Below are 71,727 nucleotides of genomic sequence, written 5' to 3'. Positions count from 1 at the left end.
AAGATTTTCAAGTTATTCACAAAATGAAAACCCATAATGTGTTTCAGGCGAGAACTCCATTCAAATGCATGTAATAGCGAGAAACGCACTGTCTCGCCGAAATAAGGCGATTTTCACCAAGTCCATAAAGACAGCTGTAACTTTTGATAGGAGACTCGGACACACATATTTCAGGCTTGGCCTTATAGAATTCAACATTTCCATGCTGGGCAAATAGGTTTTGCAGCTGTTTGAGCTAAGATTTTCAAGTTATTCACAAAATGAAAACCCATAATGTGTTTCAGGCGAGAAACGCACTGTCTCGCCGAAATAAGGCGATTTTCACCAAGTCCATAAAGACAGCTGTAACTTTTGATAGGAGACTCGGACACACATATTTCAGGCTTGGCCTTATAGAATTCAGCATTTCCATGCTGGGGAAATAGGTTTTGCAGCTGTTTGAGCTAAGATTTTCAAGTTATTCACAAAATGAAAACCCATAATGTGTTTCAGGCGAGAAACGCACTGTCTCGCCGAAATAAGGCGATTTTCACCAAGTCCATAAAGACAGCTGTAACTTTTGATAGGAGACTCGGACACACATATTTCAGGCTTGGCCTTATAGAATTCAGCATTTCCATGCTGGGGAAATAGGTTTTGCAGCTGTTTGAGCTAAGATTTTCAAGTTATTCACAAAATGAAAACCCATAATGTGTTTCAAGCGAGAACTCCATTCAAATGCATGTAATAGCGAGAAACGCACTGTCTCGCCGAAATAAGGCGATTTTCACCAAGTCCATAAAGACAGCTGTAACTTTTGATAGGAGACTCGGACACACATATTTCAGGCTTGGCCTTATAGAATTCAGCATTTCCATGCTGGGGAAATAGGTTTTGCAGCTGTTTGAGCTAAGATTTTCAAGTTATTCACAAAATGAAAACCCATAATGTGTTTCAGGCGAGAAACGCACTGTCTCGCCGAAATAAGGCGATTTTCACCAAGTCCATAAAGACAGCTGTAACTTTTGATAGGAGACTCGGACACACATATTTCAGGCTTGGCCTTATAGAATTCAGCATTTCCATGCTGGGGAAATAGGTTTTGCAGCTGTTTGAGCTAAGATTTTCAAGTTATTCACAAAATGAAAACCCATAATGTGTTTCAGGCGAGAAACGCACTGTCTCGCCGAAATAAGGCGATTTTCACCAAGTCCATAAAGACAGCTGTAACTTTTGATAGGAGACTCGGACACACATATTTCAGGCTTGGCCTTATAGAATTCAGCATTTCCATGCTGGGGAAATAGGTTTTGCAGCTGTTTGAGCTAAGATTTTCAAGTTATTCACAAAATGAAAACCCATAATGTGTTTCAGGCGAGAACTCCATTCAAATGCATGTAATAGTGAGAAACGCACTGTCTCGCCGAAATAAGGCGATTTTCACCAAGTCCATAAAGACAGCTGTAACTTTTGATAGGAGACTCGGACACACATATTTCAGGCTTGGCCTTATAGAATTCAGCATTTCCATGCTGGGGAAATAGGTTTTGCAGCTGTTTGAGCTAAGATTTTCAAGTTATTCACAAAATGAAAACCCATAATGTGTTTCAGGCGAGAACTCCATTCAAATGCATGTAATAGTGAGAAACGCACTGTCTCGCCGAAATAAGGCGATTTTCACCAAGTCCATAAAGACAGCTGTAACTTTTGATAGGAGACTCGGACACACATATTTCAGGCTTGGCCTTATAGAATTCAGCATTTCCATGCTGGGGAAATAGGTTTTGCAGCTGTTTGAGCTAAGATTTTCAAGTTATTCACAAAATGAAAACCCATAATGTGTTTCAGGCGAGAACTCCATTCAAATGCATGTAATAGTGAGAAACGCACTGTCTCGCCGAAATAAGGCGATTTTCACCAAGTCCATAAAGACAGCTGTAACTTTTGATAGGAGACTCGGACACACATATTTCAGGCTTGGCCTTATAGAATTCAGCATTTCCATGCTGAGGAAATAGGTTTTGCAGCTGTTTGAGCTAAGATTTTCAAGTTATTCACAAAATGAAAACCCATACTTTGTTTTGGGCCAGAACTCCATTCAAATGCAGCTGTAGCTGTGAAAGGTCTTTTAGTGTCTTGAGTCAGCTCCATACCTGGCTGAGATGGACCATGGGTCAAAGCAGACTCCAGCACCTGGCTGTGATGTCAGTTGAGAAAGAGATGCTTGATAGACTTGACCATCAAAATGTGATAGACAGATTTACCAACCTGAAGGTAAGGCGACATAGGTTAAAATAAAATAAAAAATGTGCAGAGCCATAGTAGTATCTGCAGTAAAGATCTTTTCATACATTGTATACATTGTACCATAGGCCAAGGTGTCTTAATTTTTTTAAAATTTTTTAATAATATTTTGTACATTTCAAGGACTCTTATTTTTGGAGTGTATTTTTATGTATCTGTATTGTATTATACATACACTTTAAAAGTGAATCTCTGTCCAAAAAATGCACTCAGTTTACTTTTTACTGACTATGAGCATCATTCATTATTCTCCCGCAGTAATTAAGGTTAGGATATGTATTTTTTTTTTTTTTAAATTCCAATCCATTCTTCTTTAGCAGCATTTAAATAACCTCTATCAGATTTGATGGTTTTGTTACAGACTTTTCAAAAAAGTCTTTTGCTTTTCTTTCACAAATGTGGGGATTAAATTGTGTTAAAATGTACAAAACAGTGATGTCATGTTTTGTGACGAGGACCCAGGCACAGAGAGACTTGATGAATTTAAGAATCTTATGATTTAATAAAGAAATTTGCAGACTTGCACAAAGAGGGTAAAATTATGATGACTGATAATGGAGATGAAGACAACAGACGATGAGGACAGGGAGGAACAGGGGTTTAAATGCACCAAAGAGACAGTCAGAGGGAACACGGGACAACGGGAGACATTTAAGGATGCAGGGACTGACAGAGACAGGGAAGAAGTCTCATCGTGACGAGTAAAGTTTACCTTGCCTGGATGGGCAGCTCTCTGGGCGCTCAGCACCCCCAAAGCTCTGATCCTAGAATCGCCCCTGGTCTTAAAGACATAAAGAGCTGGATGGCAGCTAACTTTCTGCTTCTTAATTCAAATAAAAATGAGGTTATTGTACTCTGCCCTGAAAATCTTAGAAATATGGTATCTAACCAGATTGTTACTCTGGATGGCATTACCTTGGCCTCCAGTAACGCTGTGATGAACCTTGGAGTCATTTTTGACCAGGATATGTCCTTCAACGCACATATTAAACAAATATGTAAGACTGCTTTCTTCCATTTGCGTGACATCTCTAAAATTAGAAATATCCTGTCTCAGAGTGATGCTGAAAAACTAGTTCATGCATTTATGACTTCCAGGCTGGACTACTGCAATTCATTATTATCAGGATGTCCTAAAAACTCCCTGAAAAGCTTTCAGCTAATCCAAAATGCTGCAGCAAGATTACTGACAGGGACTAGAAAGAGAGAGCATATCTCTCCTGTATTGGCTTCCCTTCATTGGCTTCCTGTTAAATCCAGAATTGAATTCAAAATCCTGATCCTCACATACAAGGTCTTAAATAATCAGGCCCCATCTTATCTTAATGACTTTGTAGTACCATATCACCCTATTAGAGCACTTCGCTCTCGCACTGCAGGCTTACTTGTTGTTCCTAGAGTATTTAAAAGTAGAATGGGAGGCAGAGCCTTCAGTTTTCAGGCCCCTCTTCTGTGGAACCAACTTCCAGTTTGGATTTGGGAGACAGACACTATCTCTACTTTTAAGATTAGGTTTAAAGCTTTCCTTTTTGCTAAAGCATATAGTTAGGGCTGGACCAGGTGACCCTGAATCCTCCCTTAGTTGTGCTGCAATAGACGTAGGCTGCCGGGGGATTCCCATGATACACTGGGAATTGGGTTGGGATGCGCACCTGTAACCGGAAGGTCGCCAGTTCGATCCCCGGCCTCTTTGTCCTGGTCGTTGTGTCCTTGGGCAAGACACTTTACCCTACCGCCTACTGGCGTTGGCCAGAGGGGCCGATGGCACGATATGGCAGCCTCGCTTCTGTCAGTCTGCCCCAGGGCAGCTGTGGCTACAACCTTAGCTTGCCTCCACCAGTGTATGAATGTGAGCGTGAATGAATAATGGCATCGTAAAGCGCTTTGGGTGCCTTGAAAAGCGCTATATAAATCCAATCCATTATTATTATTATCCATCCATCCATCCATCCATCCATCCATCTTCATCCGCTTTATCCGAGGCCAGGTCGCGGGGGCAGTAGCCTAAGCAGGGAAGCCCAGACCTCCCTCTCCCCAGCCACCTCCTCCAGCTTATCCGGGGGAACACCAAGGCGCTCCCAGGCCAGCCGAGAGATGTAATCTCTCCAGCGTGTCCTGGGTCTGCCCCGGGGCCTCCTCCCGGTGGGACATGCCCGGAACACCGGGCCCAGACCTCCCTCTCCCCAGCCACCTCCTCCAGTTTATCCGGGGGAACACCAAGGCGCTCCCAGGCCAGCCGAGAGATGTAATCTCTCCAGCGTGTCTTGGGTCTGCCCCGGTGCCTCCTCCCGGTGGGACATGTCCGGAACACCTCACCCAGGAGGCGCCCAGGAGGCATCCTTGTCAGATGCCCGAACCACCTCAACTGGCTCCTTTCGATGTGGAGGAGCAGCGGCTCTACTCTGAGCCCTCCCGGATGGCTGAACTTCTCACCCTATCTCTAAGGGAGAGGCCAGCCACCCTTTGGAGGAAGCTCATTTCTGCCGCTTGTATCCGCGATCTCGTTCTTTCGGTCACTACCCACAGCTCGTGGCCATAGGTGAGGGTAGGGACGTAGATCGACCGGTAAATTGAGAGCTTCGCTTTTACACTTAGCTCCCTCTTCACCACGACGGACCGGTGCAGCGTCCGCATCACTGCAGCCGCAGCACCAATCCGTCTGTCGATCTCCGGCTCCCTTCTCCCATCACTCGCGAACAAGACCCCGAGATACTTGAACTCCTCCACTTGGGGCAGGAACTCATCCCCGACCCGGAGTGGGCACTCCACCCTTTTCCGGCTGAGAACCATGGCCTCAGATTTGGAGGTGCTGATCCTCATTCCCGCTGCTTCACACTCGGCTGTTAACCGTTCCAGTGCGAGCTGGAGGCCTTCACCCGATGAAGCCAACAGAACCACATCATCCGCAAAAAGCAGAGATGAGATTCTGAGGCCACCGAAGTGAAAGCCCTCCACCACTTGGCTGCGCCTAGAAATCCTGTCCATAAAAATTATGAACAGAACCGGTGACAAAGGGCAGCCCTGGCGGAGCCCATCACCCACCGGAAACGAGTCCGACTTATTGCCGGCAATACGAACCAAGCTCTTGCAACGGTTGTATAGGGATCGAATGGCCCGTAGCAATGGGCCAGACACCCCATACTCCCGCAACACCTCCCACAGGACACCCCGAGGGACACGGTCGAATGCCTTCTCCAAGTCCACAAAACACATGTAGACTGGTTGGGCAAACTCCCATGCACCCTCAAGTATCCTTGAGAGGCTAAAGAGCTGGTCCAGTGTTCCGCGACCAGGACGAAAACCGCATTGTTCCTCCTGTATCCGAGGTTCGACTAGCGGACGAACTCTCCTTTCCAGCACCCTGGCATAGACTTTCCCAGGGAGGCTGAGGAGTGTGATCCCCCTGTAGTTGGAACACACCCTCCGGTCTCCCTTCTTAAAGATGGGGACCACCACCCCGGTCTGCCAGTCCAGGGGTACTGCCCCTGATCTCCACGCAACATTGCAGAGGCGTGTCAACCAAGACAGCCCCACAACGTCCAGAGCCTTCAGGAACTCGGGGCGGACCTCATCAACACCAGGGGCTCTGCCACCAAGCAGTTGTTTAACTGCCTCAGTGACCTTGCCCCCGGAAATTGGCGAGTCATTCCCCTCATCCCCAGACTCTGCTTCCTCCTCGGAAGACGTGTCAGTGGGATTAAGGAGGTCCTCGAAGTATTCCTTCCACCGCCTGACAATTTTCTCAGTCGACATCAGCAGCGCTCCGCCAGCACTATACACAGTGCAGGTAGAGCACCGCTTTCCCCTCCTGAGACGCCTGACGGTTTGCCAGAATCTCTTCGAGGCAGTCCGAAAGTCTTTTTCCATGGCTTCTCCGAACTCCTCCCACACCCGAGTTTTTGCTTCAGCCACTGCCCGAGCCGCATTCCGCTTGGCCTGTCGATACCTGTCGGCTGCCTCCGGAGTCCCACAGGCTAACCAAGCCCGATAGGACTCCTTCTTCAGCCTGGTGGCTCCTTTCACCTCTGGTGTCCACCATTTGGTTCGGGGATTACCACCACGGCAGGCACCAACCACCTTGCGACCGCAGCTCAATGCAGCAGCTTCGGCGATGGAGACGCTGAACATGGTCCATTCGGACTCAATGTCCCCAGTCTCCCTCGGAATGCTGTTGAAGCTCTCGCGGACTGGGGCCTCTGCTAGACGTTCCCAGCACACCCTCACTACACGTTTAGGTGCACCGGGTCTGTCCAGCGTCCTCCCCCGCCACCTGATCCAACTCACCACCAGGTGGTGATCAGTTGACAGCTCAGCCCCTCTCTTTACCCGAGTGTCCAGAACATATGGTCGCAGGTCTGGTGATACGATTACAAAATCGATCATCGGCCTGCGGCCTAGAGCATCCTGGTGCCACGTGCACTTATGGACACTCTTATGTTCGAACAAGGTGTTCGTTATGGCCAAACTGTGATTTGCACAGAAGTCCAATAACAAAACACCACTCGGGTTCAGATCAGGGAGGCCGTTCCTCCCGATCACGCCCCTCCAGGTCTCGCTGTCGTTACCCATGTGAGCATTGAAGTCTCCCAGCAGGACAACAGAGTCTCCAGGTGGGGCACCTTCCAGCACCCCCCCCCCCAGGGACTCTAAGAAGGCTGGGTACTCTGAACTGCCACTCGGCGCATAAGCACAGATAACAGTCAGGACCCGTTCCCCGACCCTGAGGCGCAGGGAACAAACCCTCTCATCCACCGGGAAAAACCCCAACGTACCGGCAGCAAGCCGAGGGGATATTAGAATACCCACCCCAGCCCGCCGCCTCTCACCAGGGGCAACTCCAGACTGAGACAGAGTCCAGCCCCTCTCCAGGAGACTGGTTCCAGAGCCCGAGCCATGCGTAGAGGTGAGCCCGACTATATCTAGCCGGTACTTCTCAACCTCACGCACTAACTCAGGCTCCTTCCCCACCAGAGAGGTGACATTCCATGTCCCTATTGCCAGTCTTGGCAGCCGGGGATCAGTCCGCCAGGGCCTCCGCTCCTGGCCGCCGCCCGGCACACAATGCACCCGACCCCTATGGCGCCTCCTGCTGGTGGTGGACCTGCGGGAGGATGGGCCCATGTCTCCTCTTCGGGCTGTGCCCGGCCGGGCCCCATGGACTAAGGCCCGGCCACCAGATGCTCGCCTTCGGGCACCCTCCCTGGGCCTGGCTCCAGGGCAAGGCCCCGGTAACCCTATCCCGGGGAGGGTAAACTGTTCCCTCGATGTTCTCTTCATAAGGGTCTTCTGAAGGGTCTTTGTCTGGTCCCTCACCCAGGACCAATTTGCCATGGGAAACCCTACCAGGGGGCAAAAGCTCCCAGACAACATAGCCCCTGGGATCCCTGGGACACACAAACCCCTCCACCACGATAAGGTAGCGATTCACGGAGAGGAATCACATTATTATTATTATTGAGTTTTTTGACACTCACGGCCCTGACACTCACGGCCCCCCTCCTGGACCCCCTGCAGTTTGCATACAGAGCCAACAGGTCTGTAGACGACGCTATCAACATGGCTCTACACTTCATCCTGCAGCATCTGGACTCCCCAGGAACCTACGCCAGGATCCTGTTTGTGGACTTCAGCTCTGCCTTTAACACCATCCTTCCAGACCATCTCCAAGGCAAGCTTTCCCAGATGAATGTGCCTGATCTCATCTGCCGGTGGATCACTGACTTCCTGACGGACAGGAAGCAGCATGTGAGGCTGGGAAAGAATGTCTTGGACTCCCGGACCATCAGCACCCGCTCCCCTCAGGGCTGTGTTCTTTCTCCTCTGCTCTTCTCCCTGTACACCAACTGCTGCACCTCCACCCACCAGTCTGTCAAGCTAATCAAGTTTGCAGATGACACCACCGTTATTGGACTCATCTCGGATGGGGATGAGTCTGCCTACAGGAAGGAGGTTGAACGTCTGGTGTCCTGGTGCAGCCACAACAACCTGGTGCTGAATGCCCAGAAGACAGTGGAGATTATTGTGGACTTCAGGAAGCACACAGCCCCACTCCCCCCCATCATCCTGACTGACACCCTCATCACCTCTGTGGACTCATTCCGCTTCCTGGGTACCACCATCACCCAGGATCTGAAGTGGGAGCCCACCATCACCTCCGTCATAAAGAAAGCCCAGCAGAGGATGTACTTCCTGAGGCAGCTGAAGAAATTCAACCTGCCAACATGGACGATGATGCAATTCTACACTGCAATCATCGAGTCCATCCTCACCTCCTCCATCACCGTGTGGTACGCTGGAGCCACTATCAAGGACAAGCAGAGACTGCAGCGTGTTGTGCGCTCTGCTGAGAAGGTGATTGGCTGAAGACTCCCATCTCTGCAGGACCTGTACACCTCAAGGACACTGGGGCGTGCAGCTCGGATCAAAGCTGACCCTTCTCACCCTGGACACAGTCTGTTTGACCTGCTCCCCTCAGGCAGGAGGCTCCGGTCCATTCGCACCAGAACCTCTCGCCATAAGAACAGTTTCTTCCCCTCTGCTGTTGGACTCATGAACAATATCCATATGGCTGTTCCCACCACTAACACATGACCCTACACTGTGTTCACTGCATCATTCCATGTTTGGACCTGATGATCACCTGCACCCATGTATATATCTATCTACTTAGCACTTTTAATTCTTTAATTCTTATTTTTATGTCTATTTAAGCGTTATATGACAGTATGTTTGTACCGCAGCAATTTCCTAATGTTGTAAACCTGCTCAACATTTGGCAATAAAACCCCTTCTGATTCTGATTCCTTTCCAGTCACCTTTCTCCCTCACTATGTGTTAATAGACCTCTCTGCACTGAATCATACTTGTTATTAATCTCTCTCTTCCACAGCATGTCTTTATCCTGTTTTCCTTCTCTCACCCCAACCGGTTGCAGCAGATGGCCCCGCCCCTCCCTGAGCCTGGTTCTGCCAGAGGTTTCTTCCTGTTAAAAGGGAGTTTTTCCTTCCCACTGTCGCCAAAGTGCTTGCTCATAGGGGGTCATATGATTGTTGGGTTTTTCTCTGTATCTATTATTGTGCAATATAAAGCAGCTTGAGGCGACTGTTGTTGTGATTTGGCGCTATATAAATAAAATTGAATTGAATTGAATTCAACTCATATGTCCATCTGTGCACACACTTACTTCTCCACAGTGCCATCACAAGTTCGCAGCCTGTTACAACTCAAAACAAAGAGGCAGCCTCTTTGTTTTGAGGCCGTTAGACCCACTTTAATGCTTTTACACAAGTGCAATAATCTTATATATAGGGATACACTTATCCTGTGGTCTAGTACTTAACTATATATACATTTTAGACTGTTGATGAAATATCTAGAACATTTATAAAAACTTGATAATTTCTGATAAAAACTATCAGAAATTGAAGTAGAGTCTAGTCTGTTTACATTTGCTACTGTCTTAATGTGGGCGACTTCTTCACCGTTTATTTTTCTTTCAATAGAAAATGCAGGTAGTGTTGGCCAGATGAAGCCTCACCACCCCCTGGTGGTCAAAACCTTTATGGAATGATAAATAGATGCAATGACAAATTGCATCTATTTATCATTCCTCTTGGCTGCCTTACAACAGTGTCAGCGTGGGAGTAATAACTAGCAAGAAATAAAAACACCTTAATCTGAATTTTTGTGGTTTATTCTTTTGTTCATTTAATTTGTTGTTTAATAATGTGGAGGCAATAGTAATAGAAGATATCAATGTAAAATACTTGCCAGTATGCTTTCAGTCAGTGTTTAAACAGATGAGATGTTTATTTTAAAACCTTTACAGTGTGAATAGGAATACTGCAGTGAGGGTGACTTTATTTATTTTTATTTAAAAAATCATAGTTTTTCCACTGTGCTTGACTCAGCCAGTTTCTCTTTTTGGTAATAACCTCTCCAACTTTAGAAAAAACAAAAACAAAACCCTTTTACGTGGTGCAGGAGGAAGCAGGGGTGTACAAGCATCCCACAGCAAGCCCGGTTTGGATATTTGCATCTCAGCCTAGATGATACCATAGAACAGGTGTTGTTGTTGTACCCTAGTTGCTTGGCATACAACAAATGCTTCACCTTGGAATGGAAAAGAACAAAAAAGAACGACTTGCGACTTCTGTGTATTAATTTAGTGGGAGAAAGTGTTGCCATATAGGGGGAAACCCTTCTCCTTTCAGCATACTCCATGGTAACAACACTATGTCAGATGTGAAACTCCAACAGGAACACTGACAAGCAAATTTTGCGCTTTATAAATGTCTATAAATCATAAATCACACCAAGGTGTTTTTTTTCTGTTCTCAAACTGATCTCCCTATTGGAGCTCAGTCTGGGGGGAGTTATTTTTTTCTCCTTATCTTTCCTCATGTGGTGCATTTTCCATTGTTATACCTCTCTGACCTGTCTTCCCCATGTGATGTTTTTGTGTAATGTATGTATGGTCGGAGGGTAAGATGGCGCCGCCATTGCGTGCAATAGGTCGGCAGCCTTAACATGAAATTTCCCCTTGTGGGACTAATAAAGGTATCTTATCTGATCTTATCTTATCTTATCAACACTCGAACCACCTGCTAAAACAGCGAGGCTTCAGACGTCATTAGTGACGTCACTCGCCCTTAAAGAAGCAAGCCTCGGCACGCGCTTGATAAAAGCCTTCCTGGATTTCTCGACACTCCGAAGCCTCGGCGCAGCGCGTCCCATCACTAATTCCAGGCTTCACTTTCGAAACGAATTTTTCCATTTTATCGGCTATCATTCGGCTGAACCCGGCACTGCTCGGGCATCCTCGTAATGGGCGTGCTCGAATGCGGTGCGTCTCAACCGGTGGTACAATCGGATGATCCCGGGCGGGCGGAGCCAATTAGGAGGAAACCGTACAGTTGGCTGACTCCTCCTAAGAAAACCGGCGACGAGCATCAGTACCCGGCAGTTTGATCGTTCATCTGTACCGCTTTCAACTCAACGTTACTGCAGCCTGATAAATCTCTTGAGCCAGTCTTAGGTCACTCACAAAAACCACACCAACACTTACTTCTAAACCAAGCGACACTTGTATGGTGCAATTTTAGAAATATCCGCCAAGGGCTTGGAGATTAACGTTTCAGAGAAATTGCTGCAGGATGGAGACGCAAATACATGTACCCGTGGGCTCGCCGGTAATTAGAAAAATCCCGGTGTTCGTGGACGAGCGCAACGTAACGGAAGGAGCGATGAAGCTCATTAAAGAGCTGAGACCGACGTGGGACTCGAGCGACGTCAAGACCAAGGTAACGTTAGCCGCAAAGCTAGCTGTACTGATTATGCTAGGCTAGGAAAGGATTGACAGCTTTGCAGCATCACCGGCAAGCTAGTAGGAGGCCCGTGGCAACCTGACATGTCGCCTAGCTGGATTTAGTTTATTGCACCGCATATAGTTGACTATTTCTATTTCTATTTTCTTTACCAACGAAGACGTTTAAATTTGTTTTGCTTTAGAGAAAATTTACACTTATAGGTTACCGTAGTTATCAAGGCGTTCTAATTCATTAGCAAACTTGCACCAGAACGTAGGATGTCCCAAAACTTGGCACGGTTCTTATCTGTAGTGTATGTCCAAGGTGCACACCACGTAGGGCACTTAAAGACGGTGTGAAAGCTGGTATAAGTCGCTCTGTCATCTTGGTGTCAGAGGGCAGCTGATGGTGGCGCGATGGTCAGTTTGATAAAGTAACACGGTGATGGCTAATTACTAGTTCAAAGGGACAGACTGTGTTACAGCAGGTCCCTGCACTTTGTGTTCATTTACAGCCTGCAGCGGATTGTTGTCTCGTTTCTTCCCAAATACATGTGTGTGAATCTTCATGATATTAGACACACTTGCTTTTGGACTTCAATGGAGTGTACATGTTGGAGGCCAAGATATACAGTCTCTTCTTTGAAATCGTTTAAATGTTTTCTTAAAAAATAGTACTAAAGAAATGTGATTTTTTTTTTTTTTTTTTTTTTTTTTTTTTTTTGTAGTAAACAAATAACCGTTGGAAAAAACATCTTCCAGTTTTACTATGTCCACTACAGAGGACATAGTAAATAGGCTGAGCCTCAGGATAATATTGTTGTTGTTCCCATTTTATACAAGTAAAGTAAAAAACATTATTTTCTTTAAGTGTTTTAAAGTCTTTCATCTCTTCTTTGAACATTTCCTCAGCTACAAAAGCAGAGATTAAACATCAGCCCCAGTCATATGTATCTTATCACTGATGGGCATTAGCAAGCCAACATGTCTCTCTAGCTTTCAGGTGATGTCAGATTACTGGGACACGCCCACCTGAATGGCAAAACAGTACTCCAGCAATCATTTGAACTTCTTTGAGTTTAATTTGGCATAATAGTTACTGTGCTACTGGATGCACTAATCAACATTTATTTATAGCTGCTGTAGATCGGGCACCAACACGTGAGCACACCTCTGCCAACCCTGCCTTACTGGTCAACTCCCACCAATCTTTGCTTCTCACCAGCAGTCCAGGCTGTTAGTGGCAGCTCATTTAAAATGTAAGAATGATTTACCTGACAATGGAAAAATACTTTACTGTTATGTCATAACATTAATGTCACAAATTATTATTACTGGAACTTTAGTGACCCTTCACTGTAAAAGTCTAAGTCAGCAAACCGTAAGATTTACATGTGGTCGTTTTTTTAAGCATGTTTTCCATCTCTCACAAGGCGGCGTTATTTACTCATCCAGATCGAAAATACGTGTAGCTGTCGACCTTTGAAAACTTTTATCCTTTTATCCATACAAAAGTCATCTACTGTTATGGTATGTGGGCTGATGGTGATGCCAGCCATCTGAGAATACAAATTCAGATGCAGGCAGATAGGACATTGTTGGTTCTTTTATAGGGGAAAGAATGAGATTGCAGATGCATGCTTTGCAAATGAGCTTTCTCCGAACTGTAGATAAGCTCTCCATTAGCATAGGAAGAGGAATTGAGTCATTTGGGAGGGGTTCAGAATAGAGCCCCTGTTCCTCCACATCAAAAGGAGTCAGTTGAGGCATTGCCTCCTGGGAAAGGTGTTTCAGCTGGGCATGTCCTACCTGGAGGAGGCACGGGGCAGACCAAGGACACGTTGGAGAGATTCTGTCTGTCGACTGGCCTGGAAACACCTCAATAAGTCCCCAGATAAACTGGAGGGCTCGCTGGTTGGTGAGAGGAAGATCTGGGCTCCCTGCTTAGCCTGGTGCCCCTGCATCCCATTATCAGATACTGGATGATTTATTCTTTCGTTATGTTAGATCTGAACTTTTATTGAATGGTTGTCATGAATTTTCAAAAAGTGGAAATCATTTTGTGTTGATAGAGCGATCAGGCCTGAGAGTCAACAGGAGAAAAATTGTATTGATCTTAATTTTTAGCAGGCTCATCTTTTTTTAGCACCTTATTTGTTTATTTTTATTGTTTTTGAATACATCTCTAATTCCATTTTTTTCTGACCCTCATCCTGCTGCAACAAGTGAATTTCCCTACTGTGGGATTAAAATCTATATCTAATATTTGCAAATTAACTTTGCATTAAACAGGGGATTAAAAGGTTGGAAATAAAGCCTTGATGTTGATTTACAAAGTTAAAGGAAACTCTTATATGGAATTCATCGTTATTGGCCTACCTCAGTTTTGTGCTTTTGCTTATTTTTTGATGTGGGATGATAATAACAATGTGCTTTAATAATACAGGCCAAGAGCTAAACATCCACCCCTATAACAACGTCATGAAATACTGTACCATTGGGTATGTAGACAATGGTGCTTATCAGCACGTTTATTCATTGTAATATAATAACAGTTGGTGGCAGATGTGGTTCCAAGAAGTCTTTTTAAAAGCTTTCCCTAGAAGTGTGGTGGTGTTAGGTAGTCCACAGAGACTTGACTCGTCAGGGAAAGGAAAATGCATAATTGATTCCAGGTAAAAGGATCTAGTAACTGATGTGTCGTAGCTGGGTCAAAGTTTTTGGAGCAGTGAGCACTACAGAACTGTTAAAGGTCTCCAGTGGCACAGTCTAAGCCCAGCTGCTTCAGCCCTGTATTTATATCCTGGTTACTCCTCTCCCTGGGCCTCGCACAACAGCCACCTGCGGCTGAGGATGTGACCGTGTTTACCTAGACTTTTCCAGGCCAGACTGGCAAAACTTCTCTCAATGACTACCACTCTGACCGTGGATTTATACACCTGCACAGCTGACGGGAAGACCTGACCGGCCCTGCCACCTGGACAGGGAGATTTTTATTGTCCATTGCCAAACATCCACACAATTCCTGAAAATGGCAGAGCACCTGCAGCGACAGAGAAATGGTCTCCTCTTACAAGTTTCACATAATAAAGACTCAAAAGATTCATGTCAATCAAAGGAAACCTGTTCCAGCCTGTATAGTGAGGTCACCCTACAGGGACCCGGTTATTGGTAGTGGGGTGGTTGTGGGGTGGGGGGATGCCACCATCAATGTCCCATGCAAGCAGTATATGGCAAAATGTTTACCTCTGTCTGGGTCCAAGCTTATCGCTGTCTGTCGATGTATTGATCGTAGGTCTTAGCAGCGTATTGTGTGGCGGGCAGAAGGGATCAGTCACGTTTTGGCAAAGGCGTGTATGCTTGTGTATGAATGGTCATAACAGGGATGCCTGTCGCCCATCTTTGTGGTGAGCCACGTGCGGAATGCCAGATATGCGTGAGTGAGCGTCTGGTCCTTGGGGGGAGATGCAGGCAGCGTGTATGTTGTTATTGTGTCCGCTGCAGTGGGACGGACCGGCCCACCGCTGTCCACTGGAGCCACGCTGTCACTCCGATTTTTTTTTAAGGCTAAGTTTCAGACACACAAGGCTTTTTGCTGACTTTTCACTTTAGAAAACTCTTCATTTCAGAAAAAGCATTTGACTCAGCTTGTTGACAGCATCACTCTTTAAGACTCGTCAGGTGACGTGCAGGAAGTCTTCATGTAAACCAGTGATATGAAGGAACACTCAGGGTGTTTTTACACCTACGCTGTTCAGTACGTTTAAATTGAGTTAGTTTTCCCAACTGGTGCAGTTTGTTTGTGTAGATGTGAACATAGTAACTGCACTCATATGTGGACCAAAACAACCAAAGTTTGTTTACAGTTTGTTTACAGTTCATTTACAGTGTGAACGTGAGCTGATATGAAACAAATACCGGGTGTACATTACAAGTTTGAGCTTAAAAAAACATCCTGTAGCCAGATGGATAAAATCACCAGTTAACCTTTGGACTGTGGGAGGAAGTCAGAATACATGGAGAGCACCCACGCAGGCACTAGCAGAACATGCAAGATCCACACAGTTAATGGATTTGAACCCTGGACCTTCTTGCTGTGACGTGACCGTTATAACTACTGCTACACCGTACCGTCCAGGATGTTATGACCAAGATAGAAATGTTTCCTCTTAGACTAAAAGGAGTAACTCAGTAAAATGTTGAGTATGTCATCAGCGTCATCAGCGTAAGGGCACAAGTGGGCTTAGTAGATGCCACACAAACACTCAACCACTTGACGAGAACATGGTGGCGGATGACTCTATCTGAGGACTATATCTGTGCAGACCGCTGCAGAGGGCTGTTGAACCACTACACTCTGTAGTGTGCATTCATTTTTGATGAGGGTTTTATGCCCTACTGTAATATCCCTCTCCATGTCCCTGTCCATACACTGCTCTTGCTAACACAGACTGACCAACCCTGTTCTTATGTTCTTGTACAACTATTATTCAAACAAAATCTTAGTAAGATGACTTAAAAACCGCTTCAGCCTTTAGCTCAAGTCTTCTGTGAACCCTGCTGCGGCGTTCTGACACATTCATCTCATGTAGGTCAAAGCTGTATGGTGTCTTCAGTGTTGATGTTGACTTAGAGGTAACTAATAGCTTTAAGGAAAACACACCTGAAGCACCATGGCGCTGTATAATCAGAGGCTCTGTGTGAGATGAGATGTGGTTTCATCTTTTTCCAGCTCTTCACCGATGGAACCACCAACAAGCTAGTGGGCTGCTACGTGGACGACAGTCCAGATGACGTAGTCCTGGTCCGAGTATATGGAAACAAAACAGAGCTGATTGTGGACCGAGACAATGAGCTTAAGAGCTTTCAGGTAGTGTTGCCGCGTTGCCGAGTCCTAAATTAATTAATTTAAGCAGTTGTTTGCTCCTACCTCATTCTCATCTTTTTGTGTGTCTCCTAGGTGCTGCATGCTAACGGTTGTGCTCCTCGCCTTTACTGCACCTTTCTAAATGGCATCTGCTATGAGTTCATGCAGGGAGATGCACTTGGAACGCAGGATGTCAGAGATCCTACTCTGCTCAGGTGTGATGTTGTCACGGCAATGTTTAAATGGGTTTTTTGAGTTTACTCAAAGATGGTGAAAATTTTAACATCAGTGGTTTTCTGCCTAAAACAACAAAGATTAAACACATGGAGAAATGCACAGGACACACAAATAAAGAACTGTATAATGAAGAAAACGGACAATTCCACAAGGTTCTGAGCTGAATTGCAACATTTAGAGGGAATGCTTTATCTGGTAACACAATGTTTTGACTGTGAAAAGGTCTTCCCATTGTGGAAGTCAGCTCTGTGTAGTGAACATTATGTATTTTCTTGTTTTAATTCAACTATCTCCAGGAACTCTATAACCAAAATTTGTCCTTGTAGATAAATGAAGTAGGACACTCTGCCATTGTACTGTGGGAATTTTTTATAACTAGATACTAATGGTCTGTAGTTGAACTCTTGCCACGACTGTAACCTTGTTCTGTCTGTCTCCTCTCAGGCTGATAGCCAGGGAAATGGCTCGTATCCACGCCATCCATGCACACAATGGCTGCATCCCCAAACCCAACCTCTGGATCAAGATGCGGAAATATTTCTCGCTTGTAGCCACAGAATTCACAGAGCAAGCCTCCAACATCAGGTGAGCTCCTGCTTCTCAGCTTTCATAGCTCAAAGTTAAGGTTATCATTATCGCCGTGATAATCATGCAAATAGTCCATAAAGCCCAGCATGAGTTTCCTGTTAAATGAGGACACAAGCTGTTTGCATAGAGCCTGAAATATTCTGCAAGTTCTCTCTGATGAAGCAGTGGGGTAGTTGGGCTTTGTTTGCATAAAAAATGACAGAGATAACTGCAAAACACGTACGACTGTATCCTGTGCGGTTCATGTATTGATGTCCAAATATAAACTTTAACATTATTTCCAGGGTTTGAAGGCTAACAAATGTTCCTGTTGGCACAGCACTGTCCATTAGAGAATGCGTTAGCAATTAAGACTGTCATGCAGCTGAAATACTCGGCACCGACTCAAGTTCTCTTTTTTTTTTTCCAGTTTTGTTTAAAAAGCATGTAGGACTAAATAAGCAATACACCTTAGCTAGTCTCAGTAGAAGAGAGTTAGTTCCATTGCAAGCACACATACTGCAAAGTCACATGATTTGACTGCATATGGAATATAACCCAAATAACAAGTCTGCAGAGAGAAGTAAACATGTGCTAAGGTCAGACACTGGGCAGAATTAACCTATGACACAATAATGTTATTGATATGCTAATTAGCTCATTACAACAATGGAGCAAGCTTTATATTTCTACTGAAATATGTCAAAACAGCATGGAGACAGTAAACTTTTAAATCTTATCTTTGTGTTTTATATTAATGAAATATCGTTGACTTGTAGCTTTAGCATAAAACTGAACACATAACTTGCAGCATAGAAAACACCAAGATATTTGTCAGCCAAAAGATGAGATGTAATAGAGATGTAATTTCCCACCGTTACCTAGAAGTGTGTTTAATGAAAATGTAAATTCATCTCTATATAATCAGGAGGATAGCATGGCAGAGACATGTGGAGCAGATAAAGTATACCATTTTATAACCTGGCCAGCTGCCCAGTCCCAGCTAATATCTTTGTTCTCTTCCCTGTTAGATTACGTCCAGCATGTGGCTTATATAACTGTAACAATAATAGCAGACTGGATTAGGGAGTGTTTGGCATTCAGTGGGCCAGCAGATGTTTGCTTAGCTCGGCCTATCAGATCACTTTATCCCGTCCCTGGTAACACAGACAGCTAGAGTGCCCTGGTCCTGGACAGCAGACACTTGTTGCACACTGCTGTCTGAGAAGTCCTCACATTGCGCTTCATTTTAATAGGCCAGTGTTATTTGTAGCATTTAGTCTAAATCAGAATCATTTCAGTAACATTTCCTCTGTGGATGACATGTTGGATGAGTTAAGTTTGCGTGAGTCTCAGAGAGAGAGCTAGCTAGATGGAAATCTGAGAGGAGAGGGTGTGTCCTGTGTGCACACTGGTTTTCTCTGAGCTCAGACTGTCTTCAGGCTGATACTGGAGTAATCCACATAAGCCCATTACATTTAACAAAGGGGTTTCTACTCAGCACTCTTAGCTTTTGCTTGAGTGAGACTACCTTAGCTCTTTCTCTGCTATCCAGTAAGACCACCTTTGGACTACCATCAAGCCAAATCTGCTGCTCGTCCGATTAGATCAGACTACACAATCTTAGCTGGGCTGAACCCTTTATGATGCGTGAATCCTCAGTAGGTTTGTGTCATGTGCACACAGATGAAAAGAGCAAAGATTTATATAAATATTGGTGCAGGATATGCATGAATGTTGATTTCAAGTACAGTGTGGAATAAATCGCAGATCAGATCTTGGTAGTCGGGTCTGAAAACTCAATAAATGAGGTGTAATGTAGCCGTAATAACAGTGACTCCAGCACCAGGAGGGTCCACTGAGAACTTGTTTCTCTGCAACTGTGTTCCCAGGAGTCAGCAGGCCAGAGCCCCACTGAGCTCGTGTGCTGCCTGTGCATGTCGCCCTCAGTTGTTTTCATTTCACATATGTTCCCACTTGGCAATGATACCAAAACAATGAAAGGCATTTTATTTTGGTGAAAAACAGCCGGTGAAAGTACTCCTGTCATACTTACTTAACAGGTGGACACAGTGTTGTGTGTGCAGCTTTTCTGAATGGTTGTCACAACATAACAATATGCACGACTACACTGACCTTCTCTCCATTTCCTTCCCTGTCCAGAATACAGCAGGAAGTTCCCAGCAAGGTGGTGCTGGAGCAGGAGATGGTTTGGATGAAGGAGCATCTTTCTACACTGGGCTCACCTGTGGTGCTCTGTCACAACGACCTGCTCTGCAAGAACATCATCCACAACAGCAAAGAGGGTAAGTGTCTGAGCCTTAATCTGAGCTTCTCGTCTCACGGCTGTGATTCTATTTTACATCCAGAATGATCAGCAGCACTGCTAACTTCACTCCCCACACTGCCCCCACTCCAGTGGATCATTGACAGCTGGATCACTAAAAGTGAGGCATGTTTTACTAACTGCCTGCACCAGCACAAAACCATCTTTTGGTGTTAACATGCAAAGGTTGGGAGTTACTAAGGTAATGCTTTATTTGCATAATATTTGCCTTTTAGTATAACTTTTACAGTTGTTCCCTTTTATTCTTTAGGCAGTCTGCGCTAACATTTATAGAAATAGCCTTGGGCTTTGAGGAGCTTCAAAACAGACAGATAGTTGTCACATGCGTTCGCCAAGCTGTGGTACAAAATACTAAGAATTCTAGTATTTTGTACCACAGCTTGGCTAACGCAAACAGCTGGACAAATTAGCATGAATCCCACAATAGCTGACTACGTTAGCATTAGCCATGATGCACAGTGCAGCATGCTGATAACCATCAATGACCGGAAAAGGATTTGTGTGCTCTACAAATTAACAAGAAACACCCATAAACAAATATTATATATGTTAATTTGGTTTCTGGGAGAAAAAGCATTTGCCTGTTAGCAAATTAATTCAGCTGTAATGTTAGCATTCACAATAACTAGGGTTCATCTGTACTACAATTGTACTACAATTCAAAAAGTTCTCTATTGTAGGATCAAGAAACACATGCGGCGTGAAACAAGAAGCAAAACAGAAAAAAATAAATGAGTGTGATGTGTATATTTATGCTTGTGCACAAGTTGCAGTGGTTTCATTAACATTGCATTCATCGGGATCCTCCAAAATGCTGCTTGGTCGGGTCTGCTGATATATATTTTGGGTTTATATAGTGCAACTGTTTGTAATAAAACAGACTTTATCTACGGACTCAACTCAGGATTCATATAAAGGACTACTCCCTGCTCCGTCCCCATCAGTTTGAGAAATTAAAAAAACCTTTGCTTAGACTATATGCAACAAGCTGTGCATATGTTGTTAGTAAGTTATTGTTGGTAGCATTTACTGTCATACATGGGCGTATTGTTACTAAATCACCTGTGGAGCCACAAGCATTATTCAGTTTTTGTAGATTCATGCTAATTTGCCCAGCTAAGTCTGTCTATCTGGTCTTAGTATATCTGCTCCTTGTCTATAGTAACGACAGACTGTTGTTACTATAGACAAAGATCAAAGATTTGCAGTTTTTCAGTGCATTCATGTAAATTGCCATGAATGTTGCACAGGCGTTGTTCACTGGCTCTTGTTCCGGTCATCCAGGTGTAGATGACTGGTGTACAGTTTGACCAACAAGTCCCTCCAGTGCGTCTAATAGTCGCACTGGAGGTGCTGGTCAGCTTGAGACAGCAGGAAGAAGAGGGATTATGTGACTACATAATCCCTCTTCTTCCTGCTGTCTCAAGCTGACCATCAAAAACAATCCCTGCCCCAACAAAGGAACATTAACTGAAGCGCACAGTAGTTCCATGTAAAGAGACTCTTCAGGTTCAGTCAGTAGCACTTGAGTGAAGAGGCAGCAGAACTAGCAGGCTTTTTAACTGTCTCTGACTTTGTCTGTCATGTGACTGTGCACTGCATTTGGCGGCAGTACCTGAAGAGTGCGCCATATTGCTTCCCTTCAGCTTTGCTGTAAATGACCACGTGCATAATAATGTACTGTACGTGTTACGCGTTCTCTGGTCTCCTTAAGGTCATGTGCGCTTCATCGACTATGAGTACTCCAGCTACAACTACCAGGCCTTTGACATCGGCAACCACTTCAATGAATTTGCAGGTCAGCAAAAGCACAGTGTGATTTACGCGAGTTAGCTATGCGTTCATGGCGCACAGCTTATCCTTCAACTGCATGTCCATGTGTTTGTTCAGGCATGACTGAGCCGGACTATGGACTCTATCCTAGTCGGGAGATGCAAATGGAGTGGCTTAAGGTGTATCTGCAGGCTTACAAACTCTTCACCAAGAACACAGAGGAGGTCAGCCAGCGAGAGCTAGAGACGCTCTACGTTCAGGTCAACAAGTTTGCTCTGGTGAGACAGATGTTAACAGATGCACAGAGTATCTCTTGCAAGCTCAACCCTGCTGTTTCATGGTACACATCTGATATCTCATTTATTTTTTCTCAAGGCTTCTCACTTCTTTTGGGGTTTCTGGGCTCTCATCCAAGCCAAATACTCCTCCATCGATTTTGACTTCCTGGGGTAAGTGTGCGTGTGTGAAGTGTTAGCACTAAGCATCATGACTGTATGCGCACACATACACAGAGATGCACACACCACCACATCCATGCAGATGAGTTATGCAAGTCATGGTTGAATGTGTTTGGGAATGTGGCAAAGGTTCACCAATCTGCCAAAAATTGTGTCCACAAACTTTTTTATCTTATCTACAGAACACAATATGTAACATTCCAAGAAGAAATCTTAGAGAAGAGACATCTCTGTGCAAGCGACAAAGTCAAAAATCAGTCCTTTCTGTCTCTCTGTCTGCAGGTACGCCGTGCTACGTTTCAACCAGTACTTCAAGACTAAACCTGCAGTGATGGCCATGCAGATCCCAGAGTGAGAGGAGGCGAAGGAAGCCAGAAGGACGAGGAGAGGAGCCCAGAAGGAGGTGTGTTTGAAGGTTAAATGCTGGGACTTCCTCTCCCATGAGGACGCTTCTGTGAGCCAGCTGTGATGGACCACTCCTCGGTCAGCCTGGCATCCTTTTCCTGCAACAAGCGCAATTACTCTTTGATTCCTCCAAACTTTAGCTCCACGTATGTCACCGCTGTAGCCCGAGAACGACAAAACTTCCACGTGTGTATGTGTGCAAGTGCATTCATCTGCGTTTCTAATATATGTTGAAAAACCGTCACGCTTTTCCTCTTAGAGCAGCTGAACCAGGCGTAGAGAGGTCTGTGTTTGGGATCGGACACCAAAATGTTCCACAACGCTGGTAATGATGTCACAAGAGGAAGGAGAGGGTAGAGGAGTGTCAGGATGATGGTTTGTTTTCTAAAACTGACTACAGGTGCAGTCTGGTGTTAGTCACATTGTATGTGTGTGTGTGTCTCGTGTGTGTTCCTTCCTCTGTCTCTACATATTTTAACACATTGTGACCTTTTCTCATGTTTTTTTTCCATCATCAAGTGCCCGTAGCTTTCTGCACTGAGCTTTCCTCGGGGTGTCCTTTCCTGTGCCCTCTGTTTTTCCTGTTGAAGCACTTTCAGCTTCTTTCACCACATCTTCCAGTAATTCACAGCGCTGCTGCTGCTTATGCTGCTAGAGTTGTAAGACTTGTCTGCGTGTCAGTTGGTGTTTTATGCCAAACGCCACATATGTGGAACAGCAAATGGAAAGCTTTAGGTTGACTCACTGTTAAAGCTAAATGTGCATTTATTTATTTGTATTTAACATCTCAGGTTAACAACTCTTTGGAAAGTGGTACTGAAGGAGGTGGAGGGGATGGCTACAAAGACGAGACCTCTGTGTGTGTTCCTGTCCTCAAGCATTATTTCCACCTTTTTGACTTTTATGGTTACAGCGCATCGCTCTGTTAAATTTTCCATTTAAGGTTTCCAGACATTTTGGAAAGTCACCACCTCTGTCACCCTCCTTGTGCCATGTCCTCCTCTCCCTTTATACCCTTTTATCTTTGATCGCCCACCAGTTCCCAGTTTTGGTCTTTGGTTGCTTCTCCCTTTACTCTGCAGAGGTTTATGCATCTGTTTTTCAAACCGTCCTGAAATCATAGCCCAGTCTCAGGCCCATGCTGTAATCCACTCTATTCATCTCAGATTTAGAGTCAAAACTTCTTACATAATTACATATTGCATAAGTTTTTATCTGGGGTCAAATCAAGTGGAGCTTTCAAAAAGATTCTGGAGTGGGTTAGCTGGGGGTGTGTGTCTGTCACGAGATCAGCTACTATTTTCCTGGGAAAAAGATCTGACTCTGAAAGACGGAGAAATCATTAACGCACAAAAGTACTTACAGCTTAGAAAGCAGGCTTCTTTGAAATCTAGCTAGTCTGTTTGTTATTTATTAAAAAATTTTCTGCTTAACTTTTGACTGAACACGTAACTAAGCAGAAACGTATCTGTTCAAGGCTGCCACCTTTTTCAAAAGACCGGTTCAGACAGATTGAGTGTAATTTGAAACATAGACTGTATAAAAAAAGATGGATGTAATGTGATGTAATGCACTGTGATGTCAGCCATTGGTGAGCAGAGTCTCATTTTGAAGTCTCAAGTTCTTTCTGAGATGTGGCTCACAGATTTGTCAGTCATATACAAAATCATACAGTACTGTAGTTAACTTCTGACTCAATAATAACTAGTAATTATTGAATAATGAATAACTATTCAGACAATAAAGTCATCAATGATATGTTTACAGAGTTCACAAACTAAGTTTTTCCAGAGGCTTCTAAGCAGTTGGATGTCTTTTTGCAACCTCCCCGCTGGGCATCCCAATCACTGCAGGGCATCCCAGTGCAAAACTCGAGGGTAGAGCTGGTGGGGTTGAACCTCTCGTTTCCATCACCGTTGGCCAAACTTGGCTAAAAGCAGAGCAGAACTGGCAGCTTTCTAAAGAAGTCATGGGGTGTTACTCCTCCTTGGCACCAAAGAGGGAGCTCTGACCTTTGTCCTCCACTGCTGGTGTCGTGTAACTGGAAGGCTTAATAATTCACCAGCTAAGCTGCAGGAGAGAGGGACTAAAGCATGTTAATGGCTTTCATTCAGAACAGTTAACCCGAGAGCGATTTTCTGAGGGTTGCTGTTAATATCTGAAGTCTTTAATCGTTCTTAACTTTAAGTAAAATAATTCTCTTCTCCTCAGTGTGAATAAGAACTGATTTTAATACAGTACAAAACTCACTGGGTTTAAAAGTTATTGATGCATACACTGGCACATATTCAGGAGTCTTTTACTTCACTTAGTGAATTTTATTATTTAAATGTTATCAAAAGAGTTATTTTATGCCACTAACAGTGAAGTAATCAGCTTGGTGCATTTGCAAAGGCCACATTGGTGAATTTGCTGCCTGAACACACAATTCTAATACCCAGGTAGGACGTCAGCCAGGATAAAGAGGGCATTCGCACTCCATGAACACCGAGTGAATATCTCCATTCCCTTCAGAGGACACTGGTACAGTCTGCGGACTGCTTTTTGAAGGGAAGGCATTTTAGGTTCCTGTAACATTGTATCTTATACGCTAACAGAAGATGAAGCTGAATGTGTGGGAGATGAACTGAAGACACATTCCAACAAATCTTTGCATTTATTTAGCAGCTGTTTGGATCTTTGGTCACCTTACCCACTGCTTCAGTATCATCCATTAAAGATGCAGTGTTCAGATTTCATGTGGCCAAATAGAACAAATTAAAAAAAACAACTAGCCTGGACAAATAGACCAAATAAAAAAATGTTTGACTTTATTTATTTGCACAAGTCTTTCACTGCTCTCAGTCTGTGAGTACACTTCCTCAAACAGGGAGTGGAGACAGAGATGGCTAATGTGAGATAAGACACCATTAACTGAGCTGTCAACACATTATCTCAACTGTGATAAATCCATCCAACCAGTGTTAAAACGAACGTGACAAGAAAGAGAAGCCAGGAAACCTGCTGTTCCTGATATTTGATCCACGATATTGACACAATATTGCATCCGTATTCACAATGCTGCAACAACTTTTTCTCTTTAGACTGGGCGCTGGGTAAGGTGACGGCAAACAGAAAATGAGCTTGACTCTGATCCCCAATTCCAGACAAATGCATCCATTTCATGTGTTTTTGTGTCGACTGCTGAGACCAGCTGTCTGAATTTGCTGTTCCATGCTGGCCATTGAAACGGTTCACTGTCGTCGTGTCGTCACTTTATACGGTTGTTTTAAAATCAGTTTGTTTATTATTGATTCTAACGTTGCATTCCACACTTTCTTAGTTTGTTGCAGTCCAGTCATACCAAAACGGTTAGCTTCAGTTTGCATTGCATTTAATTTGAGATTAACTATTTTTGTGTGTGTGAATGTACTAACTTAATTATACAAAATACTGTACAGAAAACTGACTTTTTTTTCTTTGTATGCTGACATATACTTTGTGTAAGTGCTTTGACTTGAAAGGTAGAGCGCTGTGTAAAAGGCCGCAGTGCTTGGTTTGCAGATGTGACTTTGTAAATGTACTCATCCACTGCTAAAGGAGATGATGATGGGGGATGTAAATATTGTAAGAAATACTGTGAAAAGCTTACTGTACAGTGATCCTTCACACCTCTGTAGGAGTGGCAAGATTATTTAACTGTTGTTAGTAAATATTTCCATTAAAAAGAATGAAATGGTATTAAAAGACCTTGTTTGGCTTTTGATTTGTCCTGTTATGTACTAGCATGTGACTTGTTGATTTGTCGGTTGCCTCAGCTGACCCTGTGAATTTGGCCCTGATGGGAGGAAGGAACTACAAAACTTGTGCTGGGGGACATCCTGCCAAAACACACAGACTATGTTAATGATCCCTAACTTCCCTAGGAGTGGAGCCTTTCACACCTTTTTTGTTTTACCCACATGAGAAAAAAAATGCATCCTCCTAAGGTTTTATGTATCAGGACATATTAAAAATCTTATGGTCCTTAGCGGGTCTGAAAAATAAGTGTAAACAACTTTGGATGAATAATACATGACATGTAACACTGTGTTATTAGTGATTTAAGAAAAACCTTACTGCTTCTGTGGGAATGAAGAGGCCAAGAAGTAGCCTGCTGTGGTTACCTTAGTAAAACCTTAACTGTGGGCAGTTTTTGTGCCAAAGAAAAACCACAATCTTCCCAGAATTGGACATCCCAGCAATTTAACTCCAAATTCAGACTGTGCCATTCTCTGAGGAACTGCCAAAAGTATTCACTCAGCCATCCAAACCACTGAATTCAGGCGTTCCACTCATTTCTGTAGCCGCAGGATAAAATCAAGCAGCTCGGCATTCGGACTGCTTCAACAAACATGTGAAAGAACGGGTCGCTCTCAGAAGCTCGATGAATTCCAGCGTGGTACCGTGATAGGATACCACCCGTGCAACGATTCCAATTGTGAAATGTCCTCGTTACTAAATATTCCACAGACAACTGTTGTAAACAAAGTGGAAGCGACTGGGGATGAAAGCAACTCAGCCAAAAAGTAGTAGGCCATGTGAAATCACAGAGCGGGGTCACCAGATGCTGAGGTGTAAAAGTCCAGAGGTCACTAACTTTCTGCAGAGTTAATCGCTGTATACAGATCTGTATACAGATCTCCAAACTTAACGTGTCCTTCAGATCAGCGGTCCCCAACCCCCGGGCCACGGCGGCTCGGGTGTGAAATGTATGGTTTTATCGGTTTTTACCGTTAACTCGGTTCCCCTGGGTCTTTTTCCGTGTGTTATGAATAAATCTTCTGTTTGTTTTTTTTTGGTACCGGCCGCGTTTAAAATAAAACCAGTACCGGTACTGGTTTTATTTTGTTGTATTTTACCGCGACACCTTAAAGGCCGGTCGGTGAAATTATTGTCAGACATAAACCGGTCCGTGGCGCAAAAAAAGGTTTGGGACCGCTGCTCTACGCGATGTTCATGCAAAGTTTCATCCGCTCGTCCAGGCCGAAATGAAGAACATAGATACACTTTGAATAGTATAGTATAATCAGTAGCGGTTTTAGATAGGGGCGACATCATGGGCATCGGCAAAAAAAAAAAAATTGCTCGTACTCATGCTGCCCCGACATCATGCCAGCGCATACTGGGAATGTCATAGGCACCGATCGGTTTTCTATCGCCCATTTGCTGGGAGTAAGGGCGCCCTCCGTTTGCGAGGTGCGCCTGCTGCTTGCGGCACAGGGAGGAGAGGGCGGGGCGGCGGGGGATTCTCTGGCTTGCTGGAGCAGCAAAAATTACCAACTCGCAAAATAAAACAAAATAAAAACAAACGAACAAATACGAAAACACCAGACATTATGATACAAACTTATAATTTGCACCGATGTTTTTTCAAAATTCTATACGCGAAAAGTGAGCGCGAGAGCCCTCGGTGCGCCTGCTCGCTGCTGAAGTCAAAGTAAACGTTGTCTTCTCCGCTACATACAGTCCAGTATATAGAGAGACGAGACGACGAGGCTCCAGTTACAGCAGTGCAAGTAAACGAACAATAAATATTTAAGAGTAAAAAAATAAATATACACTTTAGGACTCGGGGTAAAGGGATCAATAACAATTTAAAATGTATATTTTATATTTTGTTGATTTAAAGTCTCACACACAACCCGTTTTTAAAGTTTAAAAAAAAAGAGAAAAGAAGAGGAGGCGTGTAGCGACTTCCACAGTCACTAGAGGCCGGGGACTGAGCCTGCCTATTTGCCTGACGCGCTGTCAACTTTACGCAATAATGCGAGAGGTGGAATTGCTTCCTTGTTTATTAAAGTGCTTGAAAAGTTTACAGAGCAATGTGATCGGCTCGCGATTCAAACTCTTAAAACATCACAGGCTCTAATGCAACAAGGGGAAACTCGTTGTGCTGCGGTCAACAAAAACTACGGCTACCCAACCCTGCTCTGTCAAAATCAAACCAGTGAATGACAGACTGACAACGCCCTCTTAATGTCACCGCTACCACCCACGTGACTCCCGTTACACATCACCATAGCAACCAAACAAATGAAAACCCAGTGATCATTAAAATTCAATACATTTAATTATGGCTCCTACAAGGAGAAACGAGCAAAAGATATAGGTAAGCAGATGTATCATTGGATAATGGGGGTGTTCGCCCAGGGCGCCAAACAGGCTAGGACCGCCACTGAGTATAATGACACACAGGCCTAATTTAACCGAAAAGATTGTTTATAAATAGAAAGTGATATAAGATGCTTAGTCTAGTCGTGCTTAACAACAGTAACAGTAACAACAGTCGTGCTTACAGCCAGAGTAAAAAGAGTGCACACCATGTACCACCTAAAAGGTTTTGCTTATCATCAGGACATAATAAAAATTATCTAGTCTGTACCAGGTCATAAAAGTCGGTAAAAACATTCTGAGGTGAACAACAGCAACTCTCTATATATTATGCCCTGTCTTTATTTATTTAGCAAAACTAAAGCAGAAATGCAGAAACAAAGTGTGTAAAATAAATAAATAAATAAATTCTAATATGCTCCCACGATTCAACAGCTTGTCAAAGCAGCAACAACTCGATGTAAATGGGGTTTTTTTTGTCTCAGTCTCTGGAGTCGTTATGAAGGAATTTTGGCCCACTTCCACTAAAAGAGGAAAAGTTACAGTTTAAGCCTGCAAATTTACTTGTATACAAAGAAATACCCCCAGATCGGCTTTTATATAAAACTTATACTTTTTAAGTAACAATTTAACTGTTTGGTTTTTTTTGTTTGTTTTTTAAAGAAAGGAAAATAATAATCTGATTTCCATTTGTGAAAAGAAAATCTTTTTTGAAAATATAAAGCGCCTTGAAGCAACTGATGTAGGGATTTGGTCCTGTATAAATAAAACTGAACTGAACTGAACTGAATTGAATTGAAGACTTGAGACGTCTGAAGGATCTTGCAGGAATAGTGATGCTGTTTTCCAACATACTGAACAGTAGACAGTGATTTCATAGCTGTTGGTGTCTGGATGAATGTCAGGCATGCAGGCTGACTGAACATTGAGGCTGGAACTCATGAGTGAGCATTGACACTGGCAAGAAAGAGACAGACACAGGAACAAGAAAATCAGAAGAAACAATGTGAGAGCCCAAAAGGGGTTTTCTTGTGTTCTCAGCAACTGCAGTTGATAACAAGCTGCAACTGTATTTAGCTGGCAGCCACGCTGGCCCTGTCCAGCAGATGGCGACACTGGCACACTAAAGGAGCAGTCACTACCGAACACACCGCAGACTCAATTGTAGGCTGATGCGGTTTGAATGATATATATTGGCTTCAACTGTCATAATTGTCTATAAATGGGCATTTATGTTGACTTTCACGTGGTTATATTGGAATCCATCAGAATATGATGGAGCTGGTTAAAGGGGTACCAGGTTGGGAATTTGTATTAATTCAGTAAATGTCCTCTTAAAGATAATAAAAACAAACAAACAAAAAAACCATGCCAGTCTGTTTCTGTGTGTGTATGTCCAGCTACACACAGACTGGAGCAAGCAGGAGTCTACTAAAATATGATAGCCAGTGTAGAATTACAGGAATTATTTTACGGTTACTGTTCATAACCATCATCTTTATCATTGCATTAATTATCATTTCATCAAAGCATTTATTGAAGTTGTTGGCATTATGTTATAATTTGTATTACAGGGGTTATCATAATCACATATTAACATGTTTATTACAGGTGCAGTTAGAACCACTTTAAATCGTTGAGTTAAATCTATAATCTTAAAAGCTTATATGCTGATTATATGGTTACAGTAAAAATAATAGTGGAGCAAAGGCCTGAATGTATTCAGCAACATGTGGCACTAGAGTTTACTTGACAACAGGTGACGGAAGGAGGACAAGTCCATGGGGACCTCATCACCATATTTGGAAAAGGATGCCAGAAAGGGGAACTCCTGTGTCTGCATTTATCTCTTAGAATTGATCATTGTCTGTAAAAGAGGCAAACAATGTTCTTAAGATGCAAATTATGTGCTTGTAAACGCAAGAGGGGGCGTTATAATACCCTGATGTTATAAAAGCAATCTGAAGTGTATTTTTGGGCGGGGATTTACAACTGATGTTTTCCAGTGTACATCTCCCCACGCTGCGTGTATTCATTAAAATCAATTGTTTGACCAAGCTCTTCTGGACCATCATTGTTTTACTCTCGTCCTCAATTTCGGACCCTTAACATTTGGTGCATTGGCCGGTGGTTGAGGGGGGAGAGAGTTGGAGATTGAGACCGAGAGGGTCCGAGGCGCTCGACCGGGCAGACACGAGTCAGTGGTCGAAGTGAGTGGACATAAGCCGGCTTATTCAAAGGTAAGGCACTACCTGTTGAATTATTCCAAATTGTGCCAAATTGGACATTGGAAATTTAAGTCTACTCACTGAAATTACTGGTAAATGTCTGTTTTGATTTTGGTGAAGTTCTCATGAGAATTGAAGTTGAAGTAATGATAATGAAACGTTGAAAGTGACAGTACCGAGTAAAGAGAAAGCAGCTGGACTGCTAAGAGAATTTAATGCAGTTGGACTGCTGAGTGAATTTAGTGTAATAGGTAATTGGTGAAGTGTTTGTGACAGTAAAGTCTCAATTGAATATAAAGCCGGGCTTGGACATCAATATAATTGCTTGTGTGATTTTATGGGGTGTCTTCAAAAATTACTTAAAGTTTGGTAGAACGGAACTTTGGAAGTTCTAAGAAGCGCATTGTCCAGAGGTAACGCTTGCCAACGGTTCGGACGCGCGCCGTTGTCCTCTACGAGGGATAGTCAGTTGGTCACTGTGGAGCTTGGGGCACTCCAGAATAGCTAGTGGTTGGACCACTTTACCGTTTGGAACGGTGGTTTGCGCTTTTTTGGGCAGCAAAGGTTGGACCTTGGGTGTTGGACACTTTTAAATTGAGTTAGGGATCTTAGAAATCGGGGCAGAAACTGTTGGACAGATACTGCTTAATTGATTACAAAAAAGTTGGACTTTATCGGTTGGACCGTTAACTTAAATTTGTCGAAATTATTTAGGTGTTAAAATGTCAGGCCTAAAATCTGTGCAGTTGTAATATAAGACGTCTTTGTAATATAAAATAAGAGATCTCTGTGTGAAAGGAGTCTGAGGCAGTGCTGGAGCTATTTTTAGACTGTGAGACTGTGTGTGTGTGAATGTAAATGAGGAGCTGTGACGTGCAGAGAGATTGGTTTCGGTTTAGAGTATTATTGAGCTTTATAACTGTTGTTTGCAAATATTGCTAAATGCCTGTAGGTAAGATGCTGGTTTTGCTCACTAAAATAGTATAAATAAAGTTTTGAGTGATTATAGTGAACATATGATCTGTGACTGAGTTTGGAAATAGAATAAAGAAACTGTTCATACTTTAGACCAGCGTTTTGGTCAGAGGATCTAGAGTGATTTAGAAGGTTTTAAATGATAAATAAAGGTGTGAGATATATTTCTTTTGTGATGCAAAGTAGGATGTTTTAAAGTTTGAAAGTGCTTTTAATTCAAGAAATGAATGAGTGATGTTATGAGAGGTTGAGTTTTTTTTTTTTCTTTCAGTTCAAAAACACATTAGTATATACACTTGGTACACCCACTTACTCTTTGAGTTTATTATAACAGACAGTGTATTTCAGTTTGAAATTCAGTAATTGTATGTTGATATGGTAATTTAGTTTTATGTTAGGTGAAGGAGACATTCATTTCTGCGTCTTGCAGGATTGAAATGGAGCACGTTGAAGACGGTGATGTGATTGCTGACAAATGCAAAGAATTTAGTAGATTTAAAAAGTGTATGTGTGAAATGAAGGTGTATTGTTTTTAGATCAAGGTTTAGTAGAATTAAAGAGGGTTTGTAGACTATAAACACAAAACGAAAGAGTTCGATTAGTCTGCAGAAACAGGAAATAGTGAACAGGAACTACATGCCCATAAAGGGGAACTCACTGTGACAAGTGTGCACCCAGGGAAGAGAGAGAGACGAGTTAAACTCTAGGGACATGAAGCAAATGGAGCTTTTAAGAAAAGAAATGAAAATGATATTAATTGTATGCTTTAGTGTGTCAATACAGGTGGACTTCTCTCAACATGGGAACTTGAGTACAGCGGAAAAACTATAGATTAACAGTATTGGGAGGAAGACAGGCCCGTCTTTGGCTCGAAATTCTATAGCTTGACCTCTCACTTTGTCCCCATCCTGAGAAGAACCTAAAAGGACAGTTAATCTCCTGATGAAGACCGATAGAACATCGTGGACTTGAATACACCAGGCAAACGACCGTGCCACTGAATCATAACACTGATGACGACTGACGAGACCAGCAGAAGCATGTAAGAAAAGCAAGTGATGCAACATGTATGAGTGAATTACAGGCTGGACAGTTGAACAGTGGGATAAAGAACTGTGGGAAAGCACTGGACATTGATTTTAATATTTGCCATGCTTGGAAGAGAAGACTGAAAAGATGAATGGAGAAGTAAAAACAGAGAAGAAACAGACTGTGTTTGCTGGAGATTTGAAGGCCACACAGGACACTGTGAAGGAAAAAGGACCAGTGAGAGGTGAAGCAGGACAAGTTTGACTGCGAGAATACAGGGTATAATTGGGTTGAAATTGAAGCCGGAACTCATGATTGTTTGGGGATGTCCACCATATCACGATTAAAGAGGTGAACACAAATAGAAGACACACATACACAAATTGTTACTTGTGAAATTATTTTTTTAGAAAGGATCAGAAGTGAGATAGGTTGAATCCAGAACTCAGTGGAAAAGATGCATGAATTAAACCTGCTTATAACGGGAGATGCAATGAAGATGCAGCTTACACTTGATTAACATGATAACAGGACATACAACACAGAAAGCAGCTTACACTCAGGACAGAGACAGAGAGGGAAGTGGGTCGTTTAAGCACTCATGATAATAATGAAAATGTCTTAGTTTTGTTATTTTCAGGCACAAAGCAGACCTGGATCAATTTTCCACATCCAGCGGTCGGAAGGAAATTATAGGTTAACATCAATGGATATGGTAAGGCAAGTTTCTGGTTGAATTGTTCACAGCATGATGTGTCCATGAACCGGAAAAGCAAGCCCTAACACCTGGCTGAAGACCAGGAGTGCTGTTATTTAAGGTGGGAAATCAAAGTTTGGGCTAGTAATCCAGGGGAAGGAGAAAAACTGACTGTTTAGGTGGAAAATTGTGAAGGAGTCTGAAATACTGCGAAGCAACATATGCAAAAATAACACACACAAACAGAGAATGCATTAACCTTACAAAGACAAGCTCATGAAGATTAATGCATAGACATTGATTAAACCTGGCTAAGAACACGAGCATACGCAATGAAGATTAGCTTGCTACTTGTATGAGTGATAGAATGGTGTGAATGTTTAATAAAATAGACTTAAAGCTTGAAGTTGAAGTTGACTCAAAGGGGTTATATGACAGGGGAGTGAGTTATGGAAAAAACAAAAGACAAGTGATTAAAGTAGTTTTTATAAGAGTGACTTAGAAGTGCTCTTGTACTGATTGATCAAAGCAAGTGATTAGTATAGAAGGAAAATGAAAATAATTCAATAATTTGATAAGGTTTAAACATGTATTTCTCTTGTCAAGTTAACTTGTTGAGATGTGACTCAGTATGCAAATTAGCTGGAGTGAGCGGTGACAGAGGAGCTTCCTGAGTGTGTGATTGAGGCCTTGAGGAAAGGAAGCAAAGTAGACAGTTCAGAGGTGCAGATTTGGACAAGAAATTTATAATTTAGTGTTGACACATTGTTATAACGTGTTTATATTTTAGGCTGAATCTAAGTATGGTGAAGTGTCTAAGGGGACATGGTTGTGTGTAAAACGGTGCAGCTTTGACGAGGTTTTCAGTGCGTTGAATGGGTGACATTTAAGATTGTTTAAGATTTTTGAGGTTGTTGTTTTTATTTTAATAGAGGGAGTTTTAATAAACATGAACATGTCTAAGGGGGCCCATTGGTTTTGTAACAGTGCACTTAGAGAAAACCTGTTAGGTGATTTTGTTTTATACTTTGATGAGCTAATAATCAGCTCTCTTTTTCTCATTTCTGTTCTGAAGCAGGCCTGGAAGAGAGTGAACTAACAGCACTGACAAAATTCTTGGGAGAACAATCATAAGGTGGGCTTTTCCAGATTATAATTGGCTGAGGAAGAGTCTACCGGTGGGGACCTGATTGGTTGTGAGTCTCTGTCTAAAAGGATTGTACCGATTCAATCCAGTCAAAAGCATAAAGAACTATTTTTCTAAAAAGAAAAAACAAAATAAAACAAATGAATGAGCTCATGTTGCTGATGTGGAGAATCTGATTATTCGTGCGGGAGTCTCCACTATTGGCAATACCTGGTGTGAATGCATGTGAGTGAATTTGTGTGACTGGACAAAAGTTGGGATGAATAAATGTGGACAAACAATTTGCCATGCCAGCAAGAGAAAGAGGATGCTGATTTTGGGTTGCTGATGTTTGCTGTGAGAAAGTTTCTGTTTTTTTTTTTGTTTGTTTGTTTTTTTACTGGGGTTAGATTATGGTATTACATTATATTGTTGGGTGAATGCTTGATGCTAAAGGGGAAACATGTTTTGATATAACTCATGTTACCATTAACTGAAGAAACACATGATTGATAATTGTTCTGTTTAAGTTTTATTTTTTGTTATGACACAGATTGGATCATAAGGGGGAGAGTTGAGTATGAAATGTAAAGTACAGGTTTTGTTTCCAGGAAATTCCAAGGATCCAGACTTTGAAGGGAGCAGGACTTCGAGGAGATGTGACATGATGATTAAATTGATTTTATTCCTTAAACACAGGGTTTCAGGGCCGGAGCAGAGAGGAGGATTGCTGAGCTGTTCTGAGAAATGATATGACTAACCTTATTATTATTATTATTATTATTATTATTATTATTATTAACCTTGTTGTTTTAATTTCCCAAGCTTGGGTGAAGCATTTTGAGTTTTTTGCCACATGAGATGTGTCAAAAAGAGAGGGATTTGAGGTTTAATTTGTTTAATTTGAAATGGGTTCTAGGATCATTTTATGACTTTTGGAGTTTTGGATGATTTAGATATGGTAAACTAAGGTAGGAAGTGTTATTTTCATGTGTAAGTTAAAGGATTAAAATGAATTGAATCCTGTTTAGAAGATAAAATGCCGTGTTCATAAGAAGCTGTATATAAAACTTAAAGGGAAACTGTGGGAATAAAAGATATGCTTAGATAATTTGGGGAAAACTAGTGAAGATTTTAGGAGTAGAAAATGTTTGATTTCTTTTTTATTTTTAGGATAAGTGGTTATAATGTAGGCTTTAAAACAGATATTACACAAATTTATTTCTAGGGTAGAGGAGAGAGTTTTTCTTAAGAGAGTGTTAAAAGTGTCGCTGACTCAAATGAATAACATTGGAGATTATATATGTAGAAATGATTTTTTCTTACACATTGCGATCGTGCTCATTAACAGAGTTGATGTTCGGTCCATTTAAGGTCATAAGCTTCGATGAGCGCGATGTCTCAGTCGATATATTGCGGGGGACTTGGAGCAATAGAAGGATAAACAGCATTCACGCTTACAAACACACATGATTTAAACATAGGCGAGGCCAAAGGCCTGGACTTGATGTAGCTTTTAACTATATAGCTCCTAACTTGCAGGGATGGCGCGGAGTGTAATGAATGAATGCAAAACATGCTTACAGACACAAACATGACAGAGATTTATTTTATAGGGTAAAGGTGGAACACATGCTGCTTTGTTTCTGCTTAGCAACTACTGAGGCGGGTGAAACAAAATGTTGTAGATAATGGAAACTTGTCTAACTGGCATTAACAGTAACTTTTGCATGTTATGTATATGCTTGAAGCAAAAAGAGGCGTAAATCCTGATAGAAAATTTTGAAGTGTGCTTTCTAACGGACATTTAGGCTGACATGGGGATGGTGTATATTTTACCCTGGGTGTGTTTAATAGAACTAAAAGCGTTGCTCACACACATAAAGAGCATTGAGATTAAGTAAATTAAGATCAAGAAAAAGTTAATATAAAGGATAGAGCCCAGAACATGATATTGTGAACCAACTTTGAATAATTAAAGGAACATTAGATGAACACAGTAGATTAGTGAGGTGTAGCAGAGAGAGGCTGTTTGTTTTCTGTCCCTTACAGGAGAAGATTTCCACTAGAGAGGGACCCAGAAAAGGAGCAGGGACCACTTAAGCATGAAATGTTTTCAAGTGGGAGCTGGCGTTTTATTACTGGACCACCTAGATGACATGAGGTTATTGTCTGATTTGCTGAGTCAGGGGACGGCTAGAGAGGGTCAGAGCGAAGGCAGTGGACCTGGGAATGGTGGTTTCGGTGCCCATGATGCCATTAATGGATCTAGAGGTGACAGAGTGGGTCGAGGAGTGACACAAGAAAACGGTGTGGTGACGTCAAGAGAGGGAATTGTAGAATTACAGGAATTATTTTACGGTTACTGTTCATAACCATCATCTTTATCATTGCATTAATTATCATTTCATCAAAGCATTTATTGAAGTTGTTGGCATTATGTTATAATTTGTATTACAGGAGTTATCATAATCACATATTAACATGTTTATTACAGGTGCAGTTAGAACCACTTTAAATCGTTGAGTTAAATCTATAATCTTAAAAGCTTATATGCTGATTATATGGTTACAGTAAAAATAATAGTGGAGCAAAGGCCTGAATGTATTCAGCAACATGTGGCACTAGAGTTTACTTGACAACAGGTGACGGAAGGAGGACAAGTCCATGGGGACCTCATCACCATATTTGGAAAAGGATGCCAGAAAGGGGAACTCCTGTGTCTGCATTTATCTCTTAGAATTGATCATTGTCTGTAAAAGAGGCAAACAATGTTCTTAAGATGCAAATTATGTGCTTGTAAACGCAAGAGGGGGCGTTATAATACCCTGATGTTATAAAAGCAATCTGAAGTGTATTTTTGGGCGGGGATTTACAACTGATGTTTTCCAGTGTACATCTCCCCACGCTGCGTGTATTCATTAAAATCAATTGTTTGACCAAGCTCTTCTGGACCATCATTGTTTTACTCTCGTCCTCAATTTCGGACCCTTAACACCAGGCATCCTGACCTTCGCTTACTCGGAACCCCAGAAATACATGTGATAACTTTTGATTGGTTGAAATTTCTTTCAGACAGACTGAGAGCAAAATGTTTCTGAAGAAGTGTGATATAGCCGTGACCCTGTCACTGGTTCACCACTATTTCGTCCTCGGAGTACTTTTGATAGATACGGACCACTGCAGCCCGGGAATTCACTAACAGATGTGATATATATACACACACACATATATATATACATATATATACATATATACACATATATACATACATATATATATATATACATACATACATACATATACATACATACACACATATATATATATATATGTTTAAAAAAGTCACACCAGACACAATTAACACAAGCAATTTTAATATCTTTTGAAAAAAACAACAACAAAAAAGCACAAAACTGTGAAAACATAGAGAAATGTACACCTTTAAATTACACAAGCTCTTATAAACAAAATAAAGTCTCTTTCTATATTTACATCAGCAGGGGTTAACGACAGGTGACTCCTCATCACGTCTCACTAAAATAGGATAAACATTTTAAACATGTCATTGATATCCATCTCTGTACACAAAAGCCAGCATCCTTACAACGAGCCCCAACCCCAACGAGGTCTGCCACTTTGATTTGTCAACTTTGCAGTCAGCCAATGAAGGATTGAGCCAATGAAGGATTGAGCCAGTCGCACAAACTTTATGTTCAGTCAACAGGGTCACTGAGTGATGAGAACAAAGGCACCAAAATTATCCTTGGGTCTAAAAGTGTTAGCCTGAGCTTTTTAGAGGATAACAACAACATGCCAGGAAGTAGCAAGTCTATTTCGAGCTTTATTTTTTTTCTGTGGATCAAAGAATAGAGCTGCTACAATTGTGACGCATTCAATCTATTAAAAAATCCTGTACTAACCTTTACTGCTGCTACTTAAAAAGTAAAGGGTTTAAGGTATTTTTAAAAAAGACAGATTTGTCTTCATTATATTCGATTCCGTTGATTTAGGAATACAGGCAGTATGCAAAGCTGCTACTGTTAGTATATTTCTCTAAAAGCAAGTCAGTCCACATGGTTTCACATTGAAAGAGCCAAATTACTAGCATTACAAAGGAAATAAGTTTGGGGTGTGGCCACACTGATTGACATGAAGCTGTAATTGATGGCTGTTTAGGAAAAGCCACTTAATTCAAGCCACCATGTTTGTTTCTTTTATCCCTTTTAACTTAAGTATATAACAAATGGTATACCATAGATGTGATCTATGGTACAGCCTGACATATGGAAGTCTGTCCTTCCATTTTGGTGAGTGTTCTAGTATTTTTTTGTCTTCTGCACTAATTGGCATTGTTTATTGGGGGGGGTTGCCTAAAAAAAACCTAATTGGCAGTGTTAAGCAGTTTGTTATACCTGTACATATTTGTAACTTGCTAGCCAAGCTTGCCAGCATTAACTAATTACTAATTAAAAAAATTAACATCGCATCAGTCAAGTGCAAAACAAATGGGTAAAGTCCCAGTCCATCTTTTACATGCAGGCTAACTGCAAAAAACCTAGTTTTGTTTTTTCAGCATGTTAAACTTGTTAAAGAATACACACTAGTAAGTGCTTATGAGGAGTAAATGTTACTCAGTAAGGGATGATTATGGTGTCTTGAGTTCTCATTGCTAAATCGACCTTCCTTCTGCTTTGGGTTATATTATATATAAGTTTTTATAGATAAACATTTGTTCCCATCATAAGGAAATGGGGGTTTTGTACCAATAAACAACAGCTCTCTCTCCAATCTGAGGCACAGGCTGTGTCCAAAACCACTCCCTAATTACTCTATACTGCACTCTCAGTTTACGTCATACACACTCACACACACACACATATGTTTATGAGGGTGTGTTAAATGGCATTGCACTACTCAACAATGCAAAATGAAGGTCAATTGTCCACAAACCTGCTGCTGACTGCTGTGTATAACAGATCTAAGGCAGGAGAGAAGCAGTGATTAGAGACACAGCCTCACAGTTTTGGGGATGATCTGCCTCTCTGTTACAGGAACAGGAACGTAAAAGACGATAAAAGGAAATACTTTAGCCTTTTTAGATGAAATTGACAAACATTTTTAAAGATAAAAAAAAAGCATAGTGATAATAATGATAATAATAATAATAATAAAAACATATTGTATGTGAATATTTTCTCCAGTGCTGCGAGAGGCAGCATCTCAGAAGAAAAACACAGCAGACATTTGGATACACAGATACGATGTGTTCAACACGACATCCAGTAAACATGCAAAGAAGCAAACAGAGGTATAAAAAAATAGGCTAGGCTGAAGTTAACCCACCATGCTGTGGAGAGGGCATTGATGGACACACGATGACAGCAGCATGGCTCAAACTAACAGTGAGATGTGGGAGGATGATGGTGAGGTTTCAATGTTGATTAATTGTACGTTACTTTTGGGCAACAAGGCCTGTCCGACCAGAAAAAGACATTTGAAAAAAAGCACATCTTGAACTACACTGAATGAAGTCCTCCTTTATCAGCTCAAAGCTAGCTTTGCTTTTGGCTGGTGCTACATAAATCTATACACGTAAAAGATTGTCATATATATATTTATATATGGCATGTTACTATTCTGGGATGCCCTTCCACTCCATACATAGAAAGCTAGACATGGGAAGGCCCTGTGCACAACAGAGCGGCAGATATGACAATGGATTAGTTCAGATTCAGTATATAAGGAGAATCCTGTGGAAAGGTGGGTTGCAAAGTGACTTGCGGATCTGCAACAACTGCCAGTTGGATGTGTAGAAAGGCTGATAGCTCAGATTGAACATGGATCATGCAAATTTTGGGAGAAGGTTTGTTGAGATAAACCTTTCATGCTAACTCTCCAAATGGTGCAAATGCAGAATAAGAGTGTGCCAAACACAATCTGTGCTTTTTGTCATTAGCTAGACTAAGCAAAGTCAGAGAGAAAGAGTTAGCTCTCCCAACGCTCACTGCAGAGACTCAGGGAAGGTAGCAGCAGCGTCTGTTGGCCAGATGATTGAATCTCTCCCCCTGACATGTTAATACTGCTGCTGCCCTACCTGCTGTTTCAGCCTCCTGCAGGCTTTGTAGAACTGTTTATCCTTAACTTTTATGTGCATCACATTTGTGTGCAGTGATGAGCTTAAAGACTGAACATTTCTAACATAAAGCCTGAGTTACAAACGCACACACATTTAAGTGGCAGTGTGCATATAGGATATATTTTTTTACCGTGTTGAATCATCCTATGGCCAGAGGCAACTGTTACTGAATATGACCATTATTTTTTAATCTCCTAAAGCACACAGTACCAAAACTGCTGATATGCACCTTTAATCACCCAATTATTTTATCCCTCCAGTTTGATTTGTGGTGTAACTTAAATAGGATGTGTGGCAACAGTAGTATTAACCACTCTTCTCCAGCAGGTGGCAAAGCTGACATACTGAACCCCAGAGCGGCTGTTCCTCAGCTGTCTGACAGGAGGAAACAGGTACTCTGCTGAACTTTTAATCAATCTGCTTTAATTCCAGTCTTTGTGGGGGCATTTTGTTTGCCAAAGGGTCAACATGGGGAGAAAACAAGAAGCAGAAGGGATTAAACGATAAACCTACAAAAATATAACTCCAAAGTTTTGACACAAAGCATGTGATGACATGATACGTGTAAAGGGAAATGATAAAAGCTTGCCTTTATTTGTTTGTGTAGGCGAGGTTTTACTGGAGAATAGGCTAATTTACAACGGGGTGAGTATGACGTTTCCTTTTTATTCCCCCATTCACACACTCCCTCACCATTTCTTTAGTTCATCCTCCATTCCTCCTCTCTGACTGCCATTCATCAAAGAGCAACCCGCCCACCTCAGCTACCCTCCCCTCTCGTCCCATCCCTCATCTTTTATTTTCCTTTTCCTGGGTCCTCTCCCAGTTGCCTTTCTTTAGTCCGTAAGGAGCACCAGTTCCCCCTCACTCCTCTCCCCCCCATCACTTTCCTCTCCTTCGCTGTATGGCGGTCGCTCCCTCTCGCGTTCCCGCTCTCTCTCCCTAGGCAGAGAGGTGGGCGTGGCCTGTCCCTCAGCTCTGCGGGGGACGGGCGGGACTTGCGGCAGGTAATGCTCCAGTAGCGCAGGGTGAAAAGGCATGGTAGCGACAGAGACCGAGCTGCTACCCCCCGGGTACTGGCCATCGCTGTGGGGGTAATGGATCTGCTGTGGCTCCGTTTGACTGCAAAGACAGGAAGTGACACATATATTCAGATATTCTGAGGCATTTATTGTCAATGAAAAAGTTAATCAAAGGCTTTAAAATGCTGATATTCCTTATGAAATGGTGGTTACTGGTGTTAGTGGCAGGTCTCTAGTCCTGTGTGAATGGTTGCTGCCAATCAATTAGATAGTGATTGGCAGCAACCATTCACCAACCAGCTAAACATCAAAACATAGTGTTTAATTTATTGGCTAAAGCTAGATATATTTGCTAATCCCCCTCTAAACCAAATATGTTTAGTGTTGTTTAGCTAAGAGTTAGCTTAGCTTTGGTTTTTTAGGTAGTGCTAAGCAGGCAGTATATATACACACAGGTTACAATATCATGAGAGCTGTAACACCAGAGTGTAAAATAATACGTATATTTTAAAACTGATCTTTAAATTTTCACGTCTGTGTTGTGTGTTGTTTGTATGCGTGTGTGTGTTTTGCTGCCATGGCAGCCGAACTGTTTCGACATCACAAGCGCTGATCGGGTGAAGCGTCTGTAGTCACGCTTCATGGCGGTAAGTTGTTTCTGTAATCTATGTTTTAATAAACCACCTTTAATGGTTTAAAAAACTTTGACAAATACCAGATCGTTGTTTTTGAGCATCTCCGAGTGGGCAAGGCTCCCGGAGTGTTCCCGTTCGGCAATGGCGAATACTTGTCAACAGATCCTAAACCGGCAACCGAGTCTAAGGGTAAATGCTCGAACAAGTCTGATCCACAGCAACTCCACCTCTCCGTTTACAGGAGGTAAGGGGTTTTGTTGCCAGTATCTTGGTGTGTGACACCGCAGTGCACCTTTAAAGGTCCTGTTGGAGCCCAGGCCTCAACAGGTTAGAGCTGTTTTAACGCTAGAATGGTAAAACCACATTAGGCCGGTGCTAATATTGTTCTCCTTCATAAGCATACGAGCCAGTCAGTCTATCAGTGTCTTCAATATGAAAAAAAAGAAACAGGATTGAAGCTTTAGGCCAGTGTGACACCCTGATATTGATGTTTTGTTTCTATAAAGAGCCTAATAGAGGCTACATGTGGTAAAGCAAAGACAAACAAGAGTGAAACAGAAAAGCACTCCAAAACAACCACTGTTAACATTTCCAGCCTCCAACTCCTCCAGCTTAACTAGAAGGAGTTAGAGGGACCAATAGAGAGGGATTCTATTCATTGTCGAGGACACAGTGAGCAGCCCAGCTGCAGTTTCAGTACTCCACTTTTGTTTGTGTCTTCAAGAATAAAGGAGGAAAAAAAGGGGGGCCTTTGAGAGCTGCAAGCATTGTCTCCAGTGTGTGGAGGTGCAGCACAAACTCTTGTCAGGGGATTGAATTGTCAGTGTTTTTCTGCCAGGGACAAATTCTTTCACAAGTTGTTTCTCAGACTCTACCTGTGCCCGTAGGTCCCTCTCTGTTCCTGCCGGCGGCTCTTCATCATGGCCTTGTACTCGCCCACCCGCAGCCGTCGTCCCTCCACTATGCAGGTCCGTTTGGGCCGGGGTTTGTATTTGTAGTCGGGGTAGCGCTCCAGATGCTGCCTGCTCAGCCTCGCCTGCTCTTCGTAGTAAGGCTGCTTCTCCTGGTTAGACATGGCTTTCCACCTGGAGCCTACAGACAAAGACGCACCAACACAAAGGAGTGACTTCATGCTCTCCAGCAGCAGAAGCTGTCGTGGGTCGCCATGTTTCATTTCTTGTGGGGTTTTCGAAGCATTTGTCCCATGTTTTATGTGCTACTCTGCCTGCATCTACATGTTGTCTTACTTTGGTAATTATCTTTCCTTGCACACCTTTTGTTATTTTACTTCCTTTTTGTCTCCCCTCCTTTGTAATCGTCAGCCCTGCCCTCATTGTCCCACCTGTTCCCAATTAGATCCCTGTTTATTTATCCCGTCCTTCAGTCTTTTTGTCACTCTTTCAGTTTTTCCATCTGTTTACTCTCCTGGATTCCCGTTTTTCGATTAACCCAACCTCGGAGTTGTTTCCCCCTCATTGTTCTCTGCTGTAAGTTTAAGTAAGCTGCTGAAAGCTTGCCCTTTTGTTTGGTATCCTGTTTGCATTGTCCTGAATTCAGATCCTCCTTTTGTTAATCCATTAACAGAATGGTTATGCAAGAGAGTAAGCTTAAAATGCTCGTTGGGCCTACGTGGTTTCATTTTTGTTCTCACTCATTCAGATTTCGATGAAAAGTTTCGAGCAGATTTTATTCGTTATTTATGTACCTTTAAACTCCCTTAATTATGAGGGTTAGTTATCGGGGTTATGGGGGGGTTACAGTCCTACCTAAATACAGCAATTTTCTTTTTTGGTTTGTCACAGTGGGGGACATTAGTGCCACTATTTTTAAGTCTTTCTTAAGAAGAGAAAGTAAAATTGACGAAAGATTCAGGCCGTTAATTCTGGTACCTCTGCAGTCTAATTCATCACTGGTGATGAGCCCAACACTAACATCAAACAACCAGAATGTGTCATTTTTGCCTTTATTACTTTATTCTCCCAATTATTGGCAATAAGGTGAAAAAGAAATTTACTCTAACTGACACGTTCACATTTTTGGCCATCACCCAAAATAAAGGGTTAGTCTATGATGACCTAGACTCAGACGTCATACACGTGTTCCTTTACATTTTGGAAAGTTCCTTTATCACGGCATTTACTGGTAACTCTCAAAGGATTACCTCAAGACTGAAGAAAACCTAAAAAGCTGCTGATTCCCCGGCAAGTTTCAAAGAATCTTGTCTTTCCTTTCTAACCATTCTTTCACTTCATTTCTAAAAATAGGCGTTTGTGTTCAGACTTGACTTAGTCATGACCCTAATTTTTAACACTGACAGTTCCTGTTAAAATACTCTGAGTCTCTCTTTACAGAGAACATAAATCAAATTTTAGTGAATGGAGACTGCACTGACGCTGCCCTCAAAAAGATCCACATATCTAAATCTCATGATATGCAAAGCCTCGCTTCTTCGTGTTTTCTTTCCCGTTTCATTTTTTAACTAACTATCTTGATCACGCTCCCTCACATTCACTGATCTGACTGGTTAAAGCAAGCTCATAGTACATGGTGATAGGCAGAATTACCTATTAGCTTTCCATATGGTTCTGTGCCACAAACTACCTGATGCTTCCATAAAGGTTATTCAAAAGCAAACACTTTGAAATAATTCAAGGTCAAAAAGCAACATGTTTAGGGTTGTGGTCAAAACTATGTTTTTTGCATTGAAAGATAAGTATTAGGCAAGTAATCAGTACTATGTATTTAAGCAAATTAGTGGTTTACATGTGTGTCTGTGTGAAAGATAGGAGATAGACACACAAACTCTCTAGAATACAAAGGAATGTAAATGTTTGTTTAAGGGAAAGCGATTCATGCCCGTGTGTGTGTGTGTGTGTGTGTGTGTGCGTGTGTGTGTGTGTGTGTGTGTGTGTGGTTGAAGAAGCAGGTGGGTCTTCACTGCCTCACATGTGCCAGGCAGGGTCTCAGAATAGAGACATAAACCCACCCCTAACCAGTGCTGCTCTCACCCAGGATCTTGCTGATGGAGGAGTTGTGCATGTCAGGGAAAGCTTGCAGGATCCTCCTGCGTTCGTCCTTGGCCCACACCATAAAGGCATTCATCGGTCTCTTTATGTGGCCTGAGGAGGGAGGGGGCCGTGCCTCAGCGTAGCCGCCTGGGACGGAAATGTTCAGGGTACCTACAGTAAATAAGGGTACAGGCTGGCTTTTAAATATGTTACAAATATATAAAGGAATAGCTATTTGTTTCTTGCTATAAGTGGTGCATGTCTGAATATTAACCTTTTTTTTCTTGCAACACTAAAATTGGTGAAAGTTTCTCTTCACCCACAAACATCCAATTTCATATGATTCACATTCTCCATCCTGACGTTTAAACCAAAGACAGGAGTTACTAAATCTCCAAAAGTTGAATCTGTTCATCTGGACGTAGCGTTTTGTGGGAGAAACGTTTCGTCACTCATCCAAGTGACTTCTTCAGTCTCAGCTGACTGCAGGTTTCCCCAAACCTTATAAACAGTACATTTGCATAATGACTGAAACCAGCCCACTGAAGGAACAATGGGCTGTGAGGTCAGTTCCTTAATCATAATTATAATTTGCATAATTATGATTAAGGAACTGACCTCACAGCCCATTGTTCCTTCAGTGGGCTGGTTTCAGTCATTATGCAAATGTACTGTTTATAAGGTTTGGGGAAACCTGCAGTCAGCTGAGACTGAAGAAGTCACTTGGATGAGTGACGAAACGTTTCTCCCACAAAACGCTACGTCCAGATGAACAGATTCAACTTTTGGAGATTTACTTTCCTGGATGATTGAGAATGCATCAAGAAGGAGTTACTAAACTTTACAAAGATGAGGTTATTACTCCGAAGAAGCTAAATCTGAAGGTCTTGGATATTATATTTTCATCTTTAAATGTCTGTGCCATATTCCGATGGCACATTAATAAAGCATGTTTGGAAGAAAACATTTCTGCTAATCGTGCTATTTCCCAGAAACAAACAACATTAAACAGGCTGTCCTGATTTAGCCAAGTGGTTGCTTTACTGAGACCAACATCTGAGTGACAGTAATGCCTTTGATTAGCATTTTTCCAGTTTGGAAGTAAGCTAATATTAGCTTGCATACGTGAGCTTTCCTGGTTGCTGCTAGGCAATGCAGATGAGCATTTAGCTAGCTAGATTTTGACAGTGGCGCTTAGGGGAGCGATAAATCAGGTAATTTAATGGGCAGTATTGCAGACTATTAGCTTGGACAAAAGGAAGCCAGAATTCAAGTTACAGTCAAGCTAGGTAATTAGCACCTTTTAGTGCTAAAATTAAAGTTAGCACTTGCTGTGTGGAGTAGCTCTATAGTGTAATGATATAGGCATTTGCCTAACATGTGGAAGGTTCCTTATTAAAGTTCAAAAGGAGACATTAATCATTTAGAGTTTGCGTCAGGGGGTACATTGGTGCAAAAATCTGCCAAATCTAATATCTCTTGTGGTGACTCCTTGCAAATAAGCACAAAGTGCCTTGAGGTGTTTCGGTGCTATGTAAAAAAACTTGAATTGACTTCAAAGAAACTTCTTCAGTGTTCACTTTGTGGCTTCTCTAGCTTTCTCATGCCTGCTAGCAATCTGTTAAATGGTAAATAGACTTGTTCTTATATAACACTTTTCTACTCTACTTAAGCACTCAAACCACTTTATACAACATACCTCATTCACACATTCATACACATTTATACAAGCACTTTTTTCTATGCTTTTTCAACCTAAACACTTTCAATGTAGCATTCACACACGTTCACACTCTGATGAATGCATCAAAAAGCAACTTAGGGTCCAGTGTCTTGCAGACTAGAGCAAAACTACAACTTTCCGATTAGCAGATGACCTGTTTTACCGTCTGAGCTAAAGCCACGCCAATCTAATCTAAGCCAGTCTAAACAGGTTTTAATAAAATTATATGAGTCGATCAATTAAAATAAAATATTTGAATATAATGATAAAGATAAATGGATGGGTACCATAATAATAGGATAAGCTATCAGCGCAACCTAACAAATGCTGGTCTCATTACAACAACAACTTGGCAAAATACAGATAGGCATTAAACAGGCTTTTTCAGGGATGCCTACCCTCAGAATCACTGCTGAGGTGGTCCTCAGTGGACGGCAGGCCATGTCTGTCCTCACCTCTCTCACTCTGAGACATCCTCTCATTGCGAGGAGAGACCTTAAACTCCTGCAGACATTAAAAAAAAACAAAGACATATGAACTCAGAAATGGTCTAAAGTCACACAAATATTCACATACCAGCACAAAGAGACGATTTAAATTTGCACTGCAGTAAAAAAAAAAAGTGACCTAATGTCGAAGAGGAGTGTTCATGGCACACGTGTTACACTGGAGTGCTATTTAAGGTAAAGACGTGGCACGCTCGCCATATCAGCTGCTGCTTAAATGCAGAGCTGTAAATGCAAAGACAGGAAATGGCAACACTATGGAGGAGGAAGAATGGTGTTTATTGTTGGAGGGAGGAAAGGTGAAGAAGACAAGGCAGGGACGGGAATGTGGCAACTCTGAATTTGCAAAACTACCACACCATCAGCGTATTATCTGTCGACCATTCCCCGCGCTGTAAAACGCTATTCATCCACATGCAGCGGTGTGAAGCGCAATACCAAAATAGGTCAGTCAACAGTATTGGTGTTAACACAGTCGCCAAGGCGAGATGGAGCAGGATAATGGAGGAGAGGAGGAGGAGGAGGTGGAGGAGGAGAAGGAGGAGAGCCACAGATTACAGTATTACTGTGGACAAAGAGACAGGGCAGGTGGCTCAGTCAATGCCACACTGAGGCCTTTGTGGTATTGTAAGGCTGCAACAGCTGTTGCTTAGGACGAAGCAGAGACCAAAGCTTTAGCCACCTTAAAGAACAAAAACCTAAGACCCCAATAGAAGACCATTTTCACAAGAAGCAAAACAAAATAAATAGCAGGTTCTCCAACAAAATATGCAATTTTGAGATAGTCTAGTAGCACTTACGAACAGCAGTTTACAGTTTACTCAGCTGACTGACTAAGCTGTAATAATGTGCTTCTGCATGTGGGTGCGGATCTGTTGGATCCTCAGCAGGAGCACAGCACCATGTAACCCTAAACCAACCTCTATATGTCGGCCAGAGAAAGAGCAATACACTGTTTACATCACGAGTCTATATATTTATTTTAATACAGCTAACCTAAACTGAGTGGTGTGATTAAGCACACAAAATAAACATCTAATAAATAAAACTAGGGTCTGAAATCACAAATTCAGAAGGAAAATGTTTCCTAACGCTTCAGTCTGACTGGCTTGTAAGTGTGGATTTAAAAGAAAAAAAGAATATCCAATATACGCTAACCACTCAGCAACGTTCGCATTCAGAAGTTGGTGGAGACTGCAGAACGATAAAAGATAGTTAATATTTGTATTTCCCAAGCAGACTATAGCGACACTGGAAAAACACAACACTCTATGACAAAGGAATATGTGTAAGGATATTAATCAAAGCGACATTAATCTGCGACATGTTTATACTGCCCCCGTGTGGCCAGAACAATGGTCTATGATCCAGACCAGCAGTCCCAAACCTTTTTTGCGACACAGACCGCATTATGTACAACAGTATTTTCACGGACCGGCCTTTAAGGTGTCGCGGATAAATACAACAAAATAAAACCAGTACTGGTACAAAAAACAGAAGATTTATTCATAACACACGGGAAAAGACCCAGGGAAACCGAGTTAACGATAAAAATGATTTTTAAAAAACCCCGTTAAAAACTGATAAAATCCCTGAAAACCATAAATTTCACACCCGAGCCTCAACTCTCGCGGCCCGGTACCAAACGACTCACAGCCCCGGGGGTTGGGGACCGCTGATCTAGGCTGCACAAAGGCAACCCGTCCATAGGAAAACACTGGGATGGAAGGACTTTGGTAGCCAGCTAGCAGTGACAGAAATTAAAAAATAATATTGAGTCGGCTGCCCAGTAGTAATTCAAATTGCAAAATATACTTGGGTGGCCTTCAGGATACCTGGGTGGCCCTTCTAAGTAAAGTCTATGTGTGGGAAACCCTGTAAAGTGATGTGAAGAATTCACAGGTAAGAGACTGAGATAATGCTACGACACAAAACACGTATTAAGTTTCTTTGTGTGTGTTTAGTGCATTTGTAGGCTATATGCCACAGTGTTACTAGAGATAGCCTACAGTGAAACCTAACCTAAAAATGGCACAGTATGTACAATGGCAATTTCCAGAACGAGGTCCTAACTGCAGGTCTAACTGTAGAGTGGAGTTTAAACATTAGCTCACCGCCTTTCCGCCAACTTCTCTCTCCCGGTCCCTGTCCCTCTCCCGCCCCGCGCTGCCATGGCTCCTCAGGAGCTGCTGGGCATCGTGGATAGCCTGGGTGACCACGTCGCCGTCTCCCAGGAAACCTGCAGACAAAAACAAAGCACGAAGAGGAGAGCGCAAAATGAGGAACAAGATAATTATGATGATGAAGGAAAAGAAAATGAGACAGAGGAAGGTAAAGTGTCAGTTCTCAGAAGACCTCCTCTAGAAACACATCACGGATCTTATGAACAGTCACCTACAGATGATGATTAGTTTCATATCCTGCTGCTGGAAATGACAGAAATTTAAAGAATGCAATCATTCTCTTGTGGGAAAAGACGACTGCACAAAGTTTTAATATTGAAATTCATTTCAGCCACTTGCTCAGTATTTACTGTATTTTATACAAAATAGAGATTAACTGTTTGTGTATGAGTATCTGAGCATCCTTTATTAATGCTTAGTTTGTCATACTAAAGTCAAAAAAGTTATGTTTGTTGTTGCCAAGTGCTCAGTCTCCTTAAATCAACAGTGAATAGATCTACAGGAAATATGATGTGCTGCAGGTTTATTGCGAGTTCATGTCAAATGCTTTAATGTTTTACCATGCAAAGCAGTGTGACTGTGTGCAACTCACTGAGCGCAGATCGTGGTGGACTGTGGGAGATCTCTCTCTGGAGATCTCTGGGTCTGTATGCCCCCTGCAGTGCCAGTGATCCCAGCTCCAGGCTCTGTGGACTGGGTGTCTTCCCCAGCTCCAGACCCTTGGGCTTGGAGGTCAGGTTCAACGGCTGACTAGCTTCCTAAACACACATCAAGAGCAGATGAGCAGGGGTGGGGCTACTTCGACATATTCAGGTGTAACCGCAAAGGCCAAGGGTGTGCGTGTATTCCAGCTATGCACGGCACATTTGGCATGTCGGAGCAGATCTGTCACACCTTTGTAGTATTTTTTTTAGTCTTTTGTCTTCAAGTTATCCTTATCCTCTCTTCCCTTTTGTTTATTTAAGTTATGTTGATCTATCCCTGCTTGAGAACCTGCCGTGCAAACACGACTCGCACTACATTTACACACACACACAAGCACACACGCACGTCGAGAAAACACACACCTATGGCCACACACATTAAACCTTCAACAGAGGGTGTGGTGTATTCCTAAAGCTTTTCAGCCTCCCAAATACCAGAAAAGGATATTATTTGTTCGCACCAGAAGACTTCACTTTCTTTAAGCTTCCTAAAACCACACACATGCAGAAGGTACGCACACCATACAGCAAGCAAACAGAGCCATAATTCCCTGACTTCTCAGTAATGTGCTCATATAAAGAAGTGAGTTGGACAGGGTATGCACGATAAAGTGATACTGTACCTGTCGGAGGGAACCACTGCTTCTCTTCACGGGGGTGGGGTGAGTGTTTGACAGTAGCTGCATGGAGTAGTCCATAGCTGTGAAAGGTTAACATTAAAAATAAATTAATGACAATTCTTAATGCATAGATTTAAGCGTTAAGAACGAATAGCGGTTTTAGACAGAACCAAGTTTAAAAGTAAAAACTATGTGAAACTATTAGTATTACTATTAGCATTAGCCTGTTAAACAAATTGTTTAGTTACCATCATAATGGACCAGTCAACATGCTAGCATTTTGTGGGTAAAATTAGCTTCACTGTAAAGCCTGTTGCAGACACTGACAGCTGGAATCACAACAGCCAAGCAGCCATTCCTGTTATACGTGTTTGAAGTTCAGGACGCATGGCTGGGACTCATGCTCAGCTGGTGTATTGCACTGTAAAGGCTTAGTGGTAAGATCCACACAATCATCAAAACATCTGCACAGACCCTCGCCCTTGATGACCAAATTTATGTCGCATGGACCCATCAGACCCAAGCGGACCACAGCAGATGTGGAGAGTATACTCAGAGCTTAAGAAAAAAGGACATTAGCCTAATTTTATTCAGCTCAGACACACGATCAATAGCGTACTTGTAAAAACTAAAATGTTATGTGGCCTTTTGATGTAGCGCAGGTGTTTATTTCAGCTATTCACCTCCATTAACTTGCAGTCACTGAGGACTATCTAGGCTGAAATGCAAAGACTCTAATCTGGCCCAGTGGACGGCTTTTGAAAGTGTGAAGGAAGACATAGACTCTGGGATTTTAAGTGTATTTTCATAAGTTATACAGCTTTTCCTATTGAAAAAGACCCACCCCATCCCAACACTGCCATACACGCTACACCAAAGTAATTAAAGTGATTTCTATGTCTTTGTTGGACATCCCCGTCCTACAGCCTTACATTCATTTTAGCATTTAAATGTTCACTTTCAGCATCATTAGCCATGAATCCACCATAATATGGAGGCAATTTGTTTATACAGAATTTTGAATGCAGAGGATAAGGCAATATCACCTCTCCAATGTCAATAGTTTGAGATTTGCTAAGATAAATTTGAACAACATGTGATATTGCATTTATTCAGCTAAGGTTGAATAATGACATGAGTAAGTGATACAGTCATTCTGAAACAGTAGATGTTTGTCACAGTTTGAGAATTAACATAATTTGCGCATGGCCAAGTGGGAGTTGCAGGGAATGTCCCCAAAATACAATGTCCAGTTGATACGTGAGGTTATATGCAAATGTCCAAACAAATAGAAGATCTGAACAAAATGAAAGCAAAGGGCTCAAAGTTTCACTCCATGCATAGTTTTTAAAAACGCTCTGGTTATTGCTGACCTCTTCTACACAGCCCAGCACTCCGACACATTTTAAATTCATGTATCAAAACATTTAGAGCCGCTCACGCACGCATGCATTTCTCGATATAATGCCATCCTTAAATTCTGCCTACACTGTTTTAAAGACTGGCCTTGTGTCTTTAAGTTTGAAAAGACCCACAAGCGCAGCTTTTAAGGCTGGTGAAAGCAAGCCTCTACAAAGCTATGGCGTTCGAAGCCGTGGCCTCTATAGCCTGCTAACTGTACAAGCATACGTGTTTGAAAGGTACATTCAACCACATTGTTGCACTGGAGTCTCACGGATGCCTTTCTAGTTCCTATAAAATAGCCCCTGAGTTGAAGTACATAAACATACTTAAGCTTTTCTTTAAAACACTCAGGGATGGCAACTTATGGAGCTGTACTGATGGAGATATCTTTTCAGCACAAAGTTTCTGGCCTTCAAAGCTTGCAGTCATTGGTAAGTAGAGTGTTCATTCTTCCCACACAACAGGGTGCATAAGAAAAGGCTTTGAATGAATTGACAAAACACAGTGTTCACTAAAGCAAGGGAAACCTTGGAGGATTATTAGCAGGTCACAGCAGTATTTGAAGAAGAATGTAGTATACAGCATGACCTTATTGAGCCCTCCAGAAATACTTTGATTTGCTGGGAGTTTCTCTGACTAAAATGGACCATCAGTGTCAGTGTTGTGTTTATTACTCAGTAAAAGTAACGTATTACACATGATTCATTACTTTTTTTAAAAGTAATAAAGTAATGCATTACTCTATGGTGGCAGAATGCCCTTCACACAGGTCAGAGGTTGTTAAAGGCAACTTCTCTCAAAGTTACCTTATGTGGTTGCAAACATGTTTAAATATGAGTGATGGATTACAGATTACATAACGTTAGGAAGAATATTACCTTGTTGTTGCCGTCATAACGTTCCAATTTTGCAAAAGCCTGCCTGCTATTACTAGAAATGTCTGCAGTGTTTGCCTGATATTCCTTAAAATTAAGGATACATTAATCAGAGCGGTGTTCCTAGATCCCACAGCCTGAGTCAACAAGCCTGCCCCAACAAAGCAGCTCCGAGCTTTCTTCAAATGCTGCACTGTTGTCAGCCTTCATATGAAAAAATAAATAATAATAAAACTGAAACCTTTCCACTTGATTACTCACTCGGCTTGCAGGGGATCGGCTGCAGTGGCAAGGTCATCTGGGGGTCAGAGTTGACCTGGAGGGGTTGGGTGGTGGGGTGGAAAGCTGGAATCATCACATAGGGCATGTTCACCTGCTGGGACAGAGCAGGACACGTGCATGTTACAGACAAGCCTCATCCGTCTCACACATTCATTTATTAATCTCCCATTCTGCTCCTTGAAGTGATTCAGGAAGATGTTCGAAAAGTCGTGAGAGGAGCTGACCTGGATCTGCTGCTGAAGCAGGTTGATCTTGTGCTGCTGCTGGATGAGCTGCTGCTGCTGCTTGGCAATCTGAGACACAGAAATACGAGACACACAACAAGTGAGCGCTAGCCTGTCTAAATTCTAACGATCAGCCATGACGCACGCGTGCAGCGGTTCATTTGTTCCCAGAAAAAAGCTGGCGAGTGCATGCGGTGTTCTCCTTCTGTGGACTTGTGTGAAAAAAGGCACATTAAACAAAGATCTTTTTTCAATTTCGGCCATCTAATTTGCCTAGAGTTCGTATGGAGCGAGAACACGAGCACCAGTGCACACAGGGGCTTTTCGTCTGTTTGGTCAGAAAGGCCCTTTATATTCTTCATCAAGATAATACACAGCAGAGAGACAGAAATTTGTTTTGAGATGTCCACATGTTTGCATGTTCTGTTGAACTGGGTGACAGATGCAAAGATCTGGTAGAGATACCTGTTCTTGCTGTTGCCGAGCCAGCTCCATCTGTTGCTGCTGTTTCTCCAGCAACAGGGCGGCCATGTTTCTCTGCTCAGAGTGGGCTCCCAGGAGCTGCTCCCTCAGACCACTCAGCTGGTTGATCATCATCAACAGCTGGAGCTCCTTCTCTGCCAGAGATTCGGGGGTACCTGGTGGGAGGAGTGGGAGGCTTTGTGTTTTTATGCCGGATAAGGCCGTTTTTTTTTTTTATTCCTTTTTATTCCGTTTTTGCTTTAATAATGTCTCCAAGTATCATCATTATATTATTATATTATAGGAACATTTTATCCCTCCGGTAGGAGGGATTAAAAAAAAAAACTATGCTCTCCTTGTTCTTACAGTTTTGTTATATAACCTCTCATGTTTTCCCATTTTTCCCACAAAAGTTCTCAAAACAAGAAGCTTTTCTTCTCTTTATTAAAAAAAATCATATTTTTATGGTGAATAATATTTCTCAGTTTTACAAAAAAAGTATTTTGCTCTTGTTTGTAGATGAAACTTTTATCAGAAAATTTCACAAAATAAAAATTTTTTGTCATTTTTATGAGACTGAGAACAATTTCTTGTAATTACCTAAAAATGTTCTTTTTTCCTCCACAAAAAATGTTTTAATGTTAAACTTTCCCTCTTTTAAAAAAATCTTGTTATAATAACAAAGTTCTCAATCTTACAAAAACCTTTCTGACTTTCACAGGATCATTTTCAAATGTAATATCTTGTCTTTTATCTCCTCACACCCTCCTTGGGTCAAATTTCACACATTCAGAAAAAACAACATCTCAAAGAAAAAAACCTGAAGCTTCTTCGTAACATGTTGCTTTATGTTTCCTATATTTCAAAATCAATTGCTATCTTGTAATCTCATAACTGCTAGAAAAGGATGTTGAAAGGGTTGAGACTGATAAGCATCTTTTTTCCCCATTTGGCAGAAACAAGCTGCTATACCAAACTGCTTAGATCAGAAACTGTAGATAATGTTTGCAGGACAGACGCGTCTTCACTATGAAAATGAATCTTTCATCGCTGCCAAAACTGCAAAGCCAGTTCCAAAAAAGCTGGATTCTGTGTAAAATGTAAATCTCATAAACTTTTATTTTATTCACTGTAGAGACACATTAAATGTCTGAACTGAGAAATTGTAAAACTTCAAAATATCTCACATCTCAAATACCATCTCAAAAAAGTTGGGATGGGAGCACCAAAGCTGGAGAAGCACTTTCCAGTTAGGTTAACTGGCAGGAGGTCAGTAACATGACTGGTTATACAAAGAGATTCCAAGAAGTACATCAGAGGTTCACAAATCTGTAAAAAACTGCACCTACAGAGTTTGGACAAATTCAGAATAATGTTTCTGACTGCAAAGTCAGAAAGATTGTAAATATCTTTTTATCTACAGTACATAATATCATCAAACGATTCACTGATTCTGGAGGATTCTCTGTGTACAAGGGACAAGACAGAAGGCCACCTCTGAATGCTTGTGATCTTCGGGCCTTCTGAAGCTGGACTGAAGCAAAGCGCAAAACTGTTGTTAGATCAGACAAATCAAAATTTTGAAAATCACAAATGCCACTTCCTCTGGTCTAAAAATGAGACGGACCATCCAGCTTGTTATGAGCAAGCAGTTGAAAAGTCTGCATCCCTGATGGCACAGAGGTGAATTTGTCAGTTTGCACATCTGGAGAGGCACCACTAATGCTGAAAGGTACATACAGGTTTCAGAACAATGTATCCCATCCAGATAATGTCTTTTCCAGGGGAGGCCACGTACGTTTCAGTAAGACAGGGTTAAACCTCATGTCCGCGCCACTGAAGTGGTGTGCCTGCCATGAACTCCTTCTACTATACGAAAACATCTGTCATGAAACAAAAAAGGCTGAAAAGACGACCCAGGACTGCTGAGCAGCTAGAACCTCCTATCTCTCTCCTCAGTTCTACCATGTGGTAAACATGGTGTGGCAAATGTGGGTTTATGATAATCATTACATTCATGTGCAAACAAATACTAAAAAAGGGATCAAATGATACAGTGAAATTATTGAGATAACAGCAGCACACATGTGCTGTGAGTGTGGTTATATCAGTGAGACGGGCACAGTGACAGCCAGGACTGGATTTCAATTATCACTGTACATATAATAAATATTACATTGTTAACCCCAGAACACTCGCACGAGTTTTGTAACGCCATCACTACACTTTCGCATGGGTGAAAATTTAGGGTTAATGAAGCCTTCACATACACTGGTTATGTTTTACCTTTAAAAAAAAGTAGAAGAAGAAATATCTAAATATCTGCCATCTAAATGTCAAACCAATGGTGTGCCACATGCCGCTGTTGCACCAAGCTGTTATATATGATGCTTTTAAATTGATAAAACAAATGAGAAATAGAGTAGAAAAGCTGAAATTCATACGGTCTAATTGTATATGTACAATATGATGGTGTTTGTAGTGTTTGAAGCTAACCTTTCAGCTGTCCTGCCCCCACTGTGCTTTTATCCAGTAGTTTCTCCTTCCAGTCAGCATTCAGCAGCTTCTCAATGGTAGGCATCACTGTTAAGAGGACACAAATGGTACTCAGCGGAACCGCAGTGGGCAGCAGTAGATGGCGTGAAAAATATATTCTGTCAAATAAAATACATCTAACACCAAACTACTTTCTGAGCCTCTCTTCTGCCTTTCTAATGGCATTGATTGAAGAAGACGTTTGAGGTGTCGAAGGGCAGAGGTTGTTTGTGCATCAGGGAGAAGTTTTGAGTGTTTGAGTGGATCAATATTTGGACAGAGAACAATTCAAGGTCAGCGACTGGAGCGAATTTGAGAAAGATTTAAGGCAAGGAGTGCAGGCTGGTTAAAGACTAGAGGGCAAGGAGAGTCTTGCACGCGGCTCAGAGAGAAGCCTTTCACTCCCTACGAAAGAAATTGAACACAATCAGACATTAAAAAAAATGCCCCTGAACTTATTCAGGAATCCAAACAACACCCTCGCTTTGTGAGACAAACCATCACTTCCACACATCGATTTTAAGCAGACTGCATTGTTTAATGCTGAATAGCAGCAGAATGTAGCGCTCTCAAACACGTAAGATATGGAGTCATCAAAGTCTGAGATGGGAAAATTATATGGACGTGTGTGCGAGTAAGAGAGAAAGACTCCCACAGAAGGTAATAACACTGAGGTGCAGAAAGGAGAAAGGCTGAGGGCTGAATTGATACAACTGTCTGAAATCCAGTAAATACTGAGGCAAAACTGTTAAGTGCCAATCCGACTACATGCTAACATCCAAACAGCTTGGTTCTAAAACGTTACTCTCAAGATACAAACGTGTCAATTTTAATTAACTTAAGTATTTATGCCTTCCTGAGCCTGGTTCTATATTAAATTTCTTCCTGTTAAAATTGAGTTCTTCCTTCCCACAGTTGCCTAATCCTGGCTACTAACCATACGACCGTTGCTGTAAACTGACATTATACAAGCAAAACACACATTCAATATTTGCATAGAACATGAGTCAAAAATGACATACTTTACATGTTACGGTGAGTAACTTTTGTTTTGCTAAGCTGATACCTTACAAGTTCAGGCCTCATGCTTGAATGCAGGCGTGACAGTGATATCATCTTATTGTCGGTATCTGGCTGTCTGCGAGTATTTGTGCTGTGCCTTATAAAACTGGGAAAATATTCTTTGTAGAAGTATTAATGCCAAGTATTTTGCTAAGTTTCAGTGGCCATTTCATTTAACAGCCACCCAGTTAAATGGTAAATGCTGGACATTCAACCCCAAGTTGCTCCTAATAGCAGGACAGTTTCTTTCCTTCTTGGGAGGTTGACTTTGCTCTTTATTCTGATCCCTGTGAGCTGTTGCTACAGCAACAACTACTCTCTGGGTCTTCAGATAAAACCAGCACAAGACATCAACCCATAATGGTACAGTCAGTCACCAAGTAAATTATAAATAAGAGTATGATACAAATAAAACTTTCTCTTGAGTTAAAAACAGCACACAATCAAACAATCAAGAAATAATAAAACTAGCAATGAATCCTATAATTAGATATTATTAATATGTATTAAATCAGTAGGCTAATGAACATCAACACAGTGGCAGATTAGACAAAATAAGACAGAACTGACTCTCTGTTTGCACCTCTGTGGTTCCAAATAAAGATTTGAAATGGCGGGTGCTTTTGACAGACCTTCTTTCAAGTTGGATTGTCCCTCTGATCGATCATGCATCCTAGGTTCCTTCAGTCCCATGGGGCTCTGTCTGTGAGGCAGGTCCTTACCTGGAGATCCCTCCTGTCAGGACAGAGAAAAGAGAACCTCAACGAAAATCTCACCAAGAACATGCAAATATACTTTATATTTTGATATACCAATCTATGACACATTCTTGACTTCCTAAAATTCCCTGTCATGCCTTTCGTAATCCTTACTGAAGGGGAGCGAGACAGTGGTGGGGTCAACTGGCGAGCCTCAAGGTGCTGAGTTCCTGACCAATCACGCGAAGGAGACGTCTTACGAAGTTCGACGCTGGTATCCACTGCAGCCCCTCCCCCTGAGTCTTCACGTTCTACTTTGACACCAACGCCTGCCATGTTGACATCCCCACTGGAGTGAATGTGAAGTGCTGGAGGGCTGGGCTCAACCATTCTGTTGAAAGACAAAAAAAAAAATACACAATAGTAGCTGTCATTTGGGTGTGGTGAGGTTTGGGCACTGGGTAATCTCCCAGTTCTAGATTTGGGAGTAAACATATTGACAGCAAAGAAGAAAAAATAATAGAAAATTTGTTGGTGGAAAATTTCATCCAATTGCTGTTGAGATATTTTATTTGGACTAAAGCTAAGGACGAAAAAGGAATCCTTAGAGGTGTGTCAGCAAGTGGGTTAGAGACTCTTACAACTATGAAAGCTTTATGAACGGTTATAGGGAAAATAAACAATATGGTCAAATTTCAAACAGAAGTTTGTAATCAAATACTGCTATAGATGATTAAAGCAAAGAAGTGTAAGCTGTGAATAATAAATAATGAGTACTATGAGAATTTATACTGAATACTAACACTTATGCGATCTTTTACTCCAAAAATAATTCAGTTTGGCTGTTTCCCCATTATTTTGATTGCTGTTACTTTTACAGGCATGCGCACAAATATTCCACCTCTCCGATAGCCACTGGGCATGCATTTGGTTTCCATTTAGGGTTTCGGATTTTCTTTTTTGTTCGTTTGTTTGTTTTGTGACATTTACCATACCATTTACCGTGTCAGCTATTCTGCCTGACCTCTGTCAGCACCCAGTCTCCCCCAGTGCTCATCAGGCACATCTTCCAAGCCCAAAAACAGTATCAGGACAGCCTTCCACATCAGTAGTACCTCACATTATCCCTCCAAGGTTGAAGTCATCATTAGTGACATCCCTAACCCCAAACCCTGACTCTAAGCAATCAAAATAAGTACTTTTTTATTATTCTTGCAAGTCTCAGCATGTCTAAAATTTAAAAAAGGACTTTTGTAAAAAACTGATTCTTACTGGTTTTCCATAATTAGATGCAATTTGCTTATATCCTGCTTATAACTTAATAATTGCGACAAATAGCTAAATCAATTTGTGACATTTCTGCCTCTTAAAGGAAACCTGAATTTTAAGGTGGTAAATTTAAGAAAAAAATGGCGACTCCTGAATTCAGTTTTGAGAGTTAGGTGGTGGTTGTGTTAAAGTGTGCGTGTGTGTGTGTGTGTGTGTCTCCCTCAGTTTGTGACAGTGAATAATGAGAGGTTATAGGGGAGGGAGACAGACAACGCCTCAGTGAGGAAGAAAAGCAGAAAACTGAAGAGGGGACAGGTTGAGTGAGAGAGGTTTGAACCAGAGTGAACTTGAACAAATCAACTCAGGGTTGTGTGCATGCGTGTGTTATTTCCCAGTTCTACAGCAGGAGGAAAGAAAAACACAGCAGACAGCAGAACAAAACAAACAGAACACACAAGGGCAAAAAGTGCACATATATATAAAGAGGCAGAAAAAAAGCCATTGTTGGAGCCGGGGAACAAAGGAAGCCGAGACAATGGGGGAGAGGCTGACAAAAGCCGCCGGCCGCAGGAAACAGGCCGGATAACAATGCCAGCGGAATGTGCCGACCAACTCAGGAACATGGCAAAAAAAAACAAAAAAACAAGCGCCACCATTCTGCGGAAAGCATAATAATGATTAGTGCCCCCCCCCCCAGCTTGCACACTGTGTTTCTAAACAAAGCCACCTGTCTGCCAGGGTCCAAGACTCCAAACCTCAGTGATGTATATGCATGCGTTTGTGTGTCTGTGTGTGTGTTATAAGCTGCAAAACACAGGTAGAAACGTCGTGCACCGAACTCAGCTGCCATGTGGTCACAGAAGAGTTGTTTACAGTCTGATTTTAGTTCCAAGTAATGGACGGAGAGTGCAAGCATTTGCAGGAACGTCCATGAAGTCTGTTTGTTTCCTGTGACCACAAGGACTTGTCTGCAGATAATTTACATCGCAATGCACCAACTACGCTACGCTCCAGGTGGCAGACTTCAAAGAACTATAACAGGAATGAATAATTGGCTGTCAGCTGTACATGTCTGCAACGGAGCATAATTCAGGTGAAAAACTCAATGGGTGCAGTTGCTCTGCAGTTGGTACAAGTCCAGCAAGCAACATCAAGCAAATCTAAGCTTATTATGTGGTGCAAGCATAACCACAGAAAACTATTGAGATACTTTGTCTACTGGAATAATGTTTAATTTAATCTTCAAGCAAATTGGCAGAATAAACAGCTAAACACGCACCGAAACCTTCATCATGGTCAAAGACACTTGAATTTCACTCACTACTATGACAACAGCTTGTTTTTTAGGAAATTCTGACAACTAGATTTAAAAAATCTTTATAGATTTATATTTGTCTTGAACTCTAAATTGAGTTTGTCGATAATAAATGCCACACTTGTAATTATCTCAGCAGGTGATGTGGATTCCTATGACCTCTTGAGAAAGGATAATGACAACTTGACTAAAGCCAAGCAACTTGGACCAACTTGAAGAGGGCGACTTCCCTTTGCAATTCTACAAAGGCTGCAGTGTCAACCCTGTAAAGTGAGACACGTCCCTTACTTACCTGATGAGTTTAATGAACATATTTTGTTTATGAGAACACCAGCTCAACAGTTACGCGGCCCTCTGGGAACACTCCTGAAGCTCCTGACCGGCCCCTCTGCCATCGCCAAGCAACATGAAAAACACATTTCCAGCACTCTAGGAAACACACAGTAATGTTGTTGGTGCATTTTAACACAAACCCACCTACCTGGCTAGGCTCTAAACCTGTGTGAATGTGTGCGCATTTATGACTCGTTGTGTTTTCAAATCACAAAGCGATAAAAGAAAATCTAATTTACACAGCTGACGGTAACTAAAAAGCACAATAAACACACCTGCAAGCAGGGGGATCACCGGCAATCGAACTCATTTGATGCCACCTGTTTGATTACTCTTGGTTTAAAGATGATATCACACTCATTTGTATATCTTTCATATTAAAAAAAAACGACTGCGATTTTGCTTCAAATTTTACTGCCTGATTATATTTGTTATCTGTCATATTTGGGAAAAGTTACCATCAGCTTCAAACCCACAACACTGTTCATCAGCCTAATCCTGTCTGACGTCTGCTTTCAGCTGTGGTGTGTAGTTTTGTAGGGTATGGGAAGGAACAATTGTGGAGGGATGGAGGTGGGAAACTGTTATAAGCAAACACTGCAGCAGTCACCATCCATGTGTCGGCGAGGGGCTGATTGCCGGAGGAGAGGGGGTTGGAGGGTTGCGCGCAGGCGGCAGTGGCAACATACCGAGCTGAGTCCCACACAGCAAGTTATTCCTGGGTCTTCCCTTCACGTTCCACAGGGGCTGGACCGCAGAGCTGCCACAGGTGGCTTTCACACGCCTCTGCACATACTCTGTGTGTGTTTGCGTGTGTGTGTGTGTGTGTCACCAAGTGCAGAGGTATGCACAGAATCTCAGAAGCCCGCACAGTTGTTGACAGCGAGGAATGTGCGTCCAGGTGCATGCATTTTTACAAGCACAAAGGTACTTCAAAAACAATACCTTTTGTGCCTTAGGGTGAACAATGCAAACCAGTCAAGGTTATCAGGTTATCGCTTGCCTTCACATCTCTCTCTAGTTAAATACACACTTAGCCTATCTGCACTGACTGCACCTACGTGGAACCTGACCTTGTGCATACACGTATATGCAGTGTGTTGCATGACTTAAATAGCACTGGCTTCTTCTAAGGTTATCTGATTGAGGCCTGTTTTTCAATCACCTACGGTGTTATTCAGCTTTTATAGGCGCTCACCACCTGCTGCTATGAAATCACAATGAAACAGACCTCAGAGCAGCCAAGAGTTGTTTTTTTTCACCTGTTTACTGAAAAATATTCCAATTATAGTTATATAATAGACATGGACATGATGATACGTAGACTCTCAGCTTTCAGTTGAGGGTACCCACATTCAAATGGGAAGAAGGTTTTAGTAGTTTCAGCTCCTTAACATGTGCCACCCTCTTTTTAAAGGGACCAAAAGTAATTGCACAATTAGGGCTATTTCATAGGCAGGTGTGGGCAGTTCCTTTGTTATGTTATTATCAATTAAGCAGTAAAAGGCCTGGAGTTGATTTGAGGTGTGGTGCTTGATTTAGAAGATTTTGCTGTGAACAGACAACATGCGGTCAAAGGACCTCTGCATGCAGGTGAAACAAGCCATCCTTAAGCTGAGGAAACAGAAAAAACCCTTCTGAGAAATTGATACAGCTTTTGTTACATTCTGAGAAAGACAGAAAGCACCAATGAAGTCAGCACCACAAAAACACAATTCTGGAAAAACACCCTTTGGACAGATGGAAACAAGGTTAACCTCTACCAGAATGCCAAGAAAAAAGTATGGAGAAGGCGTGGAACAGCTCATGGTCCAAAGCCCAATGGCTTGGGTGTGCATGGCTGCCAGTAGCACTGGGACACTAGTGTTTATTGATGATGTAGTACAGGACAGAAGCAGCCGAACGAATTCTGAGGAGTTCAGAGACATACTGTGTCTGACTGATTGGGCAGTGTTTCATAATACAAATGGACAATGACCCAAAACATACAGCCAAAGAAACCCAGGAGTTTATGAAAGCAAAGAAGTCAAATATTCTTGAATGGCAAAGTCAGTCACCTGATCTTAACCCAATTGAGCATGCATTTCACTTGTTGATGACCAAACTTTAGGGTTAGGCCCACAAACAAACAGCAACTGAGAGCTGTTGCAGTAAAGGCCTGGCAGAGCATTGAAAAGGAGGAACACTGCAGAATGCCACTGCTGTACTTCTAGAGTTCTAGAGTTCTCGGCCCTCAGGGCCCCCCCATGCAATGCTCCGAACTCTAACTGCGCCTTGTGATTTAAGCGTCTGCCAAATGCTGATTGGTTGACAAGGAAGAAGAGTGAAAAAACTTCAAAGATCAAAAGTACAGCATGAAAAGCACAGACAGTGGCTGCAGTGGACACTTTGCATACTTTAATTCTTTGTTCCACTTCAGCTCTTTGTATGTTAGAATGTCACTCTTCGCTTCAGCAGTTTGACAGACCAACAGCGACACAAGCAAGAATAGCCCACGGACTGGCTGAAAAACATACTTTGTACACTGACTGCCAGACCGACCATCCCTAACTACCTACACACTATGAGCAAGCTGAACCATAAATTCCAACTGACTGGAGACCCGAGACGTTGCATACTTTGTCTGGTGGCAAGTTGCATCTCTTGGTAACATGCTAGCTAAGCAATTTTACATGTTGATAATTCATCCTTGTGGACAAAAATATTAAATAATTATATTAAAGAAAGTATTCTATTTCTATATCTGCAAGTTATTAACTTAACCTAACTGCTTAGAGAACAAGCAACTGCAGTTTTTGCTAGCCAAAATTAAAGTGACGTATGAGTCCACCTAGCTAAACAAACTAGAACAAAGCTAGCTAGACCTAGTGTTAGCTGATAACTTACACTAGCTCCGGTTAGCTTTGTTATTAGCTAATAATTCGTAGCTCTAGCGTCATTCAAATACGATCACATTCAACAAAACACGTAATTAGTCTCTGACAGGAAGGACTCGTCTGAAAGCAGACCACAGTGGCCTCGCTGTTCCAGGACTACCCGCTGCGAGCTGAGCGCTCCCGCCACAGCAGACAGGGAGGGGCTGGAGGATGACAAGGAGAGAGCATACCTCTGTCCTCTGACAAAAATGGCCTCCTTTCCTTTGAGCACTCAAAACACTGAAACGTTATACTTCCCACGGCACAAGAATCACTTCACACAAAACCTTCAGTTACCCAACAAGTTGTAACATGTAAAACCCAACATTTCCCCCCAGGAGGCTTGGCAATGCAAATCCCTTCTGTTGTTCTCCCTTTCTTTTCTTCCTTTGTGTCTTTATTCTTTTCTCACCGCTTGTTTTTCTTTTCACCTTACCCCTCCCAACAAGAGCAGGCTGCTGGGTTTATATCGTCCTTGTCGCTTTCTAACTGCTGCCTGAGGCAGAATAGCACAGAATGCACAATAGACGTAAGAGAGAGTGCCAGGAGCCATTCTCAGCAGTAGCGAGCAGCAGGATAAAAAGTTAGACATCTAAAGCAGCCTACTTGGTGATAAACAAATAAAGAATTTCTCTTTGTCAGTAGTGAGACTGACAGCTGTAATGGCAGAAGGTTCCCTGCAGAAACCTTCTGCCAAATGCAAAAAACAAAAACACAAAATCACTTACCTATACTTGGCTCAGGCACAAGAATCTATCAGGTCAAAAACAAAAAAAAAATGCAACAAACAAAGAAAAAGGTAAAATAACTCACACCCTGATCTGCACGAGTTTCCGTAGCCAGTATCATCTCTGAAAAACAATCGCATTCAGGAAATTTTCTCACTTCTTGTTCAATTGTCAATTGTCCCATGACCGAACTCACACTCTAAGTTTCCAACCTGCTGTGCAGTCATGTTAAAACAAGTGCGAACCAATGTATAAACAAATGTTTGTGGATATGTTTTGCAGCTAGCACTATTTGATTAGGGATGATAAAACAATTTAGCGTTCCGCACCAGCTATAGAGCCAGTGTGCCCACAGGGCCTGGCTCAGCCTTATCACAGCCTTATCATCACCAGTTCAGTCAGTGGTTGTGCTTCATTAGTAACAAGGAGCATTAAAAACACACCTATTTATTTTTTTTATAGAAACATGCATCTCCTACTTTGATCAGTGTCTATTTAAAGGAAAAGCAAGACTGAATTAAAAGATGTTCAGAAACACTTACACAAGCACACCTTGGACTCTCACCTATCCATCTACCCTCTGTAGCTCTCTGTACTGACCTGGTAGTGCAGAGTGGAAGCGAGGAGATCCAACAGCGCTCCCTGACTGGAAGAACTGGAAGAGATCTGCTGACACAGGTCATAGTGAGTGTTTCTCCCTCACCGGTAACGCCTGTCTTTTCTACTCTTCTGTTACCTCTGACCAGCCCCCCCCCCAAGAGGGGAAGTACAAAGAGCCTCTTCAAATCCCATCGTATAGCCGCCGCGTTTGCATAATTAGCATGCTGTTTGCAGGTAACCTTTGCTGCTTGCAGACGCGCATGATACTGATCGGACCTCAACCAGCCAACAGGTGTGATTGCGGTGTGATAAGCACATTCACAGGCTTTAGACACTTTCGAACACAGTCGGCTTTATTCTAGGCTTTTTATGATTTCCAGGATGTGTGGCTGAAACTGGTGGAGGGGTGGGGGGACAGAAAAATGCCGGGTGGGTGGTTGTAAAGGTAAGGGAATAAGGCAACCGGTCACAACGAATCAAAGAGACAAGCAAATGATTTTAAAACGAAGCAAAAAAAAAAATCTTTAAAAAAAATCTTTACCCAACTATTTAACAAAAACTTTAATCAAAGCTCTGATTGCTTGATCGTGATCAGATCATTTGATAAAGCACAAATATCAACATTTTGATGTACAATGCAGTATTATAAAGTCCCCCCTCACTGTTACCTGCCATTTTACATTGTTGGATGTAGTTTGGTCTCTGATTCCTGCGTGCAAGAGGAGAAAGGAGCTCCAGAATCAGTTGGCGTAAGTGCACAGTGGTGTATAGTGCAGAGGTAATCTGATCGGACACACTCAAGCTGAAAATGTAGGGAATTCTGGTGTGATGCGAGATACAATATCAGCCAGTTTGGCAGCGCTGCGAGACTAGTTTTTTGAAGAAAATAAGTAAAGCCTCAGTGAGGTAACAATGTTTAGTCAACTATGTTGTAAATAGATACAAGTAAGCAAACGCACCTTTTTGATGTTCCACAAAGGTTACATGGGAGACACACATCATTTTTATTTGCCCTCTTTTGTTCCGAGAACCAATTATCTCCTGACAGATAACGAGAAGCCGTTCCATGCGGTCCATATAGCAATGATGATTTTTGTCATTGTGAAGAGAAAATGTGCCGTTAATAGGAACCTCTGCAATGTCATGTGTCTGTCAGCATAAACAGTTAAAGGCGCTTGTAAATTATTTGCTGGTGGGGATTCAACCTCAAATGAACTGGATAGTCAGTTAAGTCCCAGCACAGAATAGTTCTTCTTGTTCTACTTGTCCTGTCAGGCATGTTACTTTATTCTTTACATTTGGTGCCGACTACAGCCACAGTGAGCCATTAAGCCATGCAGAGGTGCGTCGTAAACACACTGTGCTTTATGACCTGTGAGTGGCCAGTACCTTTGTCCATATAGTGTATTATAACTTGATGTGAGGTACAGAGTATCTAGAAAGTTTGCACTCATGCAGCTTATGGATGCATGGCAGTATTTTCAGACATTTTATCACTCAGTCCGCTCATCTAAATATAATCATTCCTGACTTGAGAAAAAGAAAAGAAAAATCTCAGTGGCCTAAGGATGAAAAATTCAAACTCTAGAAACCAGTGGATGATGTCAGGTGAGCAAGAAAAAAACAAAAGCATGTACTGCAGCTTATTGTGAGCATTCCTTTGCAATTTGTCTCACAATTGCAAATCACACTTTAAACTCCTGAATTTCAAACATGCACACAGTTTTACTTGACTTACACACCTTTTCAAGCTCTACCTCTCTGGTTCCCCAACAGTTTAAGTCACTTTTATTTAACACTACCTGGCTGCTTTCAAATTCAAAAGCTGCTTTTCAATCACATTTCAAGGCCGTCCAACACAACACTTGTACTAAACACTTGTAAGATCGCGCTGAGAGATGAGGTCTCAAAGATTTGTGAGAGTATGTTTTGGGTCTTGGATTTTTTTATTTTTTTAAATATTGGAGAGGTTTGGTAATATGTGCGTACACACACACACACACACACACACACACACAGCAGCTTCCTTGTGTTGCTGACTGGGCCTCATTAGAGAATGAGCTCTTAGGACTGGAGACACAAAAGCCTTGCTCTCTTCCTCTTTCCTTCCCCTCTCTTCTTGTGTTCTCTTGGCCTTTTGATGTCAAGAGTACTGAACCATAGTGCATAGTCCAAAGAATAACCTCATCAAGCATACACATGCAGTTTTCCAATTTTTTCAAGTTTCTCTTTTTTCCTTTTAGTGTGCAATGAATGCGTGTGTGTGTGTGTATGTGTGTGTGTGTGTGTGTGTGTGTGTGTGTGTGTGCGCACGCGCGCGCACATACTATAAGCCCTGATAAGTTGCTGTTGTTCTGTGGTCGTTGGTCAGTTCATCACACACAAAGAGCAGTGTTGGGAACTCCCGCACTGTGATCGAGTGATAGAGACATCACAAAGACTACATTTTACTCCCCTTTTCCTCTTGCAGTTCAGGGGCTGCCCCTCAGGGGGCCACCCACTGCACTGAGCGCACCCACACACACACACACACACACACACCATTCCATTACATCTCTACATCACCTCGTACTTGCAAATGCAACAAATATAGATTTAGTGGAGGTTACGTAAAGAGACACAACATGAATGAAGACATTTAGCAGAGATGCATATTAATTCGTACACTGTGGAGCAACTTTGCTGTATGAAGACTGAGCTCTGTTTGGGTTGGAAGTTTAAGATCCATATTTAATAAAGGGAAGAAAATAGTTACAAGAAGTACTAGTTTTGAAATCCAGCTCTATGTTTGGAATTAACAAGAGTACACATGTGCACACATCACAATACGTTTGAGAATCAGCAGCGGCAGAACGAGCGAAGAAAAAATGTTTTGCGTGTCAGATAAGAAAGCAAGAGGATTGAAAATGTCATACACACATCATGAGCGTGGCAAGAAAAACAAAATTATTCTGCTTGCTGGTGCCCTGAATAGATTTCTTGACAATCTCACTTACTAGAATCACTCTATGCACTGCTCATGGTGTTTGTGGCATACATGAAGTAACCTGCAGTAGAAGAAACTCATGGGGAAATATATTCTGGCTGCGAGCTAATCAAACGAAATGACACACAAGTATACATATATTTATTTGTACAAAGCAGACATCAAACATTTTCCTAATTTACCATTTAATGAAAAATTCTGCTATCAGAAATTTAAGATAACATTCTATACCATCTAAAGAGTTTCACTCACAAGAGTGCCAAATAGTTTAAATATGATACTAAATGCTGCAACAAATACATAGCGTATTTTTCGGATTATAAGGTGCATTAAGCGAAACAAAACAGTCAGATAAGTCAAACTTTACTCAACTCATTCTTCCTGCTTCCTCCACTTGCGTACCATTGATTCATTAATGTTCAAGTCTCTTGCAGCTCGTCTGTTCACGTGTTGTTGCAGTATATTAATGACTAACCTCGAATTGTGGATGGATTACCTCAGTTGTTCTCCTGACTGAAGTTTGGTCCGTTTACAGCATCCTGCCATGCGATTGCATTTGTCCCTAACCACCAGGAACCCTCACGTTAACTTGTATCGAGTGGAAAAAAGTTAGTGTTCATCCTTCAGCTTCACTGTGTTTATGTTATGCTAACATAGCTGTGTCGTTAGAGATCACGTAGCACATCATTATATACCAGCTAGTCCAACTTCAGTAACCTTACAAACGTCACTGCTGTTTAGTTTTCTCTCTTCAATTAAGTTGGAAGTGATAGCAGAGCTGTACGTTTGAATTTTTTCAGAAACAGTCAGAACATGCTATATCATGTTTAGGTGGAAACTAGCAAGCTAACTTCCTGCTAACTTCTAACTCCGTTAAATTTAATAAATTCTGTTTTCATGGATGCCTGGATGTTAAACTTTATTGTTACACCTAGTAAAGCAGCAACGCTGATCATTTTATTAAAGATGAAAGAATTTAGACAGTTTTAACTCTCAGTGATGACGCAGTGTTTGTTTGACTTTGGGACCTGAAGAAGACGGAGTTTTGGACCCAGATTACTCCGCGAGGCTCCTGACTACAGTAGCCGTAATGCTCTGACAATCCATCAAGCGGTGCGGCTTTGTAGCTTACCGCTTGATGGAGTCATACTAAAACATTTTTTGACAGATTTTTGAGCGCCGTGTACCACAGAAAATCGGTTGGAGGTCAGTAAGCACAACCAGAATTCATACATAAGGCGCACTGTCGATTTTTGAGAAAATTAAAGGATTTTAAGTGTGCTTTATAGTCCGAAAAATACAAAAGTACAAATAATCTCTAGGAAATGAGAATATGTCATCTTTTTTTTAATTGTATTGTTCCACTAAGTCTTAGTAATCAAGTCAACAATCATTCTAAATGAGACATATTAAAAACTATGTATTTATGTATTTTCCCCAGAATAGTCCATGATGCCTTTCTCTACAATACGGTTTAGTGTTTACATGACTTAGCAATCAGAGGGTTAACACATATTACCCTCCTTCTATTGTTGTTGTTATGGTCAACTGTAACCCATGCCATCTTAACCAAATATAGAGCTGAATAACTAGTTTTTGCAGTTCCCATCACAAGTTCCCCATACAAATCTGAACATCAGTAAGATGGAAACATTAGTGGGACAGCTGCTATCTTAGTAAATGGCAAGAGGACAAAGACGTGCACATGAGGTTAACTGTAGATAAAGTGTGTAGAAGGAGACAGCATAACATCTACAAAAGTAGGGTTAAAATGTGACTTGGACTCGAAAGTGCTTTGACACATAGTGACATCACAATTTTAGCTGACTATACTGTAAAATAAATGTTGGTTGCCCAATATGGCAGCTATATTCAAGCAGTACCAACTGCACATGAAATTCTCCGGGAAAATGGAGGCTCAAGTGTGCAACCAAAACAGGAAGAGGATAGTGCTTTTCACAGGTAAATGAAATCACGGACAGTTGGAAAACCAGAATAACTGAGCAAACTCTGGTTGCAAAAGCCTGAAGCAGGAGTGAAACTTGGTTTGGCTTGATCTGAGACTTAAGAGGCTTCAAAACCTACATTTAGTTTATTTCTATTAGATCAGCAAGTAACAGAGTCTGTTTCCTCATCAGCCCGACAATAGAGGACGGAGATATCGTCTTTGCTAATAACCATCACATTGATTTTGATGGACATTTCTTTAACAAGAGATGGGTGGTTCTAAATATCAAGGCCTGGTTTGCATGCTGCAGAAACAAGCTAACTCAGTATCAGTTATTACTCTAATAATCCACACAATGAAGTATGCAAAAAAAAACTCAATTGAGTTTTTTCCCCCTTTTTTTAATTAGATGGGTTTAACATAGATGTTACCAGAATACCAAGAGAGACAAGTTAAGATCATCTTTCCGTCTCGATGTATGATTGGCTAGCTTAGATAAGGCATGCCCCTTTGTTTTCCTGCACCGATGAGCTCAGAATATTAGAAAAATAAATGCCTTACTTACTAGGTGATTAAAGTACATTTACATCTCTTAAAAATGCATTCACCTCAAAAGCCATGATATATTCTCTCCATCTTTTCTGGTTTTATCAGTAAAAAGTTGTGATATCTTATCAAACTGCTGCCCTGAGAATAACTGGTATCAGGACCTGCATAATGCTGAAATTTGCATGTCAGCATTTGTCCATCTGTCACATACCTTTAGGCATTTTTACTTGTAACTTATAATAACACATTTACATAGAGTTTGAATAACTGATTAGCACCTATAAATGAGTTCACCCAAACTGAGTCATCTGCAGATCTTCAGCAACGCTGCTGCTGCTTTTGTTTCCTTCCTCCCTAAAAAAAAATTATCTGTATCTGCTGAAGGTTTAACAAGGACTTAGACTGAACACGCACTGCGTATGAGTCAACACAGACCACAAAGATGTGCTTAGTTTCTTCAGCAAAACCACTAAGACTTTTGTCTGTCGTCAAGAGATCAGGGACAACTGCTTGATTTCAAAGGCAGTCCCATTTCAGTCCTTCTTATTAATACAGGAATGAGTCAGGCTTT

General features: G+C 42.0%; 2 protein-coding genes across 3 annotated transcripts; one reads left to right on the top strand and one right to left on the bottom strand.

The window, feature by feature from the left end:
• The first annotated feature begins 10,995 nt into the window (after positions 1-10,995).
• etnk2 (ethanolamine kinase 2) lies at positions 10,996-25,970 on the top strand. 2 transcript variants are annotated; one of them, XM_003442753.5, is made up of 9 exons: positions 10,996-11,585; positions 16,323-16,460; positions 16,551-16,672; positions 17,139-17,279; positions 19,425-19,567; positions 21,323-21,406; positions 21,499-21,659; positions 21,757-21,830; positions 22,122-25,970. In XM_003442753.5, exons 1-9 carry the CDS (start codon positions 11,439-11,441, stop codon positions 22,192-22,194), a joined length of 1,083 nt encoding a protein of 360 aa, XP_003442801.1. In that variant the 5' UTR covers positions 10,996-11,438; the 3' UTR covers positions 22,195-25,970. The 2 variants fall into 2 exon arrangements, with proteins under 2 accessions (XP_003442801.1, XP_025763296.1); XM_025907511.1 differs by lacking the exon at positions 10,996-11,585 and adding an exon at positions 12,724-12,849.
• Positions 25,971-37,791: 11,821 nt separating this feature from the next.
• On the bottom strand, positions 37,792-65,896 carry sox13 (SRY-box transcription factor 13). The gene is made up of 14 exons (XM_005450100.4): positions 65,674-65,896; positions 58,688-58,904; positions 58,448-58,550; positions 56,715-56,801; positions 54,222-54,394; positions 53,757-53,825; positions 53,512-53,626; positions 50,975-51,051; positions 50,240-50,405; positions 49,579-49,703; positions 47,357-47,462; positions 45,236-45,406; positions 43,103-43,319; positions 37,792-41,692 (listed from the first exon to the last, which is right to left on the bottom strand). The coding sequence occupies exons 1-14, from the start codon at positions 65,754-65,756 to the stop codon at positions 41,407-41,409; spliced, it is 1,995 nt and encodes a 664-aa protein (XP_005450157.3). The 5' UTR covers positions 65,757-65,896; the 3' UTR covers positions 37,792-41,406.
• Between the last annotated feature and the right edge of the window lie 5,831 nt (positions 65,897-71,727).

The sequence above is a fragment of the Oreochromis niloticus genome, linkage group LG5, assembly GCF_001858045.2.
Source record: "Oreochromis niloticus isolate F11D_XX linkage group LG5, O_niloticus_UMD_NMBU, whole genome shotgun sequence".
NCBI classification, from domain to species: Eukaryota; Metazoa; Chordata; class Actinopteri; order Cichliformes; family Cichlidae; genus Oreochromis; species Oreochromis niloticus.
This window is presented reverse-complemented; position numbering and strand designations above follow the sequence as displayed.

Bases quoted from the DNA above. Each gene is read 5' to 3' on its own strand.
- etnk2 (XM_003442753.5), top strand. From the start codon at position 11,439: ATGGAGACGCAAATACATGTACCCGTGGGCTCGCCGGTAATTAGAAAA. The intron at 16,461-16,550 runs GTAGTGTTGCCG...TGTGTCTCCTAG, and splicing joins ATGAGCTTAAGAGCTTTCAG to GTGCTGCATGCTAACGGTTG. The intron at 21,660-21,756 runs GTGAGACAGATG...TTTTTTCTCAAG, and splicing joins AGGTCAACAAGTTTGCTCTG to GCTTCTCACTTCTTTTGGGG.
- sox13 (XM_005450100.4), bottom strand. From the start codon at position 65,756: ATGACCTGTGTCAGCAGATCTCTTCCAGTTCTTCCAGTCAGGGAGCGC. The intron at 47,463-49,578 runs GTGAGCTAATGT...TAATGTCTGCAG, and splicing joins GAGAAGTTGGCGGAAAGGCG to GAGTTTAAGGTCTCTCCTCG. The intron at 43,320-45,235 runs GTGAGAGCAGCA...CTTTGTCTGTAG, and splicing joins CTCCATCAGCAAGATCCTGG to GCTCCAGGTGGAAAGCCATG.